This window comes from Chiloscyllium punctatum, chromosome 6, assembly GCF_047496795.1.
Source record: "Chiloscyllium punctatum isolate Juve2018m chromosome 6, sChiPun1.3, whole genome shotgun sequence".
Classification (NCBI taxonomy): domain Eukaryota; kingdom Metazoa; phylum Chordata; class Chondrichthyes; order Orectolobiformes; family Hemiscylliidae; genus Chiloscyllium; species Chiloscyllium punctatum.
The window spans coordinates 84,354,122-84,411,607 of NC_092744.1; the positions used below are offsets into that span (position 1 = coordinate 84,354,122).

The 57,486-nt window shown below is 42.2% G+C and overlaps 2 protein-coding genes across 4 annotated transcripts; one reads left to right on the top strand and one right to left on the bottom strand.

Moving 5' to 3' along the window:
- Window positions 1-492: 492 nt before the first annotated feature.
- Window positions 493-10,013, bottom strand: dtymk (deoxythymidylate kinase (thymidylate kinase)). Its single transcript, XM_072573153.1, has 5 exons — window positions 9,798-10,013; window positions 9,360-9,468; window positions 3,001-3,091; window positions 1,359-1,556; window positions 493-839 (listed from the first exon to the last, which is right to left on the bottom strand). Exons 1-5 carry the CDS (start codon window positions 9,925-9,927, stop codon window positions 729-731), a joined length of 639 nt encoding a protein of 212 aa, XP_072429254.1. The 5' UTR covers window positions 9,928-10,013; the 3' UTR covers window positions 493-728.
- A 4,386-nt stretch (window positions 10,014-14,399) lies between these two features.
- On the top strand, window positions 14,400-55,207 carry ing5a (inhibitor of growth family, member 5a). Of its 3 annotated transcripts, none has more exons than XM_072573152.1 (8): window positions 14,400-15,673; window positions 33,365-33,436; window positions 36,445-36,611; window positions 40,514-40,625; window positions 45,086-45,179; window positions 49,349-49,484; window positions 50,355-50,416; window positions 50,810-55,207. In XM_072573152.1, exons 2-8 carry the CDS (start codon window positions 33,409-33,411, stop codon window positions 50,847-50,849), a joined length of 639 nt encoding a protein of 212 aa, XP_072429253.1. In that variant the 5' UTR covers window positions 14,400-15,673; window positions 33,365-33,408; the 3' UTR covers window positions 50,850-55,207. The 3 variants fall into 3 exon arrangements, with proteins under 3 accessions (XP_072429253.1, XP_072429251.1, XP_072429250.1); XM_072573150.1 differs by lacking the exon at window positions 14,400-15,673 and adding an exon at window positions 28,669-28,825; XM_072573149.1 differs by lacking the exon at window positions 14,400-15,673 and adding an exon at window positions 29,162-29,225.
- Window positions 55,208-57,486: the final 2,279 nt, after the last annotated feature.

Below are 57,486 nucleotides of genomic sequence, written 5' to 3' on the forward strand. Positions count from 1 at the left end.
TTTGCAGAGAGAAATTCAAATTTTGATGGAGTGAGTAACATAAACCCTGATGACTGTTTTCTCTGGAGTTTTGAAGAATGAGGGGTCATGTCATTCAAACTTACAACATTCTGACACAGCATGACATGATGGATACAAATAGATGCTCCCCTAGGCTGGTGACTCTAAGAACCACATATCTAATCCCTATTCATCAATAGTCACTTCCATTTATTCGGTCCCAAAGATGGTTTATGATTCACAAGCGACACTGGCTCAGGACAGCTGGAGGGCAGAAGAAAGGGACTCAAAAGCTCACTGGGACTGGAAAAGGAAAAGGCTTATTTCCCACATTTGGCAGAGTTCCTGCTCCTCCTTGCTATCGGGGTCCAATGCTGGAAATCTGAATGATTGAAATCATCAGATCCAGATGTGAAGCAGCTTTCATCCCAACAATCAGGATCCAAGCTCATGCATCCAAACAGCATAATTCAAGTAAATAAGGGAGATTGGTGACCAAATTATAAATAGTTTTATTTTGCTAATATTGCTGAATAGCTATTTTTCAGAAAAAGGTACTAGATTGACCTCTCTGAACGTTTCCCTTCAATGCAGAAACAAATTTCTACAGCAGCTGATATGAGAATATGTGCAAATGGATGAACACAGCACTGAATACAAAGGGAGTGCAGTAATCTTCTTAATCACCACTCTCCCAAATCGCACCCTCTGTGCAGGGAAAAAGGATTCTATTTCCAGAGTTCTCCAATAGGTTCCTCGCCAACTTTTTCAATGGTTTGCTTCACCCGAGACAGTATTTCCTGATGTAAATCTTCAACACTTTGAGAAGCATCTAGTTTCTGTTTTGATAAAACGAAGTTAAGGAAGTTAAATCATCTCTAATCATCACGTCAAAGAAAATGCTTTCAAAGTTATTCCCATGGATGATATTGCCTGTCCACCTCCTAGTCAATTTTTCATTTCTCGTTGACAATGACAAAGCCCAGGAAGACAAAGTCATTAATGACCCACTCCTCCTTTCAGAGAACTGTGATCCTAGACTTCTCCAGAGAGTTTTGAAGAATGAGAGGTGATCTCATTGAAATGTTAAGGGATAGACAGGGTAGATGCTAGTAATTTGCTTTCCCTATCAGGGAGACTAGAACCAGAGATACAATTTAAACAAAATAGAGGCGATGCCACTGAGGTCCCAAGATGTGGAGAATTTATTTTACTCAGAGTTGTGAACCTTTGAAATTCTCACCACAGAGGGCTGTGGAGACTCACTCTACGTTTAAATTAGAGATTGACAGATTTCTGTAGTGTACAGTAATGAGTGGATATAAGATAGTGAAGTGTTCGAGACATCCTGCGCATACCTTCCAGTTTAAAGTCTCATCTTTCATCAACTCTTCAAACTGCTTAAGTACTGAATCCTGGAAGGCATAGTTTTCATACCGCTCGTTGCCAAAGCCCCCTCTCTTCGCAGCTGTCGAAGGTTGAAGATGAAGAAACAGGATTACATCAGGCTTTGGAATACCTACGTCTGGTTGTTTGCACCATTCCAATGTGAAGTCCTATTTTGAGGAAATAAATTATACAGTGTTAGCCAAGAGGGAAGAGATGACCAGCATTAAAAAAAAAACACCTTTAGCATGCAAAATAAGTGATGACCTTCCCCTTATTTTTAATTTTGGACTCTCCCACAAATAGAAATATCTTTCTACATACCTGTCAAACTCAAGTGTAATACTCAAGCCCTTGATGAAGTCTTGCAAAGAAGCTACTGAAATGCAATTTTTTTTCTTTCAACTATTTTTACATTCTTTAGTCCTTGCATTCCCTGACCCCCTCCCCACTGAAGATCAAACAGATCTAACGGTTTTCAGTCAGCAAACTGAAGACCATTCAATTAAGTTCCTGTGTTCTGGCCAATATTAATACTTAAACAACAAAATTAATTATACATTGTTGCTTTTGGGAGCTTGCTGCATGAAATTTGGTTATTATATTTCTCACATTACAATGACATGCACTTCATTGGCCTTGAGGCACCTTTTTTTTGGAGGAGACAGGCTCTGCAAATGCAAGTCTTTTCCTTCAATCAATATCTCTCAATTTCTCTATTTTTCCAAATTCTATCAAAAAGTCTATTTGAAAATGCAGGGTTATAGGCTGGGCTGTGGGGGGACGCAGGATGCTCTTCAGAGGGTAGGTGTGGACTTAGTGGGCCGAATGGCCTGCTTCCACCCTGAAGGGATTCAATGATTCCTGATCATTCTTCAGCTCTGTTGGTTTACAAACACTGAAATCCATTTTTTACAAAAAAAATAAAATTCTGACAAAAGGTCATCACCGCCTACAAGTTTCACTCTGCTTTTCATCACAGATGGTGCCTGCCCTGCTGAATATTGCTGGCACTTTTTTGTAGTCCACCTTTTTTCAGAGATTAGCATTGCTGCCTCACATTACCAGGGAGCCATGTTCGATTCCACCCTTGGATAACTGTCAGTGTGGAGTTTGTACATTCTCTCCACATCTGTGTGGGTTTCCTCCCACTGTCCAAAGATATGCAGGTTAGGTGGATTGCCATGCTAAATTTCCCTGTCGTGTTCAGGGATGTGCAGGCCAGGTGGATTAGCCATGGGGAGTACACAGATAGGATAGGGGGTGGATCTGGGTCAGGGTGTACTCAATGGGCCAAATGGCCTGCTTCCACACTGTAAGGTATTTGCACAGTGTAGAGTCACCAAATTTATCTTAAACAGAAATGATTAATTCCAACCTAAGTTTTCTGATAAAATAAAGAACTGGAAATCTGAAATAAAAACAGAAATTGTTCGAGATTTGGCTGCATGTGTGGAGAGAAAGCAGAGTTAATGTTTCAAATCCAGTGTTGACTCCAGAAATTTGTTTTTGTTACAAAGCTTTTGATTTTCGATGTGCCAGGAAAAATGGGAACAATTTTCTGATTGACTTGGACTTGTCGACACAGTTCACGTGCTCATTTTTACTACTTACTGGCTTTGCACTAGTGAACGCAACTCCAGAAAATGCATATCTATCCAAGATCAGAGTGACCCCTTGTTGTAACTTTTCTTTAATCAGTGGCCTGGAACACAGAACATGTGAATGATATGTTGCAACAGTCGGAACAGTCCAATCATAGCAAGCAAACCCACATTAAACAACTATTTAAATAGAGTATTCAGAAGGTTTGAAGCTTCTGTGCTTCCATCACCATGTTTTAGTTCAAAGCTGGACCAATAACTAAGTTTGATCTAATGCTCTGGAGATGTAATTTAAATCAAAACATAGCCATCTTCAGCTAGGAGTGCCGAGTGAATAATCAATCTCTATTTCTTGCTGAAATCCCTTCAGCCAACTCAATTCATTCCAATAGATAGTCATAGAGCCGTTCAGCACAGAAACAGACTCTTCAGCCCAACTGGTCTGTGACAACCAGATATTCTAAATTAATTTAGTCCCATTTGCCAGCATTTGGCTTATATCCCTCTAAGCGAAAGTGAGGACTGCCGATGCTGGAGATCAGAGTCAAGATTAGAGTGGTCAGGCAGCAGCTAAAGAGCAGGAAAATCAATGTTTCAGGCAAAAGCCTTTTAGGAATGAGGCTGGGACCCTCTTGGGTGGACAGATAAATGGGAGGGGAGTTGGGGCTGGTGGGAAGGTAGCTGAGAGTGCAATAGGTGGATGGAGGTGAGGGAAATATATCTTCGGTGTGGAGTCCGTGTGTAGGTGGCAGAAATGGCAGACGATGATGCGATGTATGAGGAGGTTGCTGGGGTGAAAGGTGAGGACCAGGGAGGTTCTGTCCGTGTTGCAGTTAGAGGGGTGGGGTTTGAAGGCAGAAGTGCGGGATGTAAATGAGATGTACTGGAGGGCATCATCAGCCATGTGGGAGGGGAAATTGCGGTCTTTAAAGAAGGAGGCCATCTGGTGTGCTCTGTGGTGGAACACATCCTCCTGGGAGCAGATGCGGAGGAATTGGGAGTAAGGGATAGCATTTTTGCAGGAGGCAGGGTGGGAGGAAGTGTAATCCAGGTATTTGTGGGAGTCAGTGGGCTTGTAGAAAATGTCAGTTGAGTTAGTCACCTTCGATGGAATTGGGGAGGTCCAGGAAGGGGAGAAAGGTGTCAGAGATGGTCCAGGTGAATTTAAATTCTGGGTGCAATGTGTTGGTGAAGTTGATGAACTGTTGAATCTATTCTTGGGAGCATGAGGTGGCGCCGATGCAGTCATCAATGTAGAGTGATAGAGATGTACAGCATGGAAACAGACCATTCAGTCCAACCCATCCATGCCGACCAGATATCCCAACCCAATCTAGTCCCACCTACCAGCACCCGGCTCATATCCCTCCAAACCCTTCCTATTCATATACCCATCCAAATGCCTCTTAAAATGTTGCAATTGAACCTGCCTCCATCACATCCTCTGGCAGCTCATTCCATACACGTACCACCCTCTGCGTGAAAAAGTTGCTCCGCAGAGGAAAAGGTAAGGAGTGGTGCCAGTGACTCCAGAAGATGGACTGTTTCCTGTAAACCCTTCCTATTCATAGAATCAACCAGATGCCTTTTAAATGCTGTAATTGTGCCAGCCTCTACCACTTCCTCTAGCAGCTCATTCCATACATGCACAACCCTCTGTGTGAAAAAGTTATCCCTTAAGTGCCTTTTAAATCTTTCTCATCTTAGCCTAAACCTATGCCCTCTAGTTCTGGATTCCCCCACCCTGGGGAAAAGATCTTGGCTATTCACACCCGTCATGACTTTATGACTTTTATAAGGTCATCCCACAGCCTCTGACACTCCAGGGAAAACAGTCCCAGTCTATTCACTTCTTCCTACAGCTCAAACCCTGCAACCCCGGCAACATCCTTGTAAATCTTTTGTGAACCCTTTCAAGTTTCACAACACTCTTCCTATAGCAGAGAGACCAGAACTGAGCATGGTATTCCAAAAGTGGCCTAATCAATGTCGCGTACAGCCGCAACAGGACCTCACAACTCCTATACTCAATGCACTGACCAATAAAGGCAAGCATAGCAAATGCCTTCTTCACTATCCTGATATTAAGAAATGGTTGAAGGCACTGAATAATTAAAGGCTACAGACCCCTGATAACATTCCAGCGGTTGTGTTGAGGATTTGTTACCCAAGGAGCTGTACCCAAGCCAAGGTGTTCCATTGTAACTCCAACATTGGGGATGTACTCAACAAATGCAAAATTGGGCGAAAGTGAGTACTGTAGATACCACAGATTAGAGTCAAGTGTGTGCTGCTGGAAAAGCACAGCAGGTCAGGCAGCATCCGAGCAGCAAGAAAATCAACATTTCGGGCAAAAGCCCATCATCAGGAACGAGGCTGGGAGCATCGGGGGTGGAGAGATAAATGGTAGGGGGCGTGGGGCTAGGGAAAAGGTAGCTCAGAGTGCAATAGGTAAAGGTGATAGGTTGGAGAGAAGGGTGATGCAGATAGGTGGGAAGAAAGATGGACAGATAGGACAGGTCATGAGGATGGTGCTGAGCTGGAAGGTTGGAACTGGGATAAGGTGGTTGGGTGGGGGGAATTAGGAAACTGGTGAAATCCACATTGATGCCAAGGGGTTGGAGGGTCCCGAGGCAGATGAGGCGTTCTTCCTTCAGGCGTTGGGTGGTAAGGGATTGGCAATGGTAGAGGCCCAGGACCTGCATGTCCTCGGCAGATTGGGAGGGGGAGTTGAAGTGTTCGACAATGGGGCAGCGGGGTTGGTTGGTGTGGGTGTACCGGAGATTTTTTCTGAAGTGCTCTGCGAATAGGAAAATTGCTCATGTATATCTTAGAGTCATAAAAATGTACAGCACGGACACAGACCCTTTGGCCCAAACCGTCGATGCCGACCAGATATCCCAACCCAACCTAGTCCCACCTGCCAGCACTTGGCCCATATCCTTCTAAACCCTTCCTATTCATATATCCATCCAAAAGCCTTTGAAATGTTGCAATTGTACTCGCCTCCACCACTTCAACCCAACCAATCACCATCAAAAGTTATGAATGGTACTATCAAATGGCACTTATTCTACAAACGTCCACTCATTGATTCTCAGTTTGGATTCCTCCAGGGCCACTCACCGCCGAGCTCATTTTAACCTTGGTACAAATATGGACAGCTTAATGCAAGGTTTGTAGCTCAGGTTGAGGTTTAGGGTGTAGGTTTGCTCGCTGAGCTGTAGGTTTGATAGCCAGCTGTTTCATTACCTGGCTAGGTAACATCAGTGGCGACCTCCAAGTGAAGCGAAGCTGTTGTCTCCTGCTTTCTATTTATATCTTTCTCCTGGATGGGGTTCTTGGGGTTTGTGGTGATGTCATTTCCTGTTCATTTTCTGAGGGGTTGATAGATGGTATCTAGATCTATGTGTTTGTTTATGGCGTTGTGGTTGGAGTGCCAGGCCTCTAGGAATCCTCTGGCATGTCTTTGCTTAGCCTTTCCCAGAATAGATGTGTTGTCCCAGTTGAAATGGTGGTTTTTTTTCATCCGTGTGTAGGGCTACGAGGGAGAGAGGGTCGTGTCTTTTTGTGGCTAGCTGGTGTTCATGTATCCTGGTGGCTAACTTTCTTCCTGTTTGTCCTACGTAGTGTTTGTGGCAGTCTTTGCATGGAATTTTGTAGACAACATTGGTTTTATCCATGGGTTGTACTGGGTCTTTTTAAGTTTGTTAGTTTTTGTTTGTGAGTGTTGGTGGGTTTGCTAGAGTACATGCCAGAGAATTCCTAGAGGCCTGGCACTCCAACCACAACGCCATAAACAAACACATAGATCTAGATACCATCTATCAACCCCTCAGAAAACGAACAGGAAATGACATCAACACAAACCCCAGGGACCCCATCCAGGACAAACATATGAATAGAAAGCAGGAGACAACAGCTTCGCTTCACTTGGAGATCGCCACTGATGATGTTACCTCACCAGGTAATGAAACGTCTGGATATCAAACCTACAGCTCAGCGAGCAAACCTACACCCCATGGACAGCTTAAGTCCACAATGGAGGTGAGAATGACAGCAGTATTTGTCCAAGTGTGGCATCAAGGAGCCCCAGCAGAACTGAAACTGATGGAAATTAGGGGGAATCTCGCCAGTCATGGGCCCCAGAAACTATACCAGAAGTTCCTCAGAATAGGGTCCTAGGCCCAAACATCTTGAGCTGCCTCATTAATATTATTTATTCTATGATAAAATCAGAAAGTGCTGTATGATTTGTACATCATTCAGTTCCATCTACCAATCCTCAAAATGAAGCAGTCCGTGCGTAAAGGCAGTAAGGCCTGGATAACAGTGGGCTGATAAGTAGCAAATAACAATTCCATTACATACGGCAATGAATTATGTACTTATTTATTTATTTAGCCGTTGCTGAATCTCCCCATTATCAATAGTCCAGTTGGATGGTGTCACCTTTTCAACTGCATGTTTACATAGACCAGTCACACTCTCACTTTAGCTACAAGAGCAGGCCAACAGAGGCTGGAAACTCTTCTCTTGATATATTGATGACTACCCACTTGCCTGAATGTCTGAGCTCCAACATTCAAGAAACTTGATACAAAGAGAAAACAACCTGCTTGAATGACATCCCATTCACCACTTTGAATATTCACTTGCTCCACCTCTGATGTAGTAAGATATAAGCAGTGTGTACCATCTACAAGATGCACCAATTCATCAAGGTGAGCTAGTGCCTTCACACCCCTCCCTTTAGCTCTCATTCACAAATGTTTTTGTTAAACACACAACTGTTTTTCTTAGCAATTTGCACAGCGAGGTTGCATTGTGTCATCCCCACCCCCACTCACCTAATGTACTCTATGCTACTTTCTCCCCACCCCCCTTTCATTTATCTCTCCACCCTTCAGGCACTTTGCCTGTATTCCTGATGAAGGGCTTTTGCCCGAAATGTCAATTTTACTCCTCCTTGGATGCTGCCTGAACTGCTGTGCTTTTCCAGGACCACTAATCCGGAATCCCTAATATATTTTACCTAAAGGAACACAATCTCAGCCCTGTATTGTATTATTTCACAGTCAGGCTTAATAGTTTATTTGTCAATTAAAATACAGTTTTGCACACTGTGTATCCAGCACACTACATAAATAAGATTTAGCAAGATAGCTGAGAGTGCGTTTCAGATTGGTTTTGGTGTGTGCTTCAGGATTTAGGGGTGAGCTTATAGAGTTTTATAAAATGAGGGGCATAGATAGGGTGAATAGCTAAGGTCTTTATTCCAGATTGGGGAGGGGAGTCTATAACGAAAGGGCATAGGTTTAAGGTGAGAGATTTAGAAAGGACCCAAGGGTACCTTTTTCATGCAAAGTGTGAATGAAATGAGCTATCAGAGGAAATGGTGGAGGCTGGTTCAATTACATCATTTAAAAAGCATCTGAATAGGTATATGAATAGAGGAATATGGGCCAAATGCTGGCAAATGGGACTAGGTAAGATTGGGACGTCTGGTCAGCACAGACGAGTTGGACCGAAAGGTCTGGATTTGTGCTGTGCAACTCTATGCTCTGACAGCACCTGACAACCACAACCACTACCATCTAGAAGGATGTTAGCAGCCGATGCACGGGAACACACCACACACATGATCCCCTCCAAATCACAATGATTAGCTTAAGGAAAAGAGCTTTCAAATAGACTAAAGTCTTTGAAAGAACAGCAGGTCCCCAACTTAATTAATTTCACTTAAAGGGAATAACCAGCTTAATCTGGGAGAGAAATCATGACAGGAAACTTCAGACCTGTAGTGTGTGCTTCTTGTGCAATGTGGGAAATAAGGGACGCTCCCAGTGTCCCTGACAGTTACATTTGCAGTAAGTGTCTCCATCTGCAGCTATTGGCAAACTGCTCCTTCGAGCTGGAGCTGTGTGGGTGGACTCACTGTGGAGTATCCACAATGCTGAGAATGTATTGGGTCAGTACGTTGAGCACTGATTTCTCTGCACAGATCTGCTGAGCTTTTCCAACAACTTTGAGTCAGAGTGATGCCCAGCATGGAAAGAGACCCTTGGGTCTGTTTTTGTTTCTGGTTGACAGCATCCACAATCCTTTCAGTGTTTTGCTTAATGTTTGACCAGTCGCATGGCGTCTGCAACATGGCACCTCACATCTACCTTATAAAATAAGAATAAAAGGGTCTAAGACTATCTTAAAATATTTTGAGAAGGTTTAGTCTGGTCCATAATTGCTCTGAGTGGGTGTTTTTTTTTAAGCCAACCTATGTTCCAACTCCAATCTCCCCACCACACAAAAAACTGAAAGCACTAAGTCTGTGTCGAACTTTGGTCCCCCTTAAACATCGAAGTCGCTCACACTCGTTCCCATCTGTTGGCGGCAAACAGCAGGTGCACGGTGTGATCCTCGAGATTACTCGTCTTCTCCAGGTACGAGCTGATCAGGCCGCCGATTTCAGTACTTCGGTCTGAAACAACAGGCAACGAGGGCAAGGTGAAAGCACGACCGGCGACGGTGGCGGGCTCTAAACCGAAAACACGGCGCGGGGCGGGCGGGCTCTAAACCGAAAACATGGCGCGGGGCGGGCGGGCTCTAAACCGAAAACACGGCGCGGGGCGGGCGGGCGCGCTCTAAACCGAAAACACGGCGCGGGGCGGGCGGGCTCTAAACCGAAAACATGGCGCGGGGCGGGCGGGCTCTAAACCGAAAACACGGCGCGGGGCGGGCGGGCGCGCTCTAAACCGAAAACACGGCGCGGGGCGGGCAGGCTCTAAACCGAAAACATGGCGCGCTTACCCGGGAACTGCAGGACCTCCGCGGCTCGGCCGTGCTCCCGCAAGGCCTCCTGTAGTTTCCTGCACTGGGTGCTTTTCCCGGATCGGTCTATTCCCTCCAGCACGATGAGAGCGCCCCGCCGAGCAGCCATGTTTCAAGAGGCGGGCTGACCCTGCCGCTCTTGATCCGGGATGGCGGATTCTGAGCGATGACGCGGTGCCGCGGATGCACGAACCAGGCCAGGCCAGGCCTCCACGGAGAGAGGGGCCCAGCCATCGTCTCCCCGTCTGGATTGAAATGAAGTGTGCAGGACAAAACATTTTATGCAACTGTTTTGTGTGTGTGGCTGGAGGGTGGGTGCTGATGGAGAAAGGATGTTGATCGTTCAGATTAAATGATCCACCAACTTCTTCTCTCCACAACCCCCCCCCCTCAGATATTTAGTTAATCACACAACACCAGGTTATAGTCCAACTGGTTCAAAGTTAAAAATCACACAACACCAGGTTATAGTCCAACTGGTTCAAAGTTAAAAATCACACAACACCAGGTTATAGTCCAACAGGTTTATTTGGAAGCACTAGCTTTCGGAGCACCGCTCCTTCATCAGGGGGTTGACAACCTGTTTGTCAGCCAGACAACAGGTCTGTTTCCATCCTGTACATCTCTATGACTCTCTAAATTCTGTGTCTTAGGGTCTTGCTCCACAACTACCTGAAGAAGGAGCTGCGTTCTGAAAGCTAGTGCTTTCAAATAAACCTGTTGGACTTAACTGGTGTTGTGTGATTTTTAACTTTGTACATTCTAATCCAACACCGGCATCTCCAAATTTCACATCTACGCATGGAAAGAAAAATTAGGGTTACCACTCACATAGCTTATTAGTTGCCTCTGCACAAATTGATCTTCAGAACTTGGGTCATTTCTATTATACCAATGGTGTCTTCATTGTTAAAGTCATATAACACCAGGTTATAATCCAAAAGGTTTATTTGGAAGAACTAGCTTTTGGAGCGCTGCTCCTTCTTCAGGTAGTGGTGAAGCAGGACCCTAATTTAGAGAGTCATATAGAGATGTACAGGATGGAAGCAGACCCTTCGGTCCAACTCGTCATTGCCGACCAGATATCCCAACCCAATCTAGTTCCACCTGCCAGCACCCAGCCCATATCCCTCCAAACCCTTCCTATTCATATACCCACCCAAATGCCTGTTAAATGTTGCAATTGTACTCGTCTCCACCACTTCCTCTGGCAACTTATTCCATACACGGACCACTCTCTGCATGAAAAAGTTGTTCCTTACGTCTCTTTTATATCTTTCCCCTCTCACCCGAAACCGATGTCCTCTAGTTCGCACTCCCCCACCTCAGGGAAAAGACTTTGTCTATTTATCATATCCATGCCCCTCATGATTTTATAAACCTCTACAAGGTCACTCCTCAGCCTCTGACGCTTCAGGGAAAACAGCCCCAACCTATTCAACCTCTCCCTATAGCTCAAATCCTCCAACCCCTGCAACATCCTTGTAAATCTTTTCTGAACCATTTCAAGATTCACAACATCCTTCCAATAGGAAGGAGACCAGAATTGCACGCAATATTCCAACAGTGGCATAATCAATGTCTTGTACAGCCGCAACATGACCTCCCAACTCCTATACACAATACTCTGACCAATAAAGGAAAGCATGTCAATCGCCTTCACGATCCTATCTACCTGTTATTCTACTTTCAGGGAGCTATGAACCTGCATTCCAAGGTCTCTTTGTTCACCAACACTCCGTCGGACCTTACCATTAAGTATATAAGTCCTGCTAAGATTTGCTTTCCCAAAATGCATTTATCTGAATTAAATTCCATCTGCCACTTCTCAGCCCCATCTGATTAATAGCCCATTGTAATCTGAGGTAACCTTCTTCGTTGTCCACTACACCTGCATTTTGGTGTCATCTGCAAACTTACTAACTATACCTCTTATGCTCCCATCCAAATCATTTATATAATTGACAAAAAGTAGTGGACCCAGCACCGATCCTTGTGGTAGTCCACTGATCACAGGTCTCCAGTCTGAAAAACAACCCTCTGTCTTCTACCTTTGAGCGAGTTCTGTATCCAAATGGCTAGTTTAGATTAGATTCCCTACAGTGTGGAAACAGGCCCTTCGGCTCAACCATTCCACACTGACCCTCCGAGGAGTCACCCACCCAGACCCATTTCCCTCTGGCCAATTCACCTGGCCTGCACATCTTTGCACTGTGGGAGGAAACCCACGCAGACACAGGGAAAAATGTGCAAACTCCACACAGATGTCACCTTAGGCTGGAATTGATCCTGGGACCCTACTGCTGTGAGGCAGCAGTGCTAACCACTGAGCCACCGTGCCACCCCTATGATAATTCTCCCTGTTTTCCATGAGATCTAACCTTGCTAACCAATCTTCCATGGGGAAACCTTGTCAAATGCCTTACTGAAGTCCACATAGATCACGTCCACCGCTCTGCCCCCACCAATCCTCTTTGTTACTTCTTCAAAAAGCTAAATTTTATAGCAAAAGATTACCGTGCCATGCAATTGAAATGATATGTTGAACAAACCTAGATTGCTGTTAAATCTTTCACTTTTTAGAATGGTTTGCAGGTTTCAGTTCATTAATATGTAAATCTCAGAAGTTCTTTTAAGTCACATTCTTGATATAACTTAAGGTTTTTATTAAAAAAAAGGTGACAGCTCAGACAATGCATTAATTGGTGTGAGGTTAGAGTCTGTCTGTATCCCAATCTTGAGTCAGACTGGTTCTATTTCCAAAATGGACTGTAATCAAGATGAAGGGCTTATGCTCGAAATATCAATTCTCCTATTCCTTGGATGCTGACTAACCTGCTGTGCTTTGGTGACTAAGCTGACTCTTCCCGGGACGTTCCTCAGTGATAGCTCTCTGCCGCCCTCTGTTGGATACAGAGATGAAGGAGTCACTGTCAAGGTCAGAAGTTATTGACCATCTTAATGACCCTTATGAAGGTGGTGAGTTGCCTTCTTGAATATTTCTGAGAGACTTACTGTAGTTTAAAAATGTCTACGTGTTGCAATGGACTAGACTGAGTAAGAACAGCTTATTTGACAGAATGTGTGTTTGTTAATGTCATTGTCTCGGCCCACGTCAGGCCGCCCACCTGGTTTCTTTATTTTTTTGAGTTTTCTGTTGGAGTTTGATATGATAGAGTTTTCTTTTATTTCACACATTTAGGTCATTAGTGAACCAGATGGGTTTTCCCAACAATCAACAATGGATTTGTGGTCATCTGGGTATGCTGCACTTCACCAGTGAGGCCTTGACAGTATCACTGAAGTGCTTCCTCCGTCCACCTGGGGCTCACCTGCTGTTTCAAAGCTGAGAGTAGAGCACCTGCTTGGAGAATCTTGTGTCGGTCTTTTGGACCACATGCATTTCTTCTGGAGCTGTCACATGATGAAATGACCGTTGTGCACCCAACTTCTGTGGCCAAAAGCCACGTGGCGATTCCAGGAGGAGTTCCTCAGGGACATGGAGGAAATGGTTAAAAAGGACCTTGAGGATGACTTTTCCAACAGTCACTATGAGAGAGATTCCCCTGTAGTTACCACAATCGGCCTTGGTTCCTTTTTTGAAAATGCTCACAACTGTGGCATCTTGGTGCTCTCTCGGGATGTTCTCTTCCTTCCCCACAATGACGGCATAGCTGAAACAGCCTCAGTACTCAACACTAACAATTGCCAATTTCCAGATGCCATCCTACAATTAGTCTGTTTCATCCTTGACGACAACATTTTCATCTTTGACAATTAGCTCTGTATCCAGACACACAGAACAGCCACGGGGACAAAGTTTGCACCCTAATATGCCAAAAGTTTCATGCAAAAATTCGAGTAAGACTTCTTTGCTGCACAGGACATTCAATCAACACTATATACATGATACATCAATAACATTTTCTTCCTTTGGACTCACGGCAAGGAATCACTGAAATGACTACACAATGATATCAACAAGTTTCATCGCACCACCAGACTTCTATAGACTACTCTTTAGAATCAGTCTTATTCTTGGACACACGCATCTTCATCAAGGACAGACACCTCTGTATCCCAAGGTAAAAACAATGACTGCAGATGCTGAAAACCAAATACTGGATTAGTGGTGCTGGAAGAGCACAGCAGTTCAGGCAGCATCCAACGAGCAGCGAAATCAACGTTTCGGGCAAAAGCCCTTCATCAGGAATAAAGGCACCCCTTTCCGCCTTCCACAAAGACCGTTCCCTCCGTGACTACCTGGTCAGGTCCACACCCCCCTACGACCCACCCTCCCATTCTGGCACTTTCCCCTGCCACCGCAGGAACTGTAAAACCTGTGCCCATACCTCCTCCCTCACCTCTATCCAAGGCCCTAAAGGAGCCTTCCACATCCATCAAAGTTTCACCTGCACATCCACCAATATCATTTATTGTATCCGTTGCTCCCGATGTGGTCTCCTCTACATTGGGGAGACTGGGCGCCTCCTAGCAGAGCGCTTTAGGGAACATCTCCGAGACACCCGCACCAATCAACCAAACCGCCCCGTGGCCCAACATTTCAACTCCCCCTCCCACTCTGCCGAGGACATGGAGATCCTGGGCCTCCTTCACCGCCGCTCCCTCACCACCAGATGCCTGGAGGAAGAACGCCTCATCTTCCGCCTCGGAACACTTCAACCCCAGAGCATCAATGTGGACTTCAACAGCTTCCTCATTTCCCCTTCCCCCACCTCATCCTAGTTTCAAACTTCCAGCTCAGTTACTGTCTCCTTGACTTGTCCGACCTGCCTATCCTCTTTTCCACCTATCCACTCCACCCTCTCCTCCTTGACCTATCACCTTCATCTCCTCCCCCACTCACCCATTGTACTCTATGCTACTCTCTCCCCACCCCCACCCTCCTCTAGCTTATCTCTCCATGCTTCAGGCTCACTGCCTTTATTCCTGATGAAGGGCTCTTGCCCGAAACGTTGATTTCGCTGCTCGTTGGATGCTGCCTGAACTGCTGTGCTCTTCCAGCACCACTAATCCACCTCTGTATCCCAATCTACTACAAGCCCACGGATAACCTCAAGATGCTGCAATTCTCTGGCTTCCACCCTAAACATGTTAAATAATGGACAAGCCCTGCATGTATACAGGATCTGGTCAGTCAAGGAAGAATGCAGTGGACACCTAAAGATGCTGAAAGATGCCCTCATAAAGTGATACAATGCTCGATTCATCAATTGAGGGAGGCAAAGAACTTTTTCAAAGTGGGATGCTCAACACATCAATTGCCAGTTCCAACGTGCCACAGCAAAAACTGCGATGACCTCCTCAGAGGACAGACACAGGACACAACTAATAGAGTGGCCTTCGTCGTCCAGTACTTCACTGGAGTGGAGGAACTATACCATGTTCTCCTTCAGTATGTCATTGATGGCAATGAACATCTAGCCAAGATGATCCTTACGCGTCCAATTCTCACCTTCAAACAGCTGCCAAACCTTAAACAGACCATCAATTGCAGCAAACTACCCAGCCTTCAGGACAACATCGACTACAATGCCACACAACCCTGCCATGGCAATCTCTGTAAGACATACCAGTTCATCGACATGGATACTAACATCACACGTGGGCACACGACCCACAATGTAAACGGCAGATGCTCATGTGACTCAGCCGATGTTATTTACCTCATACACTGCAGGCAAAGATGCTCTGAGACATGATATATTAGTGAAACTGTGCAGACGCTACAACAACAATTGAATAGACACCACACAAAACTCTCTAGACAGGAATGTTCTTTCCCAGACAGGGAACACTTCAGTGATCAAGGACATTCAGCCTCCAATTGTCAGGTAAGCATCCTCCAAGAAGGCCTTCAAGATACACAACAGCGTAGAATCATCGAGCAGAAACTGATAGTCAAGTTCCATACTCATAAAGATGGCCTCAAACGTGATCATGTTGCGCTTCATGTAACCCCACCATACTGTTCTGTATCTGTAAAATCTTCTCTACTGACTTGTTTTGACACCAAAACCTTGGTAATCTGTTATAATCTCTCTACCTTAATTAGTTTGTACAGTTTTGGATTACTTGTTACTTTGGTTAGACCCTCAGCATGCGACTCCTATATCTAACATGTTATTCCAGCCATTTGGTTTATCTCCAGCATTACCTTGGTTTAATTTTTGTAGTTATCTCTCTGCCTCAATTAGGATTGTAGGTCATCCTTTCACTTGTCATTCAGCTGTTGACACTTTGCTCATACCACCTGACACGTTTGATCACCTGCAGAAACTTATTATTTGGTATGTCCACTCACGCCTTTCGTATGACCTTTTGATCTCTCTGCTATAAATTCTGTGCCTTCACTTCTTCCTAGTGAAGGGACAGTGGTCTGAAAGCTTGTGATTTCAAATAAACCTGTTGGACTATAACCTGGCATTGTGTGACTTCTGACCTAGTCCAGCCCAGTCCAATGCTGACACCTCCATGTTATATCTGTTGTACTCTGATGTAACCTTCTTCGCTTTCCACTACACCTCCAATTTTGGTGTCATCTGCAAACTTACTAAGCATACCTCCTATATTCACATTCAAATCATTCATATAAGTGACAAAAAGCAACGGACCCAGCTCCGAAATATGTGGCACACCACTGTTCACAGGCCTCCAGTCTGAAAAGCAACCCTCCACCACCACCCTCTGTCTTCTATCTTTGAGCCAGTCCTGAATCCAAGTGACCAGTTCTCCCCGCATTACATGTCATCTAACCTTGCTAACGAGTCTACCATGAGGAACCATGTCGAACACTTTCCTGAAGTCCATACAGAGCACGTCCACTGTTCTGCCTTCATCAATCCTCTATGTTACTTATTCAAAAAGTTCAATCAAGTTCCTACACAATTTCCTACACACAAAGCTATGTTGACCATCCCTAAACAGTAATTGCCTTTCCAAATACATGTAGATCCTGTCCCACAGGATTCCCTCCAAATACTTGGCAATGGTTAATAGTTCCCTCACTTTTACTTACCACTTTTCTTAAATAGTGACACCATGTTAGCCCTCCAGTCTTTTGGCACACCACTTGTAGCTATCAATGATACAAATATCTCAGCAAGGGGACCAGCAATCAGTTCCCACGGAGTTCTAGGGTACTCTGGATCAGGTCCTGGGGATTTATCCATCTCTTTGCGTTTTATGTCATCCACCACCACCTTCTCTGTAATATGGACATTTTTCAAGATGTTACTATTTATTTCCCCACGTTCTTTATCTTCCATATCCTTCTCCACAGTAAACACTGATGCAAAATACTCCTTTGGTATTTTGCCCATCTCCTGTGATTCAATAGGCTGCCTTGCTAATCTTTGAGGGGGCCTAATCTCTCCCTAGTTATCCTTTTGTCCTTAATGCATTTATAAAATCCCTTTGGATTCCCCTTAACCGTGTTTGCCTAGCTATCTCATGTCCCCTTTTTGCCCTCCTGATTTCCCTCTTAAGTATGGACAAGTTGGACCGAAGGGTCCGTTTCCATGCTGTACATCTCTATGGCTCTACTGCCTTTATACTCTTCTAAGGATTCACTCGATCTCTGCTTTCTATACCTGACATGTGCTTCCTTCTTTTTCTTAACCAAACCCACAATTTCTCTCATCATCCAGCATTCCCTCCACCTACCAGCCTTGCCTTTCAGGAATATACTGTCTCTGGACTCTTGTTATCTCATTTTTGAAGGCTTTCCATTTTCCAGCTGACTCTTTACCTGCAAACATCAGCACCTAATCAACATTTGAAAGTTCTTGCCATCAAAACTAGCCTTCCTCCAATTTAGAATTTTAACTTTTAGATTTGGTCTATCCTTTTCCATCCCTATTTTATTAGGATTATGATCACTGGCTCCTTATTCACTGGCACCTCAGTCATCTGTTCTGCCCCTTATTTCTCAAAAGCAGGTCAAGTTTTGTATCTTTTGTCAGTGCAACAATATACTGAATCAGAACATGTTCTTGTGCACACTTGAATTCCTCTCCAAGCCTTTAACTCTATGGCAGTCCCAGTCTATGTTTGGAAAATTAAAATCCCCTACTCATAACCACCCTATTATTCTTCAGATTACAAAGGTCGCTGTACAAATTTGTTTCTCAATTTCCTGCTTACTACTGGGGGTGGGGGTGGGGGTGGGGCGCGGGGTGGTTATGGTACAATCCCAATATATGATCTTCCCTTTCTTATTTCTCAGTTCCACCCAAGCAACTTCCCTGGATGTATTCCCAGAAAAACCCTTCCCTAACTGTAGCTGTAATATTATCCCTAATAATAAATGCCACTCCCTCTCCCCTCTTGCCTCCATTTCTATCCTTCCTATAGTATCTATACCCTGGAGCATTAAGCTGCCAGTCCTGTCTATCCTTGAGCATGTCTCTGTAATTGCTAGGATAGCCCAGTCCCACATTCCCAATCATGCCTTGAGTTCATCTGCCTCGTGCATTGAAATAAACATAGTTTATTTGATCATTCTCTGCTTTGTTCCTGCCTGCCCTGACGGTTTGACTTGCTCCTTTTACCAACTGTACCAGTTTCAGACTATCTCTTTCCTGATTATCTCCCTGGGTCTCACCCCCACCAGTTTAAATCCTCCCAAGCAGCTTGAGCAACTTTCCCTACCAGTATGTTCATTTCCTTCGAATTCAGGTGCAATCCATCCTTCTTGTATAGATCACTTCTACCCGAGAAGAGAGTCCAATGATCCAAAAATATGAATCTATCTCCCCTGCACCAGCTCCTCAGCCATGCATTAATGTTTTTCACCCTCCTATTCCTACCTTCACTAGCTCGTGGTATTGGGAGTAACCCAAATATTACTACCCTCAAGGACCTTTTTACATTTCTGCCTAACTTGTCATATTCTCTCCATAGAATCTCATCCTTTTTCCTTCCTTTGTCATTAGTTCCAATGTATACAACAATTTCTTGCTGGTCCCTCTCCCTTTTGAGAACATTACGCACCCTCTCTGAGATATCCTTGACCCTGGAACCAGGGAGGCAACACACCATTCTGATTTTTCACTGTCGGCAACAGAAACTGTCTGTGCCTCTGGTTAGAGATTCGCCAATTACATTCGATCACTTGGAACCTGACGTACCCCTCGTTACATTACAACCAGTATTAATAACAGAAACCTGGCTGTCCGTGCTACATTCCTGTAGAGTCCATCACCCCCTACATTTCCAAAAAGAGCATATTTGTCTGAGATAGCCACAGGGTACTCCTGCACGACTTGCCTCCCTCTCTTACCTTTCCTGCGGTAAGCCTGGCTGTATCTGGGGTTTTTCTCCCGTCCTACAGCAGCCATTCATCACACCCTCTAGCTTCTATAAGTTCCTCATTGCCTCTAACTGCCGCTGCAACCAATCTTAGCAATCCAATAGGATTCACAACCAAACATGTATCCTGCAGACATCACCAGTAACATGGAAACTCTCCCCAATCTCCCACAGCCGACGGAAAGAGTACATCACTCTATTAAAGGCCATCTAGCTATCGATAGACCCAGAAAATAGCACTATCTTACTGCTCTAAAAAAACACTGCCCCAGGCCAACTTATAAGATCATAAGAACCTAAGAACTAGGAGCAGAAGTAGGCCTTCGTCCTTTATCCATATAATCAGAAAAGAACCCATTCTACTCACTATTATAGCTTTACAACATAAACAGTCAGGTTACACTTTAAAAAGCTACTTAGCTGTGAGCTCTCCCACACAGGTTTCCCCAAGGTCAGCTGCAAATTTTGCTGTTTATTAATTTTTCTCAGATGAACTCCAATGTCCAAACATACTTGAAATCAAACAGCAGAAGCAGTAGCTATGCAGATTCACTGCTGGGTCAGACAGCACTGTCAATTTCTTTTTAGATTCCCTACAGTGTGGAACTAGGCCCTTCAGCCCAACAAGTCCACACCAACCCTCTGAAGAGTAACCTACCCAGACCCATCTCCCTCTGACTAATGCACCTAACACTATGGGCAATTTAGCATGGCCAATTCACCCGACCTGTACATCTTTGGACTATGGGAGGAAACCCACGCAGACACAGGGAGGTTGTGCAAACTCCACATAGACAGTTGCCCGAGGCTGGAATCGAACCTGGGACCCTGGTGCTGTGAGGCAGCAGTGCTAACCACTGCGCCACCCTCAAAAGACAGTTTCTTTCTCTGTTTGAATCACTTCCCATGTGGTCACTGCTACTCATTTGTCTGTCTTCCACCTTTTTAAGTGCCCGTAGCATTTTGGTCCATGTGTGATCTTGACAGCACAGGAGAAACCATGCATATCATGGTTGTCATCCATTTATTAGGCCTTCATGCTTTTTCCACCCACCAACTGTTTTTTACATTGTGGCTTTCTTGTTGGACCTCAGCCTTCAGTTGCCTGTAGGCCTGCCTTTTCTCTTCTGAAAACGATTGTTGTTTTACACTCAGAATCATTTCTGGCTTAACTGTTCCAGGATCTACTGATCATTCTCATCAAGCTAGTCTTGGTGTTTCCTGGTTGAGCAACCAATCAAGTTTTTCCTAGCATCAATGATGACCGTCTTAAGAGTGGACCAGATATTCTACTATACTGTATTTTAGAGATTTGGGAAGCTGGGTAGCCACTTAAATAGTTTTATTTAATAGGATCCTGGTTCCTTGAACCAGTTGCAAACCTCTAGTCCACTCCACATCAGGCAGCTAACATTTCGAGTCTCGATGACTCTTCATCAAAACTAAAGTGAGATTGGAGGGGACAGCATTTATGCTATAATTCAGGGGTCATGGTATGGTGGGGGGTAGTGGGTGTAGGGTGCTGTTGGAGAAAAGATGGTCAAAGTTTATATTAAGTGGTTAGAATGTGAGAATGGCAGAACAATGGCATGTCTCCTGCCAGACTTGAGAGGACAGTCAGTGGGATGGGGGAGGGGAGGACATGATAATGAGCTAAAAGAAAGGAAAGAAATGGTTCAAAATTTAAAGGTGTTGAACTCAATATTAAGTCCAGGAGGCTGTAATGTGTCTAGTCTGAAGATGAAATGTTGTTCTTCGCAAAGCAGGACCTTGATCTTCCAGTAACTGATCATTTTAACACAGCGTCCTGCTCGCCTACCCACATGTCTTCCTTGGCATGCTGTTGTGTTCTAATGAAACAATGCAAACTGTCCTTTTCCACAGTAAACACTCATGCAAAATACTCGGTTAGTATCTCACCGTCTCCTGCAGCTCCACACAAAGGCCACCTTGCTGATCTTTGAGGGGCCCTATTCCTTCCCTAGTTACCCTTTTAGATTGTGAACCATTTCTTTTCCTTTCTTTTAGCTCGTCATTATGTCCTTCTCTCCTCCATCCCACTTACTGTTCTTTCAAGTCTTGGAGACAGTAAGGACTGCAGATGCTGGAAGCAAGGTTCAATAGATGTGAAGCAAAGCAGGTCAGACAGCTCCCTGCCCCAATTCTGATGAATTGCCCCACAATGTATCAAGTCCTGGCCTAAAACAGTGACTTTCCTGCTGTGCTTTCCCAGCTTGGCAACAATTGACTCTTTCAAGTCTGGCAGGAGACATACCATTGTTCTGCCATTCTCATATTCCGATCATTCAACATAAACTACCAACATCTTTTCTCCGACAGCACCCTACACCCACTACCTCCCCACCACAAACCCCCAAACTATAGAAGTGCCATTGTTGAAACACCCCCTTTGATGAAGTTATCTAGAATCGAAACATTAGAATCATAGAAACCCTACAGAGTAGAAACACACCGACCCTCCAGAGAGTAACCCACCCAGACTCATTCCCCTAACTGATTACAAGAGGAAGCTCAATTATCCAGCATTCGATTGTCCAAACAAGATCACAAGGTCCCAATGCTTGGCTAAACTATGTTGTCTGGCATTCGATTATCTGAACAAAATCTTGCCTGTGTCCTTCAGATAATCAAGGTTCTTTTTGTGAGAAACAAAGCTCACTCACTTCAATAATTTCAGTCCGAGACAAGATCTGAATCAGTAGTGTCATTTATTTTACTTGCAAGTGGGTGTGATGTCTACAAGGCAGGGACAAAACACACTGAATTCAACAAATACTCGATATTTATATAATTTGGTTCCTACATTTTTTTTCTTATTTCATTGTTTCCCCCCCTGTTTACATCCTCCACTTCCCTAAGACTGGTACCCATTACTCCTGTTTATCTCTTGTCTTATCCGGCCTTGTCTGTGACAGAATGCTTATTTCTGACCTCACAAGGCCATTTGACCTCATCCCATACTTTGCTTACCATTATCTACTCCCTCCATCTGTGCTGCCCCCTCACAGCATCTTATCACTAAGCCCTTTTAATTGGGGTTTGTTCCTGTGTTTTTGTAAAAGAGGGAAACAGATGTTTATACCTACTGTTTATACAGGCATATCTAATTTAACTGCCTCTCTTCACAGCATTTTATCTATTCGCCCGTAATATCTACCATTGTCTTGCAGTCCCGTTTCTTTCTTGCATACATTTTTAGCTAATACAAAAAAAAATTATGTATTTCCTCCACATAGTTTCCATTCTTGTTGACTCAGCTCTTGGCTAAAACAATTACACACTGGTGTGAGTTCATTTACTTTGTAAAATGGAATTGCAGAAGTAACATTATTTTTCCCACATCCTACAATTTCCCCTTTTTCTTTAATTACCATTTGTTATCTTCTGCAATTTTTCTTTTAAGCATCGCCCCCGAAATTTGCAAGCATCCTTCCGGAGATTTCATCCATCTTGGTCTCACTCATCCCCTCATTATTTAGTCGATATAGTTCTTCTGCTAAGGTAGCCAATCCCCTTAAGGCCCGAGTAATTGAACCATCAGGTGCAGTGTTATTAGGAATAAAGGTACAACAACTTCCTCCTAACATCACACACACACACACACACCCTTTTTCTTTAATCATATCAAGGGCCATTCTGTTCTCCCATGCCATCCTACTTGTCGCATCAAGCTGTTCTGATATTCCTTTAACCGCATCTCTTGTATAATTTATAAATCGCTGTTGATTATAGAAAATGTAATTTATCCAATCTACATTTTTATTAATTGTTACCCACTAGAAGAGAGCTGACTCAAAGCCTGCTGCAATCTGGTTACGAGCCTTGAATTCATCAGGTACCCCCCTAGGGACTCCTACTGAATTGAGATAAATCCTGTCATCGAAAGAAGTGTCTAACAGTGATCTTTTACCCCTTCCCTTTTTCCCTCCTATCTTTTCCTTCTCAAATCCCAGGGTAAATGGAATTGCCAATTGTACAATTGCACATGTCCCTCTCCAATCTGGAGGTAGCATGGGCCTCAATATTTTGCCTCCACAGTCCCACCACAGATCCGCTCAGGGAACCTTTAGTGCTGAGTAGTTCCCTCCCTTCTCCGTTTCGGTTACATTCTTAATCTCTGTACATAATTTCAGCTCCCCCAAATCTCTCAACCAACTTGTACCTCGTCTACGCACACACGATGTGTGATTTCCAACTGCGGCGGAAAATGTGGGGGGGTCTTTTGCATCTTTCTTCTCCAAGGGAGGGAACATCAGAGATAGGGAGGTACAATTCCTATCATTCCTTGCAGTCTTATCCTGATACAGGGCTATCATACATTTCATGCCCTTCCTGTCTCCCTTCCACCCGAGCGGAAAGGGAACCACCTGGGCCACTGGCCTACCAGAGGCACATGCATAGCAATTGCTTTTGTTCAGACTTTTTACAGTATATGTTACCCATTCAACCCAGGCATTTGCATCCCCCTATCCAGTTTCTATTTCAATGGTCTGTTTCAAGTCCTTTACCTCTATAATTTTTACTACTTTAGGATCATCGGGAGGGGTGAAAGGTTGTATCTTATTACCCAGTAGTTCTGCCCGTTTTCCCTGTCCTAATTCGAAAACAACAGCCCACGAAATCCTTCCCATTTGCTTTCATTTCTATCCCAAACGTTTCATTTAATTGTATCTCATAGGTGCCCCCCCCCCCACAAAATTGCTTCGTGCCATATGGTTTTCTTTATTGTCAGGTATATTGGGTTACACTTTTTATTGGGACAATCGCGAGCTGGTTGGAAGGGGGTCCGGTGTACTGTGACGAGACCATTATACCAAGTACCATCCCCAAGGCCATCCCCATAGGACTTAAGATGTATCTCAGAGCTGCGGTACTGTCTCTGATTATCTACATCCCCACAATTTACTAAGCTGCATGCATCAGCGTCTATTACTTGTGGATTATCAGACTCAGGAACCGTTAATAATACATATGAAAATGATATTTGACAAAATCCCAATACTAAGAGGGCTAGCATCATAACTCTTAAGCATTCACAGTACTTTAAACATCATGCTGAAGCACAAAACGACTTAATATGCAACCCTACAGAAATAATCCCTGCGCTCACATCGCCACTGTATAATCAGTTACTCAAAGTCTCTTTAGTCTGAGTTTCAGTGGGTCTTGTGTTGATTCGGCTGTCCAGACTTCTTCCTCAACTGGAGGGTCCACTGGCCCTTTGATCCGAGTGTAGTGAGTCTAGCCTTTCTCCGCTGTCCTTATTGCCGTTTCAGTAGTCAGAAGAGCCTTGTACGGCCCTTCCCAGTCCGGCTGCAATTTAGTCTCTATCCATGATTTTACTAAGATCCAATCGCCTGGCCGGATGGGATGAACGGTGAATTCAAGGGGTGGAGCCTGTGCCAATAAACCCTGTTTCCTGAGGAAAGACAAAGAGGAGGACAAGCCCAGTATATACTTCTTTAAAAACAAATCTTTAGTTTCGGGAATTGGCAATTCTCCATTCGTTCCCAGATAAGGTAATCCAAATAAGATTTCATAGGGGGATAGTCCTAAATCTTTCCTCCGCCAAGGGACAAGCCCAAAAGGCATCCTTTAAATCTATCACACTAAACCATTTGTGGTCATGGGGGATCTTACTTAATCTCTAATCAGTCCCTCAATTACTGGCTGCAGTCCTTGTGTACCTTCTATGGAAATGGGATATTGTCGCTCACAGACAATGTCCCCTTTCCTTTTTAAATTTATTTCAAGGGGAGGGATCTGTAGTCTTCCACGATTCCCTTCCCTAGCCCATACAATAGGGTCTATCTCTCTCTCTATATCCCCTGTCAACATTGCCATTTATACAACTAATTCTTCTTCCTGAATTCCAATCCCCGGTCCTAATAGGATAATTAAGTCTCTCCCTAGTAAGTTACTTCCTGTATCAGGGATATACAACAATGCCCCTGTGACTGTATCCTTAGGACCTTCTATTATCATAGGTTCAAATACTGGAACAGTAAATCCCTCCCTTTTCACCCCAGAAACAGTAATTGACCGTGTCGACATTTCTACTTTCTTTGGTTTAAAATTCAGCGATGACCGTGCTGCCCCCGTATCTACTAGGAAGACTACTTCTTCCCTACAGGGTCCCACCTTCAAGTTTATCAAGAGTTCCTGGTGGGTCCCCGAGGGCAGGAACCCCTGACACCCCTTTTCATTATCAAAATTCATAAGCGGAACTGCCCTTTCTTCCCTTTGTAGATCAGACACTCCTGCCTAAAATACCCTATCTTTCCACAATAATAGCATCCTTTCTGTGGAGACCTCCATCTCTGCCCCTATCGCTCAAACCCTCTATCATATGCTCCCCCTTGTCCTCTCCCTCTCCCTTTTCCTCTCTGTCCGACATGCTGCCACCCGCCGCTCCGATTGCTCAATATTGGTTCCATTCTTTTCTTAACTACCTCATCAACCGTAGCTACCATCATTTTCACCTTCTGTTTTTGTCGCTCATCCTCTCTCTTTACAAACACTTTCTGTACCTCTCTTAACAATTCATCTAATGGTTTTTCACTCCACCCTTCTATCTTCTGTATCTTTCTCTGTATGTCTGGCCATGCTTTTGTCACAAAATGTACTTTCAAAAGACCCTGTGCCACTGGGTCCTCAGGGTTCATTCCAGAGTATTTCCGCACTGAGTCTCTTAATCTCTGCAAGAAAGCTGAAGGAGTCTCATCTTTCTCCTGTAACTTCAAAGGCTTTAGTCAGATTCTGCGACTTCGGAACTGCCTCTCTTATACCTTTTAGAACCAGGTCTTTCAATTCCCTCATTCCTTCTTAATGCTCCGTGTTTTGATTTTCCCACTGGGGGTCTCTGAGGGGAAACTTCGTCTCTCCCTGTCCAGCATCCCCATCTCCAATCGGGTGTTCCCTGTCCCATATTTTAATGGCTGCTCCCCGTATAAGTCCCCTTTCCTCCCCAGTAAATAGTATATTCAAAATAGACATTAACTCAGCCCACGTACACAGACTGGGCCCCAAAAATTGATCAATTTGTTCAGACAACCCGACCGGATCCTCAACCAGGACCTTCATTTCCTTTTTAAATGTTCTGACCTCTCCACTGGTGAGGGGGGCACTCACAAACCCAATCTCTTTGTCCCCTATTGGTACCTCCCGAAGAGGATAAGTCATTACATTCTTCCCTTTTTTCTTTTTAAAAGAAATATTGCAATATTTCTAGCTCCCCATAACTTTAAACACCAATTTATCAATTCATGCTTAACTCACTTTAAAGCCTGTTCCTAACTTGTAAATATATTTATATATTTATGTTAATTTATTCAGTATTTAATATTTAAAATGTAAAATGCACACAGTTCCAAATTTTGAAATCCACTGTAATCACCCAGTTTTAGTCCCTTAATTTAAATCCAAAATTAGTTTTCTTATGTAGTCCTGACCAATCATTGCTCAATTACAATACTATAGGTCGTAAAATAATCAGAGCTGCCTGAAAAGAATTTGTCTATTCAAGTTAAAAAAAAAACTTCTAATGCATGAACAATGGCCGAATCCAAGGTCACAGATATTAACCATAGAATTTTGTTTTTACTACAATCTAATGTTGAACTGAAACTTCAACTGTCCTCCATAAATTGCTTTTATGTAAAGATAAAAGAGATTCGTTAGAAACTGATAGTAAGGCAGTCATGACCTGTAAAAAGAACAGGAGTTATCATTCTTTTTCTCATAATCTCGATAGAATCCTTAACCTTTAAAGAAATCATGTTAAGTTTCCATAATAAAAATCAGATTCAAAACAGTCCTGGAACTCAAGCTCCAGGGAATAAAACGCAAACATTCAATCACCAACAAACAAATGTTCATTCAAACCAAATCACAAAGGGTTAAATTTTCTACCAGCTGTACAGCTCTTTTCATTCTTTCTCTCTCACACACTGACATATAAATTCAGATATTTACAAACCCAGTCTTCGTCCGACCTGTATTTTGGCCAGAAGACGGCAGGACGAAGAATGGATTCCTTAGTCCATACGAAGCAACAATATTTAATCATCTTTCTCCCTTGTACTAGTATTATTTCAATTCCACAACATCCTGCCCAAAGGACTTTCTGGAGGTATGTTGTAAGGGACCCCGCCTCCATTTCTATTGCCTTTTTCTTCTTTTGTTCTCCAGGAGGCTTTTTCCTTACCCACAGCACAACCCATATTGAGTTCCTTTGTTAGTCCCTTATTAACTACTAAAACTCAATCCCGGCCACCAAGGCAGTACTTAAAAGTAAATTTTCTTACCTTGGTCTGTGCACAGAGTTGCCTGGCCCTTTTTTGCCATATTGTCTATTGACCTCCCGTCACTGTCTGATTCAGATGTCTCTCTTGTGGGATTTGTACCAGCCGCCCGAGGGAACGGACCAAACCGGGACACGAGACCGCTCCTCAATGGGGAACAGGTCGCGTCTTCCCAGTGTCCAGGGCCAGCCACTCCCCCCAGCGATGGAAGAACATCCCGGACGAGCCCCCAGTTGTGAGAAACAAAGCTCACACTTCAATAATTTCAGTCCGAGACAAGATCTTAATCAGTAGTGTCATTTATTTTACACTGGCAAGTGGGTGTGATGTCTACAAGGCAGGGACAAAATACACTGAATTCAATAAATACTCGATATTTGTATAATTTGGTTCATACATATTTATTTCTTATTTCATTGTTTCCCCCCCTGTTTACATCCTCCACTTCCTTAAGACTGGTACCCATTACTCCTGTTTATCTCTTGTCTTATCCGGTCTTGTCTGTGACAGAATGCTTATTTCTGACCTCACAAGGCCATTTGACCTCATCCCATCCTTTGCTTACCATTATCTACTCCCTCCATCTGTGCTGCCCCCTCACAGCATCTTATCACTAAGCCCTTTTAATTGTGGTTTTTTCCTGTGTTTCTGTAAAAGAGGGAAACAGATGTTTATACCTACTGTCTATACAGACATATCTAATTTAACTGCCTCTCTTCACAGCATTTTATCTATTCATCCGTAATATCTACCATTGTCTTGCAGTCCCGTTTCTTTCTTACATACATTTTTAGCTAATACAAAAAAAAACAATTATGTATTTCCTCCACATAGTTTCCATTCTTGTTGACTCAGCTCTTGGCTAAAACAATTACACACTGGTGTGAGCTCATTTACTTTGTAAAATGGAATTGCAGAAGTAACATTATTTTTCCCACATCCCAAAATTCCTTTGTACTCCATATTTACCCCTAACCAACACATCTGAACACGAGGGGGGCAATTTAGCATGACCAATTCATCTAACCTGGGAGGAAACCCACATAGACAGTCACTTGAACCTGGAATCAAACCTGGAGTCCCTGGTACTGTAAGGCAGCAATGCTAACCACTGAGCTACCATGCCACTCTCTCACCATTGGACGCTACCAAACTTGTTATGATCTGTAGTAATTTATTTCTACTCTGGGTCCATTCCCAATTTGAAGTGCAACTCAGGCCCGCCTTGAAATGGGGTTTGGCGGTTGTCATGGCGACGGGTCGGCAGCGCGCATGCTCAGCTTGGGGCAGGCCGCACTGGAAAGGATGACAAGATGGCGACCGCGATGTACCTGGAGCACTACCTGGACAGTGAGTACCGGGGCGGGCAGTGAACTCGGACCCGGGCGACCCTTGTCCTCCCCGGGACGGCAGCCTTTGTTCCCGGAGAGGGGGCCGCTTCACCCGGAGGAGGACGGAGAGAAGAGTACGGTTCGGGGCCTATAGTCGGCGCCGACGGGCCCAGCTCCTCCTGGGGTGTGAGAGCCTGCGGACCTCGGGTTCAGAGGAGATAGGCGTGAGGCCTAGAGATTGGTCTGGTTTCTGTGAGTGTGTGGTGAGGCCGGAGTTTGTGACGGCGCATGTCGTTCACCGCGCATGCGCGCTAGCTCGTGTCTCTCCCGCCTCCAGGAGCCTGCAAATATGTAAACAATTGGAACTCTGATGCAACGTGGAGCAACGGGCAGGAACCCGATACAGCGTGGGGGCGACGGTGTGTTGCAGATTTGAGGCATTGCACAGTTATCTAGTACATTGTGGGGCACTGGGCTGTGGGTGGTGGGACATAGGATGAGGGCAAAGGCCAGGTTTAGATTAGGTTAGATTCCCTACAGTGTGGAAACAGGCCCTTCGGCCCAACAAGTCCATACCAACCCTGTGAATAGTAACCCAACCTAGACCCATCTCCCTCTGAATAATGCACCTCACACTATGGGCAATTTACCATAGCCAATTCACCTAACCTGCACATCTTTGGCGGTAAGCGGCCATGATTTAATGCAGTATGGGAATGAGCGGCAAGTGATATGTATCAGTGGAGGTAATGCTGTTGTACCTGCAAAGGCATGGAGAAGAGGCAGTGATCTCAACAGGGTGAGGGTGTGTGTTACTTGATTGGCCGTGACTTTGCTGTGATTGGGGAAATGAAACTGATCTTGTTGAAGTGTGCAAAAGGCAACAGGAGCGTTTAAATGTGAGGGTGGAGAGGAAATGTAATTGAGAATCTTTTAAGAGTTAATTTGGAAATACTAGTAGAAGCAATTAAAGACAAATCTGGAAGAATGGTTGCTTGGTTAGGGGAATGCTAATTGACAGTCAATAAAGCGTGGAGCTGGAAAAAGCATAGCAGGTGAAGCAGCAAGAGGAGCAGGAGAGTTGACATTTTGGTAGAAGTGACCTGTACAAAAAGGATGGATTGCACTTGAATTGGAAGGTGACTCATATACTGGCAGGGAGAATTGCTAGAGCTGCTCTGGAGGATTGAAACTATTAAGGTGGGAGGTGGGACTCAGGGTGATAGTGAGTAAAGAGATCAATCTGAGACAGGTATAGTTGAGAAAAGAAGTGAGTCAAACAGTCAGGGCAGGCAGGGACAAAGCAGAGAACAAGGTCTGATAAATTATTTCAATGCATGAGGCCTAACAGGGAAGCAGATGGACTCAGGGCTTGGTTAGGAACACAGGACTGGGATGTCATAGCAATTACAAAAATGTGTCTCAGGGATGGACAGGACTGGCAGCTTAATGTTCCAGGATACAAATGCTACAGGAAGGACAGAAAGGGAGGCAACAGCATTACCTCCATTGACGTTTTTGATCAGGGATAACATTACAATTGTACTGAGGGAAGATATTCCCTGAAATACAGCCTGGAAAGTTATTTTGGGTGGAATTGAGAAATAGGAAAGGGATGATCGCCTTATTGGGATTGTATTATAGACCCCTTAATAGTCAGAGGGAAATTGAGAAACAGGTTTGTAACAAGATTGCAGTTATCTGTAAGAATAATAGGGTGGTTATGGTAGGGAATTTTAACTTTCCAAACATAGGCTGGGACTGCCATAGTGTTAAAAGTTTAGATGGAGAGGGATTTAAGTGTGTACAATAAAATTTTCTGATTCAATATATGAATCTACCTATTAGAGAAGGAACAAAACTTGACCTACTTTTGGGAAATAAGGCAGGGCAGGTGACTGAGGTGTCGGTGGGGGAGCACTTTGGGGCCAGATCTAAAATAATTATGGAAAAGGATAGACCGGATCTAAAAGTTGAAGTTCTAAATTGGAGGAAGACTGATTTTGACAGTACTAGGCAAGAACTTTCAAAAGCTTACAGATGGCAGATGTTTGCAGGTAAAGGGATGACTAGAAAATGGGAAGCCTTCAGAAATGAAATAACGAGAATCTAGAGACAGTATATTCCTGTTAGGGTGAAAAGCAAGGCTGGTAGGTGTAGGGAATGCTGTATGACTAATGAAATTGAGGGTTTGGTTAAGATAAAGAAGGAAGCATATGTCAGGTATAGACAAGATAGATCAAATGAACCCTTAGAAGAGTATAAAGGCGGTAGGAGTATAATTAAGAGGAAAATCAGGAGGGCAAAAAGGGGACATGAGAATAGCTTTTGCAAACTGAGTTAAGAAGAATCCAAAGGATTTTTACAAATACAGTAAGGACAAAGGGTAATTAGGGAGAGAATAGGCCCCCTCAGATCAGCAAGGTGACCTTTGTGTGGAGTCGCAGAAGATGGGAGAGATACTAAACGAGTATTTTGCATCAGTGTTTACTGTGGAAAAGGACATGGAAGATACAGAATGTGGGGAAATAGATTGTGACATTTTGAAAAATGTCCATATTATAGAGGAGGAAGTACTGGATGTCTTGAAATACTTAAAAGTGGATAAAGCCCCAGGACTTGATCAGGTATACCTTAGAACTCTGTGGGTAGCCAGACATGTGATTGCTGGTCCCCTTGCTGAGATATTTGTATCATCGATAGTCACAGCTGAGGTTCCGGAAGACTGGAGGTTGGCTAACATGGTGCCAGTGTTTAAGAAGGGTGGTAAGGACAAGCCAGGGAACTATAGACCAGTGAGCCTGACATCGGTGATGAGCAAATTGCAAATTGTTGGAGGGAATCCTGAGAGAGAGGATCTACAGCGGAATCTCAATTATCTGAACGAGATGAGCGGGCAGTATTTTGTTCGGATAATTGATTATTCAGTTAATTGATTTTCTCTGGGACTTGGAGTTTTCTGTGAAGTCTGCTCCCCCTTTAGGAGACTAGGCAAAAGCACACATGCATGAGACCCCCCCCACCCCATCTGCTACCAGCCCCCAACCCTGTCCATGCCCGCCCACCTGCCCCAACCTTGCCTTGAGATTCCCTTCAGATAATCCGATATTCAGATAATCGAGAATCCTCTGTACATGTATTTGGAAAGGCAAGGACTGATTGTGGATAGTCAACATGGCTTTGTGGAAGGGAAATCATGTCTCCCAAACTTGATTGAGTTCTTTGAAGAAGTAACAAAGAGGATTGATGAGGGCAGAGTGGTGGATGTGATCTGTATGGACTTCAGTAAGGCATTCGACAAGGTTAGATCTCATGGAATACAGGGAGAACTAGCCATTTGGATACAGAACTGGCTCAAAGGTTGAAGAAGAGGGTGGTGGTGGAGGGTTGTTTTTCAGACTGGAGGCCTGTGACCAGTGGACTGCCACAAGGATCGGTGCTGGGTCCACTACTTTTTATTCTTTAAACAAATGATTTGGATGGCAGCATAAGAGGTACAGTTAGTAAGTTTGCAGATGACACCAAAATTGGAGGTGTAGTGGATAGCGAGGAAGGTTACCTCAGATTACAATGGGATCTTGAGCAGATGAGCCAAAGAGCTGAGAAGTGACAGACGGAGTTTAATTCAGATAAATACGAGGTGCTGCATTTTGGGAAAGCAAATGTTAGCAGAACTTATACACTTAATGGTAAGGTCCTCCGGAGTGTTGCTGAACAAACAGATCTTGGAGTGCAGGTTCGTAGCTCCTTGAAAGTAGAGTCGTGAATAGATAGGATAGTGAAGGCGGCGTTTGGTATGCAGCTGTACAGGACATTGGTTAGGCCACTGTTGGAATATTGCGTGCAATTCTGTTCTCCTTCCTATTGGAAAGATGATGTGAAACTTGAAAGAGTTCAGAGAAGATATACAAGATTGTTGCAAGGGTTGGAGGATTTGAGCTATAAGAAGAGGTTGAATCGGCGAGGGCTATTTTCCCTGGAGCGTCGGAGGATGTAGGGTGACCTTATAGAAGTTTATAAAATCAAGAGGGGCATAAATAGACAAAATCTCTTCCCTGGGATGGAGGAGTCCAGAACTAGAGGGCATAAGTTCAGGGTGAGAGGGGAAAGATATAAAAGAGCCCTAAGGGGCAACTTTTTCATGTAGCGGGTGTACATATATGGAATGAGCTGCCAGAGGAAGTTGTGGAGCCTTGTACAATCACTTTTCTCTTTACAATAAAAGTCCATTCTCGTCCTGTTACTGTTGTTGACGTGTTGTATCCAGTTAACTGGTTGAAAACGTGAGAAAAAAACCAAACTCTTGTAGCGTGTGACTCTCATAATGTTTCATGTTTATTGAATAAACTGTTTTGTAGTATATATAATTATTATGCAGCTGTAGCAGCCTCTTGCACACAGCAAGATGTACAATTAAACCATAATTACAACCTAATTATATCTGCGTTGAATTTGCAAAAGAATGGTTCAGTTCAAAATGTATCTACTGTATTTCCTTAAGTAACTTAAGATTCTGAATGTGAAAATAAAAACTAAAGCTACTTCTGTGTTCTGACAGGTATTGAAAACCTTCCCTGTGAACTTCAGCGGATCTTCCATCTGATGCGGGACCTAGACCAGAGAACTGAAGGTGCGTACAACGCAACTGGGGAATATGTGTGAAGTCTGCAGTCTTGGGAATTTGTGATATTAATGTGCTGTGCAACAGTGGATCAGACCATAGTGAACTTTCAGATTTTAGCATCCGGTGTATCCTGTATCTATAACTTTTAATTGGACCTTACAATAGGTGTTTGGTCTCTGAATATTTGCTACTTGCTTTCCAGAACTGCATCATTTTTCTGGAAAATTATGTTCCAATATTATTTTTAATTCAAACTTGAGAGTAAAATATGTGAACAGTCAATGTTTGGAATTTTTGCAACAGATTGGTTAGGCCACTTTTGGAATAGTGTGTGCAATTCTGGTCTCCCTTCTATAGGAAGGATATTGTGAAACCTGAAAGGGTTCAGAAGATTTTCAAGGATGTTGCCAGGGTAAGAGGACTTGACCTGTAAGGAAAGGCTGAATAGGCTGGGGCTGTTTGCTTGGAGTGTTGAAGGCTGAGGCATGACCTTACAGAGGTTTATAAAATCATGAGGGCACAGAGAGGGTAAATAGTTGAGGTCTTTTCCCTAGCATGGAGTAGTCCAGAACTAGAGGTTTAGGGTGAGTAGAGGGGAGGAGAAAGATATAAAAGGAACCTAAGAGGCAATGTTATCACGCAGGGGGTGATGTGTATGTGGAATGAGCTGCTAGAGGAAGCGGAGGAGGCTGGTACAATTACAACATTTAAAAGGCATCTGGATGGGTATATGAATAGAAGAACATGGGCCAAGATTAACAAATGGGACTAGATTAATTTAGGATATCTGGTTGGCATGGATGAATTCGATCAAAGGATCTGTTTTCATGCTGTATATCTCTATGATTGTACATGTTGTCATTGTGAGTCAACTCTGTGTTCTGCTTTCATTGCGATCAAATGTAATCCCATTTCCCTTCCTGCTTGCTCCTTGGATTCTTTGATATTCCACTTTTGGTCACTAACCAGGTAAATTATGTTTAAATGTCTTGTGTAGTCTGCTAATGTGATTGTTAAACCTGCACTGGTCAGAAATATGGTGTTGAAAATACAAACAAAATCATCCAATTATCTAGAAGTCATCTGATAAAATCTAACCACAGTCTTGTAAAAGTTTATTTGATCTCCTGCTTTTGTATTCTGTTCCACCCTGTACAATGCCAAGAATTGTAAATTGTCTTTTTTTCACTTTTGATGTATTGCCACCTTTATTGATGTCTATATCTGTGCACTAAATCTTTTTTTAAAAGTTGTTCATGGGATGTGAGCATAATTGTCCTTGCTAGCAAGGCTGTCATGAATTTTTTTATTAAATGATGATGAGTGATCTTTTTAACTGTTGCAGTCCATGTGATGTAAATACATTAACAGTGTTGTTTGGAAATGGTTTCAGGATTTTGGCCCAGCGACAGTAAAGGAAGGATGCTCTGTGGCTTGCAGGAGATTCTGCAGCTGGTGAAGTTCCATGCATCTGTTGCACTTATTTTGTTAGGTGGTAGAGTTTGCAGGTTTTGCAGATGCTATGAAAGGAGCATTAGCAAGTTGTTCCTGTACATTTTGGAGATGATGCACAGTGCTGCTTCTGCATTGCTACTTGAAAAATTGAATGTTTTAAGTTATTAGGTGGAGTGCTTATCAAGTGTGCTGATTTTTTTCTGGATGGTGATGAGGTTGTTGATGCTATACAGGTATCCCCTGCTTTTTGAAAGTTCGCTTTACGCTACTTCGCTTTTATGAAAGACCTATGTTAGTATAAGTTTTCACTAATTGAAAGAAATCTGAAGAGGATTTTTGCTTTTATGAGAAAAAGCAAAATTTTTCCCATATGAATTTAATGCTTCTTCACTTTATGCCATTTCAGCTTATGAAAGGTTTCATAGAAGTACTCTGCTTGAAGGTAGTGGGGATACCTGTACTATTCCAAGCAAGTGGATCCATCATACTCCTGATTTGTGCCTTGTAGATGATGGACAGGCACTGTGGAGTCAGGAGGGGATTTACTAAATACATTTTCTGGTTGCTTTCACTGTCCTAAAAATGGTACATTTGCAAGTTATATTTTCAATCATTTTTCTGTTGATTCCCCTGGAGTAAATGTCTGGACATTGGTAAGCAAGTATCTCTAGATGATTTAGAATCTGTTTCTCTTTGGAGTTGTCGCCTGCTAAGTTCTCATGTCTCAGACTAGATTTCATTAATAACCTTTAATTTGTTTTTAATTGCCTCTACTAGTATTTCCAAGTTTCTGACCTTGTCATGATGGCTCGGTGGTTAGTACTGCTGTCTCACAGCGCCAGGGACCCAGGTTCAATTCCACCCTCTGGCAACTGTCAGTATGGAGTTTGCACATTCTCTTTGTGTCTGCGTGGGTTTCTATTGGGTGCTCTGGTTTCTTCACACAGTCCAAAGATGTGCAGGTTAGGTGGAATGGCCACCCTAAATTTCTCTGTAGTGTCCAGGGATGTGCAGGATAGGTGGATTAGTCATGGTAAGTGCAGGGTTATAGGGATGTGGTAGGGGAATGGTTCCTAGTGGGACACTTTTCTGAGGTCATGTGGACTCTGGGCCAAATGACCTGCTTCCACATTGTAGGGATTCTGTGACCTTGCTGTTTCAATAAATTTAACAGATTTTTTTCTAAAGTTCAGGGTGGATGTGTACCCAGTTTTGCCTAGTTGCAGAAAGTAGGATTAGGAACTAAAACAGAATTGAAGGAGAAACCCAGCAGGTCTGAATTTCTTCAGCAGTTTCTCTTTTTGTGTCAGATCTCCAGTTTTCGCAGTTCTTTGTTTTAGTTTAGAATTTGGAAGTACTTGAATTGCAAATAGGTACATTCCTATCAGGGGAGAATAATTGTTGCATCTTATTTTCTGAAGGGCAGCAGTATGAATTTGAGATTATTAGTGGCAACAGAGGGAGATATGATGCATATAGGGAGACAGTAAATTGTGTGAAATATCTAGGTGCTGTTTCTATTCTTATGTTAGTCTAATTACTTTACTTTCTGTTTGTAGATAAAAAAGTTGAGATTGACAAATTGGCAACTGAATATATCTCAAATGTGAAGGACCTATCTCCAGATCAACGTGTTGATCAATTGAAGAAGATTCAACTTGCCTACAATAAATGCAGAGAATACAGTGATGACAAAGTACAGTTAGCAATGGAGACATATGAAATGGTTGGTGTCATTGTGCAGTAAGACTAAATAACTGAATTGTTTGTGGGATTGAAATGCTGCTGCTTTTCACAAAGTGTTACTGGGTGTCTTGCACAAAAATGGCTCTGAATGTAACTAATTTGTTTTTATCACTGTGCGTAGTTTTCCAGTATTCCAAGAAATGTTTCTAAAATGCCAATGGCCTATTTTCCTTACTCTACAGGAATTACAATAAGTCTTTTGTTGATGTATCCCAAGTAAACTGAACATTAAGTACATTATGTACTAAGTTGGTACAAAATATCAAGGTATCTCAAACTGATGCTGTCCTATAGATTGCTTAGTGTGGAAACAGGCCTGTCGGCCCAACAAGTCCACACCGACTCTCTGAACAGCAACCCACCCAGACCCATTCCCCTATATTTACCCCTTCACCTAACACTACGGGCAATTTAGCATGGCCAATTCACCTAACCAGCACATTTTTTTGGACTGTGGGAGGAAACCCATGCAGACACAGGCAGAATGTGCAAACTCCACACAGACAGTTGTCTGAGGTGGGAATTGAACCTGGGTCTCTGGCGCTGTGAGGCAGCAGTGCTAACTTTTGTTCTACATTTACCCCTAACTGACACATCTGAACACTAAGGGGCAATTTACCCCTAACCGACACATCTGAACACTAGGGGGCAATTTAGCATGGCCAATTCATCTAACCTGGGAGGAAACCCACACAGACAATCACTTGAGCCTGGAATCAAACTTGGGGTCCTTGGCACTCTAAGGCAGCAGTGCTAACCACTGAGCTACCATGCCACTCTCATATAATCCAGTATGAGAATAGTAATCCAAGAAGATGGGGTGACTGAGTTGGGAATAATGCAGATTGTGTATAGACGTAGAGATGTTCATACTTTTTCTTTCATACCAGATGCTTTACTACTTCATCTTTCTACATTTACTTTGTGTTGTTCTCTCCGAGTCATCTTGAAATTACCTTTTCAGTGTACTGGACATAATGCAGGGATAGAGGTGACATGGTATGACAATAAAAATGATGCTTATTATTTCTGTATAGTGAAATGGTGATACCATTTCCAATTTGAAATTTTACTGAAATTGCTAAAGGAGCATTTAGAGTGGAACTGTATTGCTGTGTGTTCACTGCTCCCTAAACTTCATTACTTAAACTGGTGTTAGCTTTTAATGTAGTAGCAAGTTGGGTATATAATTATCATATGGGCCAGGTGCCTGTGTGTGATAGGTCCTTTGGACTGTGTCATAGAGCTGTACAGCATGGAAACAGAGCCTTTTGTCCAACTTGTCCATGCTGACCAGATATCCCAACCTGATCTAGTCCCGTTTGCAAACACTTATCCCTCTAAACACTTTCTATTCATATACCCATCCAAATGCCTTTTAAATGTTGCCTCTACCACTTCCTCTGGCAGCTCATTCCATAACACGCACCACCCTCGGCATGGAAAAGGAGCTCCTTAGGTCCCTTTTATATCTTGCCCCTCTCGCCCAATTCTGGTCTCCTTCCTATCAGAAAGATGTTGTGAAACTTGAAAGGGTTCAGAAAAAATTTACAAGGATATTGCCAGAGTTGGAGGATTTGAGCTATGGGGTGAGGCTGAACAGGCTTTGGCTGTTTTCCCTGGAGCGTCAGAGGCTGAAGGGGCGACCTTATAGAGGTTTAGAAAATTGAGGGGCATGGATAGGGTAAATAGGCAAAGTCTTTTCCCTGGGGTCGGGGAGTCCAGAACTAAAGGGCTTAGGTTTAGGGTGAGAGGGGAAAGATATAAAAGAGACCTACGGGGCAACTATTTCATGCAGAGGGTGGTACGTGTATGGAATGAGCTGCCAAAGGAAATAGTGGAGGCTGGTACAATTGCAACATTTAAGAGGCATTTGGATGGGTATATGAATAGGAAGGGTTTGGAGGTATATGGGCCGAGTGCTGGCAGGTGGGACTGGATTGGGTTGGGATATCTGGTCGACATGGACGGGTTGGACCGAAGGGTCTGTTTCCATGCTGTACCTCTCTAGGACTTACCATTAAGTGTATAAGTCCTGCTAAGATTTGCTTTCCCAAAATGCAGCACCTCGCATTTATCTAAATTAAACTCCATCTGCCACTTCTCAGCCCTTTGGCCCATCTGATCAAGATCCCATTGTAATCTGAGGTAACCTTCGATGTTGTCCACGACACCTCCAATTTTGATGTCATCTGCCAACTTATTAACTATACCTCCTATGTTCATGTCCAAATCACTTATATAAATGACGATAAGTAATGGACTCAGCACTGATCCTTGTGGCAGTCCACAGGTCGCAGGCCTCCAGTCTGAAAAACGACCCTCCACCACCACCCTCTGTCTTCTACCTTTGAGCCAGTTCTCCCTGTATTCCATGACATCTAACCTTGCTAACCAGTCTCCCATGAGGAACCTTGTCGAACGCCTTACTCAAGTCCATATAGATCACGTCCAACGCACAGCCCTCATCAAACCTCTGTTGCTTTTTCAAAAAACTCAATCAAGTTCATGAGACATGATTTCCCATGCACAAAGCCATGTTGTCTATCCCTAATCAGTCCTTGTCTTTCCAAATAAGTGTACATCCTGTCCCTCAGGATTCCCTCCAACTGCTTGCCTACCACCGACGTTAAGCTCACTGGTCTATAGTTCCCTGGCTTGTCCTTACCATCTTTCTTAAATAATGGTACCATGTTAGCCAACCTCCAGTCTTCTGGCACCCCACATGTGGCTATCGATGATACTGATATCTCAGTGAGAAGCCCAGCAATCACTTCCCTAGCTTCTCACAGAGTTCTATGGTATACCTGATCAGGTCTGAGGGATTTATCCACCTTTATTTGTTTCAAGACATCCAGCACTTCCTCCTCTGTAATATGGACATTTTTCATGATGTCACCATCTATTTCCCCACATTCTATGTCTCCTATGTCCTTATCCACAGTAAACACTGATGCAAAATACTCATTTCATATTTCCCCCATCTCCTGCGGCTCCACGTAAAGGCTACCGTGCTGATCTTTGAGGGGCCCTATTTGCTCCCTCGTTACCCTTTTGTCCTTAATGTGTTTGTAAAAATCCTTTAGATTCTCCTTAACTATGTTTGCCAAAGCTATCGCATGTCCCCTTTTTGCCCTCCTGATTTCCCTTTTCAATATACTCCTCTTCTAAGGATGCATTCGATCTCTCCTGTCTATACCTGACATGTGCTAACTTCTTTTTGTCTAATACTGTCAAAATCAGCCTTCGTCCAATTTAGATCTGGTCTCTCCTTTTCCATCACTATTTTAAATCTGGCGCCAAAGTGCTGCCCCATGGACTCTTCAGTCATCTGCCCTGCCTTATTTCCCAAGAGTAGGTTACGTTTTGCACCTTTTCTAGTAGGTACATCCGCATATTGTATCAGAAAATTTTCTTGTACACGCTTAACAAATTCCTCTCCATCTAAACCCTTAACACTAGCAGTCCCAGTCTATGTTTGGAAAGTTAAAATCCCCTACCATAATCACCCTAATATCCTTACAGATAACTGAAATCTCATTACAAATGTGTTTCTCAATTTCACGCTGACTATTAGTGGGTTTATGATACAATCCCAATAAGGTAATCATCCCTTTCTTATTTCTCAGTTCCATCCAAGTAACTTCCCTGGATGTATTTCAGGGAATATCCTCCCTCAGTACAGCTGTAATGCTATCCCTTATCAAAACGCCCCCCCTCCCCTTGCCTCCCTTTCTGTCCTTCCTATAGCATTTGTATCCTGGAACATTAAGCTGCAAGTCATGTCCATCCCTGAGCAATGTCTTCATCGCCAATGGTGCACATGTGAACATTCTTAGTTATTTTCTGCTATGTTGTTAATTATTTGTTTGCTTATGGCAGGTCGACAAGCACATCAGGCGGCTGGATGCTGAACTTGCCAGGTTTGAAGCTGATTTGAAGGAAAAGTTGGAATCAAGTGATTATGACAGTTCAGCAGGGAGAGGCAATAAGAGTGAGTAATGATATTAAATCTTTGGTGCAGCATTTCATTCTGAAATGGAGAACCTAGATGGTCAGAAAATTACAAAGGTGGAACAGGCCATTTAGCCTCTTAAGTTTGACCCACTATCAATTCAATCACAGCAGATGTGTTGCCCATTGTGGCTGTTTAAAACTCTTGCCTAACATGTATCAGTCACTAATTTGGAAGACTTTTATTTCTTTTTAAATCTGGGTTTGCTGACAAACTGTGTTCAAAGACCACATTTGGATTTGATTTTTGAGAGCACAAATTCCAGACAAATGTGAAAAATGAGAGTTGTGTATTTTGTGTGACATATGTCATCTCATAATCTTCCTCTTGCATTACGCAACTACAAACAGCCTTGAACAATAGTAATAAAGCTGGCTGAACTGCCAGACTTGAGCAATACAGAACTGTATCCATTTAGCATTCCTCTTCTTAGACTTTTGAATAAAACTGATTTATTGTTGTGTTATTAAGGTAAATGCTCCTGATGCAGATGTCCCCAGATATTTGTTTTCTTCTGCTTCTCTCTCTTGTTCAGTAATGCCCAGTAATAAAACTATAATTTCATACAGTTTACCAGAAGTGGAAGTCTGGGTTTGTTTGCTAACTAATATGGGATTAAATTGCCGCAGACTGATTTTTGAGAGCGTAGAATTGAAACAAAAGTCATAAATGTGAAATTATTAGCGATTTCTGGCTTGTGTTACTTATACTTTCCGAAAGTGAATCAACAAATTGTTGGAAGGAATCCTGAGGGATAGGACGTACATTTATTTGGAAGGGCAGGGACTGATTAGGGATAGTCAACATGGCTTTGTGCGTGGGAAATCATCTCTCACAAACTTGAGTTTTTTGAAGAAGTAACAGAGGATTGATGAGGGCAGAGTGGTAGACGTGGTCTATATGGACTTCAATAAGGTGTTTGACAAGGTTCCCCACTGGGAGATTGGTTAGCAAGGTTAGATCTCATGGAATCCAAAGGGATCTAGCCATTTGGATACAGAACTGGCTCAAAGGTTGAAGATGGAGGGTTGTGGTAGAGGGTTGGAATGGAGGCTTGTGACAAGTGGAGTGCCACAAGGATCGGTATTGGGTTCATTACTTTTCGTCACTCATGAATGATTTGGGTGTGACCATAAGAGGTACAGTTAGTGAGTTTGCAGATGACACCAAAATTGGAGGTGTAGTGGACAGCGAAGAAGGTTACCTCAGATTACAACAGGATCTTGATTAGATGGGCCAATAGGCTGAGGGGAGGCAGATGGAGTTTAAGAAAGATAAATGCGAGGTGCTGCATTTTGGGAAAGCAAATCTTAGCAGGACTTATACACTTAATGGTAAGGTCCTCGGGAGTGTTGCTGAACAAACACTTGGAGTGCAGGTTTATAGCTGCTTGAAAATAAAGTTGCAGGTCCATAGGATATTGAAGAAGGTGTTTGCTATGCTTTCCTTTATTGGTCAGAGTACTGAGTACAGGAGTTGGGAGGTCATGCTTTGGCTTTGCAGGACATTGGTTATGCCACTTTTGGAATAATGTGTGCAATTCTGGTCTCCTTCCTGTTGGAAGGATGTTGTAAAACTTGAAAGAGTTCTGAAAAGATTTACAACGATGTTGCCAGGGTTGGAGGATTTGAGCTATAGGGAGAGTTTGAAGTAGGCTGTTTTCCCTGGAGCGTCAGAGGCTGAGGGGTGCCCTTATAGAGGTTTATTAAGTCATGAGGGGCATGGATAGGATAAATAGACAAAGTCTTTTCCCTGGGGTGGGGGAGTGCGAACTAGAGGGCATAGGTTTAGGGTGAGAGGGGAAAGGTATAAAAGAGACGTAAGGGACAACTTTTTCATGCAGATGGTGGTACTGTTAGACCGAAAGGTCTGTTTCCCTGCTGTACATCTCTATGTACAGAGGACAAAAGCAAAACAGTTTGGTTATTCAGAACTAGAGCCCTGTTGAAAAATTATGCATTTTGTTGAAGCTTTTCATCTTGCACATGTCAAAACAATTTGCAAGAAATACAGGTTTCCACCCACCCCACATCTACAGATGATACATTCCAAGACCTATTGTGGAAGCCCAACACCGCAGATAGTAGCAAACCCTATCATTTAAATGGGTAATTTACCTCACTGGCAGCCCCCGATCCTTATTTCTGGAACATTATATTTTCAGGCTGCGTTAAACTGCAGAGAACTGAAACTATGGAAACTGAATCCACAGATACAGGGTTCAACTGTACCAGCGTAAAGGAATAATAACATTTTATATTCTATGAGAAGAGAGTGCTGATTTTTTTTTGACAAATGACCCATTTAGAAGAATGCCGTGACCAATTGGAATCAATCTGCCTGGATTAAAACTTAAAACTTGACAGTTAACTGTCAGTTATTGTGTATTTCATGCATCCTTAACAACAACACTCTCTATCAATCAGAGTTCACTTATCAACTAATTAGAACTCTTATTGTGCAACTTAAATGTTGTTTTCTTTTTATATTGGTATTTCTCATGAATTACCCTGATGAGTGCAAGACAAAAACAAACTTCAGTAAAATGTCTTTGTATTTTCAAAAGCAAAATGTTTTGACATTGAAAATCTTAAAATTCTGAAAATATTCTCCAAGCATCTGTGTGGAGAGAAACAGAGTTAAAGTTTCAGGTTGATCATCTCTTATCAGAACTCAGAAAAGATAGAAATGCAGTAGGTTTTAAGAAAGTGAAAAGGGTGGTTGGGGGAGGGGGGAACGACATGTAAAAGGAACTAAAGAAAACTCTGGAATAAACTGAAAGAAAGGAGAGGTTAAAAGGCAGAATGTTTAGCAATACAAGGCCTGAAAACAAAGGGAGGGAAAAATAAGACCATATGAATTAAACATACATAGATTTTTAAAAAAAGCAAAATCTGGATAGAAGCTATGATCTGAAACTTGAACTCTGAAGTCAGAGGCTTGGAAGTGCCCAGCTAATAAATGAGATGTTGATCCTCAATCCTATGTTGAGCCTCATTAAAACAGTGCACTGAAAGGACAAAGGGGTCAGCTTGGTAACAATTAAGGCAACAATTAAGGGTCAAGATCAAGCTTTTTATTTGATAATAGGATGGCGATATCACTGGCTAGGCCAACATTTATTGCCCATCCCTTTTTGTTGCTTGACCTGACTGCCTTTGCCTTTGCAATTTCTTTTCATAAATCCATGTTGACAGACAATAAAGTATTATTGGATATTATTATTTTGTAAGTCTGTTTTTGCATCCTTCACTACAGATTCTAGCATTTTCCATATGGCTCATGTAGGGCAAACAAGGCTGTAGTATCCAGATATTACATTTGTCTTCATTCAATCTGCTAGGATCATTCCACAATTTAAAGAAATTTGAATAAATGGTTTTTTGAACAAGTTTTATTATTGCGTATTCTATAGTGAGAAATACAGCCAGATGCAGTGAAAGGCACTATTTTAAGAAAAAGAAAAATGAAAAGATATAGCTTAAAGGGAAGTCCATCGATGTCTGGGTTCTGAGCCGCTTGGAATCACCACTGCCTAGTCGCCATTTACGCTATTGAAATGTGAAAGATAACCACAAACACATCTATCTATGCAGCCACTTCTTTCAGGTGAAGATCATAAGATCCAAGCTCTTTATTCACTTTAAGTTCCAGTAACTTCTGTATTACTATTTTTGTACTTTAATATCTTGCAGTTCCTTGTTAACATTAGTCCCTCAATCTCCATCTTTCCTGGGGGATTTTTAATGTTTGTTCTGTGAAGATAGACACAGTGATTTTCATTGGTTTGGTCGCCATTTGCATTTTCTCTATTATAAATTCTCCTGACTCTGCTTGTAATGGACTTGCGTTTGTTTTTACTGAATTTTTTTTGCTTTACGTAGCTATGGAAGATTTTACAGACAACACAGAAACAAATCAATCATGATCAAATAGTGGAGCAGATCTGATGGGCTGAGTGGCCTAATTCTGCTTTTGTTTTATGGTCTTTATAGACTTTCTATAAGCCGTTTTTTGGCCCTTTGCTGCTCTTTGTATTCTTCCCATTCAGCGGTTTCTTTCATTTGTATTTTTGTAAACTTTTGTAAAGTTTTATGCTGTCGCTTAACTCTTTAGTTGTCCATGGCTGTATTTTTTATTTCTTATTTAAAATCCCTGTTACATTTTTAACTCTCAGTTCTGATGAAAGATAATTAATCCTAAATGATAAATGTTTTTCTCTGCACAGATGCTGCCAGATCTACTGATCATTTTCAGCAATTTCCATTTTACTTCATTTTTTAAGACCAAGTAATGGAATAAATTGGAACCTTTCATAAGCTAGCAACAGGGGAAAAAGATGATTTGAAACTCAGTACTAAATTAACTGACATGTAGAGCCACCTGTAAATCCTAATTTACAAGCACATCTAACATGCATTTCTCTCTCCCTTTTATAGAAGGCAGAGGCCAGAAAGACAGGAGGGGTTCTCGGGGCCGTGGAAGACGGGGATCAGATGATGATATGCCAAAGAAGAAGAAGCAGAAAGCAGGGTAGGGTGACTGTTTGACTTGTTATATAACAGCAATGTTGAACTTTTGGTTTCATTTTATCATTTCTTCTTTCTTCACCACCATCATTCTATACTATCAGTACAGTTACCAAAGTTCCAAGTTAACTAATAAATATTGGGAATATGTAGATGTAAAATACCCCTTCTCCAGCTTGTATTCGAAAAGGGCGAGAGGTACAAGGTGAGGTTCATCTTTTTACATATTCTGCAGTTCAGAGGAGTTTGGGTTTGTTCTGTGGAAGTCCTATGCTGAATCTGTTTGCTTAATGTTTTGCTGCTGGACTGGTGCTTGATATTCAGACAGTGTGAAGGAAACATCAGCTGATGGAAGAGGATGCTGATGTTAATCTTCCCATAACTGATTTTATTATTAATTTTACTTGGCAATACTTAATTATATGTGTATATGACTTAGGAGCAGGAGTAGGCCATTTATCCTTAAGCCTACACTGCATTCAGTAAGGCAACGTTTGACGTGATTATCTCCTCAACTCAACTTTCTTGCCTGCCTTTGATAATCTTTGACTCTTTTATTAGTCAAGAATCTACCTATTTCTCCCTTTATAAAACAAGGCTGAGCTTTTGCAATGAAATTTGGAATTACTTTAGGTGGAGGTTATTACAGGATTTATCCAAGTAGTGGATAGCTGGATGCTTATCTACAGGTAGAGTATGATATCTCAAGCAATTGTCCTTAAGCTTTGAATTTGACTATCAATCATGCCTGTAGCCATGGGCAATAATTGTTGGTCTGCCAGTGATTGCCACATCCTGTGAAAGAAGAAATTTTTAAAAAAAGAAACCATTGGACGGATGAATTATTTTTCATTCAGTAATGTGATATGGGTGGTGGTGGTGAACTGCCTTTTTGAACCACTGCAATCCATTTGGTGTAGTTACACCCACAGTGCGTTAGGATGGGAGTTCCAGGATTTTGACCCAATTCACATTGGAGGAACAATGATATATTTCAAAATCAGAATGATGAGAGGCTTAAGGGAGAACTTGGTAGTGTTCCCATGTATTTGCTGCCTGGTCCTACTAGATGGTTGTGGTTATGGGTTTGGAGGATGAGTCTAAAGGAGACTTAGTGAATTTCTGTTGTGCATTTTGTAGACTGTTGCTGCTGAGTGGCACTGGTAGTAGTGAGAGTGAATGTTTCTGGATGTGGTGCTAATCAAGCAGGTTGCTTTGTCCTGGATGATACCAAGCCTCTTGAGTGTTGTTGGATCTGCACTCATCCAGACTTGTGGCTTGTGAATGACGGCAAGGATCTGGCGAAACAGAAGTGAGTGACTCGCTGCAGGATTCCTAGTCTTTTTGCTGTTCATGGCTAAAGTATTTACATGGCTAGTCCTATTTAATTTCTGGTCAAGAGTGACTTCCAGGATGTTGATAGTTGGGGATTCTATGATAATGCCAATGGGAACTGGCTAGATTCTTTCTTGTTAGAATTATCTGGCATTTTTGTGGCACTTGCCAGTTGTCACTTCAAACTTGGATCTTGTCAAAATCTTGCTGCAATTGGAAATGGACTACTTCAGTATCTGAGGAGTCCAATAGTGTTGAACCTGGTGCAAATATTAGCAAACGTGCTGACTTCAGACCCTATCAAAGAGTCTTCGATTCCCTACAGTGGGGAAACAGGTTATTTGGCCCATCGAGTTCACACCGATCCTCCGAACAGCACTCTACTTAAATGCATGCCCCCACTCCCTGTAACCCTACATTTCCCATGGCTAATCCATCTAGCTTCTTTCTCCCTGGACACTTTGGACAATTTAGCATGGCAAATTCACCTAACCACATCTATGGAGTGTGGGAGGAAACCAGACCACCCGGGGGAAACTCTCATAGACACCATACAGACAGTCACTCGAGGGTGGAATCGAATCTAGTTCCTTGGTGCTGTGAGGTAGCAGTGCTAACCACTGAGTCACCATGCCACTCCATTTCAGGGGGAAAAAGGACAGTTCTGCTAAACTTGTTCACTCAGAAGGTGGTGGTGTGTGGAATTCACTGCCTGAAAGGATAGTTGAGTTAGGAACGCTTGTAACATTTCAGCAGTATTTATGTATTCATTTGTGTTGCCATAGCCTACAGGACTGTGGGCCAGTAGATGTAAAATGAGATTAGTTTAATGAGATCTTTGTTGACCAGCACATATGTAATAGGCTGAATGGCTTTCTATGCTATAAATTTGAGTTTCCTTTTATTCTTCATCTAATTATGTGTAGTTTCGAATGTAGTCATTTTGTTTTCATACACTGAACAAAGAGACCTTGGAGTGCAGGTTCGCAGCTCCTTTTAAAGTGGAGTCACAGGTAGATAGGATAGTGAAGAAGGCATTTGGTATGCTTTCCTTTATTGGTCAGAGTATTGAGTCCAGGAGTTGGGAGGCCATGTTGCAGCTGGACAGGACATTGGTTAGGTCACTGTTGGAATATTGTGTGCAATTCTGGTCTCCTTCCAATCCGAAAGATGATGTGAAACTTGAAAGGGTTCAGAAAAGATTGAGAAGGATGTTGCCAGGGTTGGAAGATTTGAGCTAAAGAGAGAGGTTTAATAGGTTGGGGTTGTTTTCTCTGGAGCACGGAGGTTGATGGGTGACTTTAATAAAGATTTATAAAATCATGAGGGGCATGGGTAGGGTAAATAGACAAGGTCTTTTCCCTGACGTGAGGGAGTCCAGAATTAGAGGGCACAGGTTTAGAGTGAGAGGGGAAAGATATAAAAGAGACCTAAGGGGCAATGTTTTCACACAGAGGGTGGTACGTGTATGGAATGAGCTGCCAGAGGAAGTGATAGAGGTTGGTACAATTGTAACATTTTAAAAGGCATCTGGATGGGTATATGAATAGGAAGGGTTTGGAAGATTTGGGCTAAAGGGTCTGTATGCATGCTGTACATCTCTATGACTCTCTATTCAGAGGCTCCTCGTAATGTGAAGACACCCCCCCCCCCCCCCCCCCCCCCCCCACCACAAGCTTTGGTTTGCTTACTTATGCCTAAATCTGGTACGGCATAATTCTGGTGTGGAAAGAAGACAGTGTGCTGGGAGACTTCAGGGATTATATTCAACAAGGGAGACAAATCTGATTACAGTAACTACAGAGGAGTATTTCTGTAAAGACGACAATCACATCAATAGATTTCTATTCTTGCCCTCAAGGATTTCGGATGGTATCTGTTTGATAGGGATTCCAGTGCTTAAGATGACAGGTTAAACAAAGTAATGAAGGGGAGAGGGATGTGCATAATTTGAATAGGTATTGATTGTGACGTAAGCAATTTGAGGTGCTGATTTGAAGTGCATATTGTCTTTCACACTGTCACATTTCAAAACTTTTAATTATTTGTTTGAGAGGAAATTTTGAACAGCTTTGTATCACAGCATCGCTAGGCATTTTAATTTGATTTAGGAGGAGTTATATCCCACCTATTAGCAAGGATTGAGAACAAGAAGACACAGAATTCAAGTAATTAGTAAAAGAAACAAAAGTGGCATATTTAATGCGGTGACTGGTTAAGCCCTGGAATACAGCCTGTGAATGTGATGAAAGCAGATTCCATTGGAGCACTTGAAAGCTGTTATCTAATAATGAAGAATGTATCAGTTTACAGAGAGAAGGCAGGAGAATTGCATTGAGTGTTCATTTCGAGAACTAGTGTACATATGCTGTAACAATTCTGAGATTCTGGAAGTGATTCACATTATTCACAATGCTCAATAGGACTTTTATCAATGCATCAAATGAAATTGATAACAAAATTGTCTTCTACTCACCACCATACTAGTTTGGCAATGAATGGTGTTAACACATTCCAAAGAATGTTTCTAAGTTTTAACAGTGACTACGCTTCAAAAGTACTTAATTGGTCGTAAAGTGCTTTGGGATCTCCAGAGGTCACGAAGTTGATATAGAAATAAAATTATAATGTTGGATAAGTTTCGCTTATTGAGACCAGCATTGGAGCTTCAGGTGACGGTCGGAATTTCCTTATTTGGAGTAGTTGTTTTTATTAGTAGCTCAGTAAGCCAATCCCCTTAAACTGATGTTAAGCTTTTGGCATTGTCTCTCTGTAGGAGGGCAAATAGCTATTTAGAAGAGGTTGTATCTGGAATTTATTTTGTATTTCCTTCTCTAGGTCAGAATACTCAGAATCAATTTTGAAAATGCACCCATCTGATGTGTTGGACATGCCAGTTGATCCCAATGAACCCACCTATTGTCTGTGTCACCAGGTTTCTTATGGAGAAATGATTGGCTGTGATAACCCAGATGTAAGTGTCTTTGATTTGGATTATCCAAATTAGAAAGCACGACTAATGGTATTTTGGTTGTATTTACTTGCTAGTACTAAATTTTAAATACCATTTTTATTAGAGCTGGGCAATGGAAGTAGTTGACACGTGGGTTTAGATATAGATTACATACTGAAATAAGAATTTTGAAACCTTTAAGAATTCCACTCCTCTGTGTGACATCTCTAAGTATTACATTTATGTTACTTGTTCGAGCAGTCACTGGTTAAAATATTCTTAGGACTCTTGAAAGTTATTTTTTTTAAAATTCATCACTTGGATTGAAAATTACATCTTCTGCTATTGGACATTCCTCTATACAAGGTTTGGACAAAGGGAGTGTCTGGAATGTGACTAGTTTGTCCAGTAATGGTATCATAGCCCAATTTTGCTTGCACAAATTCCCCTTTTCCTGCCTCCCATTTTTTAGTGTGTATTTATTTTGCTTAATTTTCCTCGGCATGACACATTTACCTCCAGTCAAATGGGTGTTCAAGGTGTCCAGTTCCATAATCTTTTGAATGTGCTGATCTCAACACTAAACATAACTATGTACTACAAAGTCACTTACCGCTTCTTTTCAGTCTCACTGAGCTGTCAACTGCCAAACCACTGTAGACAGTCTGATTTAAGAATCAGCAGTAGGTGTTATGGAATGCTTACTTAAATTCAGGATCCTAACATGGGTTTCTAAATCACAACTCAAATAGTTAAAAGCAGGTGCTGCTGTATGAGTAATTTTACATTAGAAACCTAAAATGGTTACTCTGGTTGCTAAAGGGGTATGCCAGTTGTCTGATAATTGTGACCATGAGATTAATCTGCTGCTTTCTGCTTTATGATCAATAGTGTCCAATTGAGTGGTTTCACTTTGCCTGTGTGGATCTTGCAACAAAACCAAAAGGGAAATGGTAAGTAGAACTGGCCAGTTCAAGTATTCCACTGTTTCACTTTGGAAATGTTGGGTGATCTGCCCGGAGAATGATTCTGGAACCAATAAGGTGCTTAGTTTATAACTGGTACTGGAAGTGATGTTAGCTGTGATCTTAGAGAAATCAGCACTGTAGTTCAAATGTCCAAATGTTAACTCAAATTAAAGTATGAGCAAAGTGCAATCATTCACACTGTTTTCAGCTATCATGAATATATGCTTCACCACTTCTTCCATAGTCCAGGCTTTGCAGGTTGAATGACAATAACTCAAGTTTCGATAGGGAGGAGATGTTCCAAGTATTGATGGAGTAAGATTGCAAGGCACATGATGAAGACAGCCTGTTTACTTGTCTGTTCTTGTTTACATACAGGTTCTGTCCAAGATGTACCCAGGAAAGGAAAAAGAAATGAAGCTATTCTGCTCACTTGCCTCCACAATGTGCTTTTTGTTCTGTGTCTTCAAACATTGCAGTTTTATTTAATCTTCCCTAGCTTGTGACTTGCATGGGAGCTGGGCAGGAGATTGTTTTATTTTTCTCAAACTGGTTTAATGAGAACCAGCTGGGGTTTTTTGACATTTCATTTCCAGGTATATTAACCTGTTTTGGACATTGAAGGTATTCTGTAGCTCAATAAGCTGTGATATACCAATTCGTCCATGATAGAGCCAACAGGTTGCAGATCCATTTCAGGATTGATTTGTGAGGCCTGAAGTGTGCCACTAATAAATGGAAATGAAAGGTGAAAATGTACAAGGTTCTTTATTGGAGTTTGAGAACAGGGAGCCATTGTGGAAATATTCAAGCTTTTTTTTTGAACTCACCGTATTGAAATTATAGCAATAAAATATTGACTTTAGTAACTTGATAACTCCAAACTCTTGCTCCCTTTGGCCCTAGAGATAACAGTACAGGGAAACAAATGTACAGTTCTCTACTGTCAAAGGGATAAAAACAATGTTGTAATTCACTGGATACTAAAGATAGCATTTACCATTGTAACCACTGCTATCCCTGGTCCCAAGAAGACACTAGATTTGTATCACAGTTGCAGGTATGTAGAACCTATGTGAGCCCATGGAAGCAACTGTTGACCGGGATTTTGTGTTACTCGAGACCAAAGCTGCTTTAAGAAAGGAACTGACTGCCTCTATAAAGTTGATATTAACCGGAATTTGTTATTAAGTAGGGTGTATTGTTTTGTGAAATACAAAATAATATATATGATTGTGATAGTGAGATAAACCTGTATACTTTGGCAAAAAGTTGTTTTAAAGAAAATGGGTAACGTCCATTTTATTGTGCAATATTATGATTGTGATGCTTTTCATAAAGGACTATCCATTGAAAAGATTATATTACAGGGCTGCAGACCCTGGAAAGTTATCTCAGAAGTTGGATCTTGTAATTCATAGGGCCTACAACTCAAACGATAGGATATTTTATTTTGAACCACTGTTGTTGGTGTGTATTCTTGATACTGCATCTTTTTAATCCACACATTTGAATGTTTTTAGGAATGCTTCTGCCTGTTCAGTATTGAAGGAAGATTTAAAACCAAAATAAACGTGCACCAGTTTTCTTTTCTTGAAGAATAATATGAAGTTGGTCTTACCATAGTGAATAAACAGGGACTTCATGTGACTGATTTAAGCATTGTGTAACTGTGGACTGCAAAAATATTGAATGTGCACAAGTGCAAGTTTGTAGATCATGAAGGATCATATGTTATAGCTCCAACTTCAGGAGTGACCCTTCTCATGCCTCTTTTGATTGAAAAATGAATTTGTGTGGTACATGGACCCTTTCTGCCACTTCTGGAAGATTTGTTTGCCATCGTCAAGTGGGAACCTGCCAGGCTTCACTAAGCATCTTGGAACTGTGCTTGTGAGAAATGTAATCTTGTTAGTTTTGCAAGATTTACAAATTCTTAATCTATAGAGAGACACTTTCACCCAAGTCTGTAGAGCTTTGGTGCAGACTTGTAGACCTGAGGCTATGGATTTTCCAGCTGTGTGAAGCATTATGGCTGGAACCTAACCAGTGAAAACCATGCTACTTCTACCTTGGATGCACTGGTATGCTCTTCATTGCTTGTTTGGGCGGACCCACTTTACCCATTAAGCAATTTGATTAATTAGGTTGGATAGGATGATTGGCCTATACTTCAGATCCTTCCTCATCAATCAATAGTGTACAAGTTATACAGATCTGATTCAGGCATTGGATTACGAAGAGTGCCACAGATGATGTGACTTGGTTCTGACCTTCAGTCATCAGGCAAGTGATCTTGAAGCTACTGTGACTCCAAAGGACATGGGTGGAATTCTTAAGTACACTACTGAAAAAGTTTCTCCAAATCAGAGAACGAGAAGTGTACAGTACTGGCTGTTATTCCTGTTTACTTGTCCACTTATTCATTAAGAGATGAATATTTTGAGCCAGCACTGACCTGTTTAATGCAAAGCTATTGATTGTATGAATTTTAGTGAATCTATTTGGCTTTGGTCTGTCAGATATTGGTGACAGACACCAGAACCTACTGAAATCAGCTTCAGGCAGCACCCACTTGTTGATAGCTTTGCTCCTCAATTTGTTTACAAGGCACCATACTGTTGTATTCACAACATTACAACAGAGGATTTATCCAGAAGAGAGGGAGAAACAGCTTGATCTCAAGTATAGAGGAGCCAAACCACAATGTGAAAAATCAATAAAGATTAATGCTTTCCAGTCTTAAAGAAGATGGTTAATCATGAACTCAGTCAAGTATTTAAATACTGAATTCTGTGTATAAGGTACAGATTATAAAAATATGCCAAAGATGTAGGACTTGAGGCCATAAATTGAAATGGGAAGTAAATAGAAAATATTGAGAGGAATCTTTGCGTAAACAATGTTTGTAGTAATTTACAAAGCAGGATAAAGAAAGAAAAAATGATGGGGTTATTTGAGATAAATTTGGATTCCATTGTGAAGCACTGGTGAATGAGAGAAATAGTATGAATTGGTAAAATAGCCATTCCTTGTTCCTAAATTTGTAATGTAATTTATGGTTTAAGTGGTAATGCTGTGATAGCTATTTTGTTGATCATTGTTGTAAATATATTTGAACTGATAGACCATGTTGGTAAGTGTATCACTGATAAAATCTACACAACATTCTTCAATCTTATCCATAGTTATCCAACAGAAAAATATACACTGGTTAGTTCAGGAATGGCAAGACATTGATTCGTGTGGAGCTGGCATGCTTTTCACAGTAAAGGAGAATGTCGGAATGAACCATTTTGACCTCTAATCTCGGTAAAACCTGGAATCAGGCGCCCCCATTTAGTGCCTGTAATAGACATTATAACTGTGTGCTGGAAGAGTTAAAGAAAATATGATATTCAGCTTCAACATGGACATTTATAACCAAAGTAATTTTGAAAGATTGAAATATTGACACTTAAATCAGCTAATATCAGTCCACTTTTTCTCAGTGATCACAATCACAAGATTTGGATGGGAAATGTTTTTTTCATGTTAGATCATTGACTATTATTATTTCAGAATTTTAGCTGCATTTCATTTCTTTCTGATGTGTGTCCCATGTACTTATACAAATCCATTGGTATGGCTAAGATTTTTCTTAAAATAAGATGGAACTGGCATCTAGTTTCTCTTGTCATTCATGTGCAGTCTTGGCATGATCCAGTTGAATCAAAGTATGAGAATCCAGACAGCACTGTAATAGGGTGATAAAAAATGCTTTTTTTTGGATCATAGTGGTTTTTGGGATACAGCATACTTTCAAATTTTCTTCTCCATTTGGAAAACAATCCAATTCCCACTTGGGTGTTTCTTATTCTCCCAACTCTTATTTTCCTGCAGCATAACTTAAATTTGAGATCTTGAATTGGAGTAACTTGGCATTGTATTTGTAGCATGTTAGAACTCTGTACTGTTCCCGATTTATGGCAGTGACGTTTCATGCAGCATGTCTTTTTTAAATGCCATCATTCCCACCTAATCTAAAGTTCTTATTGTTCCAGCACTGAGGAATGTACTATTCAGGGAACTGATCATTTTGTAGATCTACAAACATGTGGATCAACATTAGGGTCATGTTCATGCAACATAAACAAAAACTGTGCAGTGAAGACAGTGTATACCACTTTGTTCATTGTTCTGTACACGACTGAGATTAGTGACTGTGCAATGTTTTACATATCGGAATGTCATAGAGTCCTCTCCTTAGGCACAAGTAATTTTATAGGTAAGTCTATATGCACTTTAATATGTAAAACTTCATCCATGAGCCATTTATAAGTCTGTGGCAAGAGACGGTATTTGTTTCAGATCTTGCTATGAACGATGTGTGTGAGACAGGCCTTAAGCATTTAATGTACATTTTTCAGATGAAACACTGACCAGTAAGGAGACAGTGATGGTAGCAATGAATGCTTGTGTAGGCTTTATTGGCGGACAGTTTTTGTTTGGTTTGGCTTGTTAGAAAGGGGTAACTGCAGTGTAATGAAGGAGCAGCTTTTGTTTTGATTGACAGGGTTGTACATGAAAAATCCATAGATGAACTAAACTATAATTCTGACAATCTTTTCATCTTCTGTTTTACAGTTGCTCATAATGCCTTTTTAGTTTGGACAGTGTGGATGTTCCCTTTGTAAACAAATATTGTAAACATTTTTTTAAAAATGATAGTATATCTGTATTTTTAGATGATGTAATGATGGCTGTATTGTCAAAATAAAGTATTTTTGAGATTTGCATTGTCTTTTACTATAATTGTGATATTGTTGTACACTCTCTCAACAAGTTCTTTTTTAGGGAAGGAAATCCGTCATCCTACCTGGTTTGGTCTACATATGACTTATAGGAGTCACAGCAGTGTGGTTCTCTCTTAACTGCTTTCTGAAATGGCCGAGCATGCTTCTCAGTTCTATCAATTGCTACAAAATCTAAAGAAAGAAATGAAACCAAACAGATCACCTAGCAATTACTTAGGCACAGGAAATGAAAATAGCAAACTAGCTACTGATCCTCCTTACTAATATCTGGGGCTAATGCTAACATTAGGAGAGCTGTCTCAGACTAGTTAAGCTACAGCCTGACATAGTCATACTCACAGAATCATACCTTACAGTGTCGTAGATACCACCATCCCTGAATATGTCTAGTCCAACCAGCAGGACAGGCCTAGCAGAGGTGGTGACAGTGGCAGAGGGTTTACCTGGGAGTGTGCACCATTATGGTATCCAGAGTTAAAGTCTTGAGGCATCAGGTTGAACATGGGCAAGGAAATCTATTGATTATGCTTGGTCTTCCCTGACCTCATGAATATGTCCTCCATGTTGAACAACACTTGCAGGAAGTATTCAGGGTAACAAGGGCATAAAATGGGTGGGGTACTTCAACATCCACCACAGAATGGCATGGCAGCAGCACTTCTGAGCTGGTTGAATCCTAAAGGATATTGATGCAGGGTCAGAGAACCGACAAAAGAAAAACGTTTGACTTCATCCTCACCAGTAAGCCTGCCGCAGCTGCATCTATTTGTGGAAGCATTGGTAAGAGGGACCACAACACAGTCCTTGTGGAGATGAAACCCCACTTTCATATTGAAAACAACCACCATTCTGTTATATGACACATGCCAAACAGGACAGACTTTGAACGGATCTTTTAACTCAAGACTGGGCCTCCATGAGGTGCTGTGGACCATCAGCAGCAGAATCATAATTTAGTACAATCTGAAACCTCCTGGCCCTGCATATCCTAAACTCTACCATTACCATCAAGCCAGGGAATCAATCTTGGTGGAGAGCAGCTAAAAAATGGTTTCCCAATGGTGTTCTTAAAAACTACATTTTAGTTTGAATCTGTGTCCTTTTGTCCTACTCAAGAATTCAATTTAAAATACTTCCTGGATTTACCTTTCCCATACTATTTTACAATGTATTCAGAGTTTATTCCCTCCTTCCCTCCTCAGCTGTAAATAAAAGATGCAATGGCTGTATTTGAAGAAAAGTGCATCTTCAGTTTTGGAGAGAACATGTATTCCTCAAACAATTTAAAAGCAGGCTAATAATTCAAGGGTGCCAACTCAAATTGGAAGCATTCCTGGAGATTTGACCATGTGACATCTGGTCACGTGACATATACAACTGTTGCATTCACCTTCCAAGATAGAGTGAACAGTCAGTGAGTACTTTTGCCTCTTGATTTCTCACCAGCAATTTTTGTATAAATAGTCCTAGAACTCAGGATACAGTCTGCTAGCATGTGAAGACAACAGTCAGAGGAGAAAGCATGGTGTGGATTTTGGGTTTCTTGGCAGGTTGGGATGACAGTCCAGAAACAGAGGTTCACTCACTGTTCCAACTGTCTGTGCACATCTGATAATGTGCTGCATGGACTATCAATTCTGTGGCTAACTGACAGAAGGGTGGCCAGGTTCAAGCTTGCATCCTGACCCCCCACACAAGAGGCCATTCAGCCCACAGAGTGCCCTGTCACTCCAGATCACGTTTAAAAATCACACAACACCAGGTTATAGTCCAACAGGTTTATTTGGAAGTACTTGCTTTCGGAGCTTTGCTCCTTCATCATCTATCACAGCTATAACCTGGTGTTCTGTGATTTTTAACTTTGTGAAAGTGAGGACTGCGGATGCTGGAGATCAGAGTCAAAGAGTGAAGTGCTAGAAAAGCACAGCTAGTCAGGCAGCATCCAAGGTGCAGGAGAATCGATGTTTCAAGCATAAGCCCTTCGTATTCCTGGTGCTGCCTGACTGGCTGTGCTTTTCCAGCTCCACAGTCTTGTACTTTTGACTTTTAACTCTGACCACCCCAGTCCAACACCGGCACCTCCAGGCTCCAGATCACCACCTCCGTGCCACTCTCCCTGCCGATTCATGTCGTTAGTCTTTAGAAACCAGCCCCGAAGGTATTGCATTAAGTGGGTTGCACGCCTCGCCTGCTCCAACATCCACGCCTGTGCAGCACCATCTCCGAACAGGTTGATTCAGGTAAATGCCATACCCACAA

What these genes read in the sequence shown, in the direction of transcription:
- dtymk (XM_072573153.1), bottom strand. Translation starts at nt 9,927, where the DNA reads ATGGCTGCTCGGCGGGGCGCTCTCATCGTGCTGGAGGGAATAGACCGA. An exon ending in CGTTCACTAGTGCAAAGCCA is followed by an intron (nt 1,557 to 3,000) that starts GTAAGTAGTAAA and finishes TCCTCAAAATAG; the next exon opens with GACTTCACATTGGAATGGTG. An exon ending in ATGAGACTTTAAACTGGAAG is followed by an intron (nt 840 to 1,358) that starts GTATGCGCAGGA and finishes TTATCAAAACAG; the next exon opens with AAACTAGATGCTTCTCAAAG.
- ing5a (XM_072573149.1), top strand. Translation starts at nt 29,177, where the DNA reads ATGCAACGTGGAGCAACGGGCAGGAACCCGATACAGCGTGGGGGCGAC. An exon ending in TTGGCTGTGATAACCCAGAT is followed by an intron (nt 49,485 to 50,354) that starts GTAAGTGTCTTT and finishes TATGATCAATAG; the next exon opens with TGTCCAATTGAGTGGTTTCA. An exon ending in ACAAAACCAAAAGGGAAATG is followed by an intron (nt 50,417 to 50,809) that starts GTAAGTAGAACT and finishes GTTTACATACAG; the next exon opens with GTTCTGTCCAAGATGTACCC.